Source organism: Vulpes lagopus, chromosome 6 (assembly GCF_018345385.1).
Source record: "Vulpes lagopus strain Blue_001 chromosome 6, ASM1834538v1, whole genome shotgun sequence".
Lineage (NCBI taxonomy): Eukaryota > Metazoa > Chordata > Mammalia > Carnivora > Canidae > Vulpes > Vulpes lagopus.
Window position 1 is genome coordinate 3676661 of NC_054829.1, and position 69039 is coordinate 3745699.

At 59.1% G+C, this 69039-nt stretch overlaps 1 protein-coding gene and 2 long non-coding RNA genes across 6 annotated transcripts in view; 2 read left to right on the forward strand and 1 right to left on the reverse strand.

The window, feature by feature from the left end:
• Positions 1-4429, forward strand: part of LOC121493346 — a 4742-nt gene extending 313 nt beyond the window's left edge. Inside the window, exons 1-5 of the mRNA XM_041759122.1 lie at positions 1-262; positions 606-700; positions 1101-1439; positions 2485-2602; positions 4299-4429. The exon at positions 1-262 is cut by the window's left edge and continues 313 nt beyond it. Of these exons, the coding sequence (XP_041615056.1) occupies positions 88-262; positions 606-700; positions 1101-1439; positions 2485-2602; positions 4299-4429 (858 nt within the window). The 5' untranslated portion in view covers positions 1-87. The remainder of the gene's footprint in view (positions 263-605; positions 701-1100; positions 1440-2484; positions 2603-4298) is intronic.
• A 29045-nt stretch (positions 4430-33474) lies between these two features.
• LOC121492789 lies at positions 33475-39266 on the reverse strand. Its single transcript, XR_005988296.1, has 3 exons — positions 39162-39266; positions 36510-36609; positions 33475-34343 (listed from the first exon to the last, which is right to left on the reverse strand). It is a non-coding gene; the product is annotated as an uncharacterized LOC121492789 (long non-coding RNA).
• A 133-nt stretch (positions 39267-39399) lies between these two features.
• On the forward strand, positions 39400-55610 carry LOC121492406. 4 transcript variants are annotated; one of them, XR_005988224.1, is made up of 7 exons: positions 39400-39464; positions 42237-42287; positions 42993-43119; positions 44142-45485; positions 46244-47338; positions 47740-47810; positions 48967-55610. It is a non-coding gene; the product is annotated as an uncharacterized LOC121492406 (long non-coding RNA). The 4 variants fall into 4 exon arrangements; XR_005988225.1 differs by having other exon boundaries at positions 44142-45223; positions 45325-45485; positions 46244-47810; XR_005988223.1 differs by having other exon boundaries at positions 46244-47810.
• The last annotated feature ends 13429 nt before the right edge of the window (positions 55611-69039 follow it).

The window sequence follows — 69039 nt, forward strand, 5'->3', positions numbered from 1 at the left end:
CCCTGGGGTCCCCGGCGCCGGCGCGGGCTCCGCTGCGCCTTGGCCCCCCTGGCGCGGCGGGGCGAGGCCTGGGCGCGGGGGCAGGCGATGTGCGCACGGTCAGGGGCCTCGAGCCTCCCGACACGGCCTCGCAGTAACGGGGACCTCTCCCGGGCGCCGGCGGCGGGGTCCCGGGGCTGCCGCCGCCCGCGCCCCGTGCGCCCCGGGCCCGGCCGCCGAACTTCTTCCCGGGACGGAGACCGCGCTCGCGCCCTGGGCCGAGGTGGGAGCCCGCGGGGCTGCGTAGGGCGAGGGCGAACCGCTCCCGGCGGCGGCGGCGGCTTAGGGGAGGGAGGTCCCGAGAGGTCAGCTGCACGGCAGGCAGCGCCCCGACCCCCAGGACCCAGCGGGACCCGGTGGGCGCGGGGGTGGGCGCCCCCTCCCGCCTTGGGCCGAGGTCCTCCGCTCCAGTTTTCAAGGCCCTGGCGGGACCCTGTGCCCCAGAAGCTGCCGCTGGACCTGTAGCTCGGGTAGGTCAAGACCCAGAGTGGAAGGGGGGGGCACTTGAATGCAGCCCCCCCCCACCCACTCTCTCAGCCTGGCGATGTCTCTGCTGTCTGGAGCAGGGATGTTGGGGCTGCGCAGCCCAGGAACCCCCTCCCTGGAGGAGAGCCAGCCTGGCCCCAGCTCCTCTCCCCCTGCCGGGGTAGGGGTCCTTCAGGTGGGTTAGAGAATGCCTCCCAAGCCAAACCTGGCTGGGTGTGTGTGTGGGGGTGTGGGGGGCGAGTCCCATTTGCTGCCCCCTCTTCCCCAGGGCACCTCTGAGTTAGCACATTGTTTCTTTCCTTTGCCTACTCCACACTTTGGAGGAGGGGGGCTGTAGGAAGAGAAGCCTCCTGCTTGGCAAGTCTCTAAGAGGAGATTTGGGGGGTGGGTTGCCCCTCCGGGGCAGGGACAAGGGGAATGCCAACTTTTGTCGGAGAAACTTTCAAGCCCTGATTCCTTGGTTTCTGGGGGCTGCTGGTCTAGGCCCTGTGCCCTGCCCCCGTCTGCACAGAGGCTGGGATAGGGCCATCCTATCCATATTATGGGAAGGCAGCCCTCCCCCTTCCCATATTCAGTTTCAGAAAGTGAAAAAGCCACTTTGGGGCTGGGAGAGCCTTTTCTGCTGCTTGGGACCCGGTGGTGGTGCTGGTGGATGTGCGGAAGAAGTGGTCGGGGGTATGTATAAGACTGGTCCTTCTGGCCCCCTCTGCCAGCTGGCGCTCCCAGCCCCCCTGACCCTGCACTCCCTCGAACCCCAGGGAGGCTCAGGAGAAAGGGCACTTATTCCTAGGACTGTCACTGCTCTGGGGACTCTGCTTGATTCCTGGGCAGACAAGCTACACTCCATACCTGAGGGTTCCAGAACACTGGACAGGGTGCTCAGGCCCATCTGGCTCCCACAGCCCCCTGTGCAGGTGAGGACAGACCCAAGGTCCAGGGCTTTGGAAGCCAGGCCCAGGCTTGGCAACTTTTACTCCATCCCCCTCTTCTCCTTCTGCTGAATCCTCTTCGCCTCCCCAAGAGCTCCTGCTCCACCTTCCTTCCTTCTCCACAGGGCACAGGATCAGCTCACCCTGGCCCTGGCCCTGCCTACCAGCTGCTCATCTTGTCCCGACCTGTCCCGGGGGTCAGCAGTGAGAGTCTCCGTCCAAGGCCCCGAGGTCTGGCCCCAGTGGGCCTGGCAGGCTGTGCGCTGGGGTCACCAGAGTTGGGACTGGGGCCGTTCCCCCAAGCCTCGGGGTCTGGCTCGGCCTGCCCCCCTTCCTGCCTGCCCTCTCAGGGCTCCAGCAGGGGGCGGGCGGGGGAAAGAAAAGGAAGGACAAGTTGAACTGGGTCCATCTGGTGTCCAGGAGCCACTTGAAAGGGGGTGGGGGGGAGGGGACAGGCGATGAGAGCTTGGCTCTGCCAAGGAGGGTTGGGTGGCTTTCTTGCTTCCCAGGCCATTCTCACGGGGCTGTCTCCCAGGGGGCAAGGGAGGGCTGGGGAGGGGGGTTGCCCAGGCTCTGACCACCCCCCACCCCAGTGCCTTGTGTGAGGCTCAATGGGCGGGTGGGCACAGCCTCTGCTTTCCTCCTGGTGAGCAACTGCCAGTGACCAGGGAGATGGGTGCTGAGACTTCCACGGGGCAGGCTGGGCCACCTGCAGGAGCGCCTCCTGAGCCCCCGGAGGAGGTGGGCCAGCCTGCACACCTGGCCAGAGGTGTCAGAGAGCCAGGCCCGCGTTCTGACTGAGCAGGGTCTCAGCCTCCTTGGTCACTGACCCTCTGTTTCCCCTTCCACGGGCCTCCGGGCAAGCCCACGCGCTGCCAGCCTCTGAGCCTCCACTCACGCTCCCTTCCTCCTCCTTCTCCACCCCTTCACCTCTGCCGGGGCTCAGCCTGCCTCACCCCCGAGGGAGCTAGGACTTTCCCCGTCCTCCCTGCCCCCTGTGTCCTCCACCCTGGGCCTTCCCCCCTTGCAGGGCTCAGGGGGGCTGTGCTTCACCCCCATCCTGCTGCCCCCACGTTGGCTCGGCTGGGATCCTTTGCAGCCACCTGTTCCCGGCACCCAGGAGAAGCCAATAAACCTTTGTGAAACGAGTGAGTGGTGTGGTGTGGACTTACTGGAAACTTGTTTCTGGAGAATTTCAAGGTATTTCGTTCTGCCCTTTTGCCTACTGGCAGCAGTGAGCAAGGTAGGGCATGTGGGCAGTCAGCGCCCAGTGCGGCCTTACGGGACCTGCGGCAGAGAGCACGGTCCCTGGGAAGTCCCCGTGGGCGTGGGGTCTAAGGCGTCCTCCATCCCCCGGCCACTGGGCCAATCCGTTTCCCTTGCTGGGATGAGCAGGCCTCCCACGGGTACCTGGGCCTCCCATCACTGGGCTCACACATGTCACGTGCTTCAAGAATGACTTCTCAAACTTCTCCCACCTCTCCGGACTCCAGCGTGGCCGGGCCTGCCGGGTGGACTCCCTGCGGGGGAGAAGTGGCCGAGGAGGGCTCACTGGTCTGGTCTTGGGGGAGTCCTTACGACAGCAGGTCTCCGAGCCTCCTCACACGGCAGGCCCCGGCTGGCACCCTCCGGGGAGCTCGAGGTAGGAATGGGGAGTTGGTGGGCTTCCCCGGGGGGTGGGCAGGTTGGGAGCCAGGCCAGGAGAGCTTGTCAGAGCCCCAGGGCCTGGATGGAGCAGGGGTTCGGGTGGCATTCCAGGGCTAGAGGCCCGGAGCTCCCGGCCAAGGGGAAAGCCCAGGAGGTGATGGCCAGGCCACCTACGGTATGACGGGGGCATGTTCCGTCCCTCCCTCGGGCCTCATCGGCACCGCAAGGGGATTGGGTGGCTACTTTCCAATGCTTTCCCTGTGCTGTCCTTCCAGAGGGCCAGAAGGTTCTAGGAGGTTTTATAGGACCTGCCCTGCCCCTGCATGCTGCTTTAGGGCTGGTGAGACCCCCACTGGAGGATGGAAGGCATCTCTGGCCTTGTGGCCCTGTTACTTGGTCCTAGCTTTTCTTTCGTCCGCCCTGCTCCTGCCACGGCCCTGGGCCCTCACATTTTGGTGCTCCCGACCCTCAAACCCTGGGCACCAGTGTGCCCGCCACGAGCGCAGACGCAACCGAGCATCCACAGTGCTCCCTGGTGTGCGGCCAGGCCCCTCCAGAAGGGGAGCCGGCACCAGCCAGAGGTCCTGTATGGGTGCCTGGGGACCTCCTGGGGCCAGCGGGGTGCTGGGCCACTTGCGTGACGGGCCACCCCTCCCCTGAACCCTCACTGTACAGGGCCGCCTTTGAGTCTGTCTGCTGGGTCCGTTTCTTACCCTCCCTGGAAACAGGTGGGGTACAACCAGCCAGCAGAGAGACACCCCAAGTCCGTTAGCTTCTCTGAGCCCCAGTTTTCTCAGCTGAGAGGTGAGCCTGATGTCATGAATGTGTCATGTGTGCAGGGCAATGCCAGGTGTGTGAGCACGTGTGAGTGTGTGTGTCCGCTTATTCTCAGCCTCGATCCACGGTGCATTTCAAGCCTCTTGTGGGAAGCCACGGAGTACCAGGTTCCCACCCGTGAGAGGAGAGGGTGAAAGTAAGAGGTGGGTTCTGCTTCCCGCCTCAACGTCCGCCACCCGGGCCTTGGACCTGTTGCAGATCTCACGCAGGCCTCGAACCTGAGTGGTTGTGATTCCTAATGTCCAGGAGTTAAAAATGGGCATCCGGCTGTGCCGGGCCCGAGGTGGGCTAGCCTTAGTCTCCGAGTCCTGGGGATCATCCCGGAGGACCCCCTCCCGCAGGGGTGTGTGTCAGTCACAGGGGAGGAGGCCGTGGCTCGAGAGCTGGAAGACAAAGGGGGCCCTGGGGGGTGTTGCCAGAGCTCCAGTGATGCCATGGACGGTGTGCCCGCCGGTGACGCCTCGCCGCAGCCCCGGGCTGTTTTAGGCTGAGAGCGGCCTCCTGAACCCTCTGTTCCTTTGGGACCCCCACCCTGAAGCCCTGGCCCGTGCCAGGCTCCCACGGTGGCCCTGGACACACAGGGTGAGTCGTCCAGGAGCCCCCCAGCCTGGCCGAGGCCCTGGGAGGGGAGGGCTCGCTCAGGGAGGGGCGCTCTGGGCCTCCCTCCACACGCGGGCACCCACGGCTCCTCATCACCCATAGGACCTTCTGGTGCCGGTGAAGGACACACAAGGCAGGAAAGGCTATGTCCCCCCGCTCTGTGTGCACAGCCCCTCTGCCACAGCCGAGCTGTGCGATCTCGGGCAAGTCGCCCCAACTCTCTGCGCCTCCGTCTCGGTGATCTGTGACATGGGCAGACCTTTCAGCCCTGGCTCGCCGAGGAGTGATCACGAGAAAGGTTTGGGGGTGCGTACACAGCCCAGTGCATGGGGACGCTGTGCAGCCAGCCCCGAGCCGCACCACGTGCCAGGCCCTGGGCGCTGGTGTTACAGTCGCTCCCCGGGGCACTTCAGGAGCTTGTGTCGAGGTGCCCACCAGCTTGGTCTCCTCCTTCCACACGAAGGGTCCTGCTGGAACGAACGAGGCCTGGACACAGCCAGGTCATTAAGTTGGGGGTTTCCTCCTCACAGAAGCCCCTCTCTGTGAAGCCATTTGGGCCCGGGACACACCTCCCTGTCCCCAGTAATTGTGTTTCCATAGGGCCCTTTAGGTTTGCACGGGGCCGAATCAGTTCCAACTCACTTGAGCTAAGAAGGAATTCACTGGCTCTAGACACTGACAACAGTCCAGGAGAAGCCACGCCTTCAGGCACAGCTGTGTCCAGGTGCTCAACAGCTGCTGCCAGGGCGCCGCTCCCCCACCCCGGCTGTCGGCTTCGGTCTCTGGTGCTTCTCGGTCAGGGGGATTTTGCTGGCTCTCAGGCGGCCCGCAGGGCTGGAGAAGCAGCAGCCGGCTGTGCCCGCCTGCTTTTCCTTCGCTGCGTCTGGTAGATCTGGTGGTTGGTGGCAGCAGCAGTCTGGTTCTAGCAAGGGGGAAGCTCCCCAGCACTGCGGGGGTCAGGCTGCCACTGGGTGGGGGTGGGGGTGGTGACCCTGTGGCCACCTCCAGGAAGGCCCTCTTGTTTCCTCCTCCTCCAGCTGCAGAGACTGGCCTCATCTTGCAGGGCCTGCACGCCTGTCCCCTCCTCCTTACCTTCTAAAAGACCCGGATCGGAGTCCTCTGGTTACCTGTGTCTCCCTCACCGACCACGGGCTCCCTGAGGGAGGGCAGGCTGGGACCCACAGACTCACCCGTGGGGGCGGGTCCCAGGAGAGCTTCTGGATCTGCACCCACTCCAGCGTGGCCTCTCTGAAGCTCGTTGCTCCAGGGGGCATAGCGATGTGTGTCAGAGCAGGTGGCCTCGCCTGGTGACGTAGGGCTCTGTCGGCCATCCGTTGCCAGAGTAAAGCAGGGTAGCGGGTAGCCACGTGACAACGTGATGTGCTTGTTTCTCACCTGCCGTGGGACGCGGCGGACTGGGTGGGCAGCCCACTGGCCTTGCCGGGCTCCCTGGCCGCCCGGTTGTCGGCTGGTGTTGGCTGATCCAGGATGGCCCGGCTGGGCCGGCAGCGGCCTGGCTCCACCCTGCGAGTTTCATCCTCGGGCAGGCTTGCCCAGGCCTGTGGGGGTGGCAGGGGCACAGAAGGGAAGCAGCGCCCTGCACACGAGCTTGTGTGCAGTCCCTGCTCACATCTCCTTGGCTCCGGGAAGTCCTGGGTGAGAGACTGCAAAGCCCGGGGATGGAGCAGGACTGGGACCTGGGGCTGCAGGCGGTTGCACCCCAGCCAACCCCTGGGGTCCACGCCCCCCCATGCAGGACCAGAGTCAGGGCCCTCTGACTCGGAAGCCCGGTCTTGAGGGACCACGTGTTCCTGGAGGGTCTCAGGTTCTCCTTTGTCCCTCCCCGCTCGCAGCCCAGAGCTAGAGGCCCGTGGGCTCCAGGGACAGGGAGGGGGGTACATCACCTGAGGTCCAAAAGTCACTGTGGGCTGACCGGTGCGGTGCACTTGGCAAGTCCCTCGGGGAACACCCTGCCCTCCCGGGCTTCTGTCCTCACCTATGTGATTGATGGGGATGGGCTTGGTGAGTTGTGGAGGAACTTCCAGTCCAGGGCTTGGGGTCAGGGGGTCTTGGGGACAAAGAAAGAGAGACAGGAGAATCTGGGAGACAGGCAAAGTCTCTGCTTCTAACATTTGCCTCTTTCCAGAAGCTTCTACAGGCTTCCTTTAGTGGGGGTGGTGGGTGTGTGATCTCCTTCTGTGACTCTGGTGACCTGACCATTCACCTGGCCTGCTGGGCGAGTCCTTGGGAAGAACTTGGCCAGGTAGGGATGGGAGTCCCTCTGACCCAGGGCCCATCGCCTTGCCTCCCTTCCCTGCCGGGGGGCTGGGGGGGCGTACTTCCTGGACAAGGTGCTTTTTCTGGAACAGGAGCCTGTTTCGGATCCTGGGGAACTGCTCCTGGGGTGCAGTGGGGGCCTGGGGGTGGGCCATGGGTAGCTTGGCCTTGCTGGGCCCTTCCAGGCTTCAGCCCAGGAGTCGACGAGTCCACGATTCTGGGGCATAGGCTCTAGGAACTCTAGGAACTGCTCCCCAGGACCCCAGGCCTGCCATGGGTCCCCACTGGGTGTGGGTGGTCAGCAGGTGGGCCTCTCTGCAGACCCCAGGGGAGGGACTGGAAGCCCGGGTGAGCCCCATCCCGCCAGAGGAAGCCATGGTCCATGACGCCCGTGGAGTGGGCAGTGCCAGGATGGAGCGGGAGATGCCAGACCCGGGACTAGGACAGGTTTTGAAAGGGGCGGGCTGGGCAGGGTTTGGGCAGGCGCAGCGGGACTGTGTCCGGCAAAGCATGTGCACCTGTGGGGAAGCCAAGTCTCCCCAGCTTCCTTCTTCCCTGCCCCCTCCTCCTCTCCCCTCCCCTCTGTCCTCCCTCTCCCTACCTCCTTCCCCCCTCCTCCTCATCCCCTTCACACCTGTCCTGTCCCTCCTCCCTCCCTCCCCCTTCCTTCCCTCCTCCCTCCCTCCCTTCCTCCCCTCCTTCCTCCTCCTCTCTGCCTCCCCTCTGTAGCTCCTTCACACCCGCCCCCTCCCTCCCTCCCTCCACAAGTGACCCCCCTGTGCCCGCATCCTTGCTCCCCCAGGGCTGGCTGTGTGGGTTAGCAGATGCTCCCAGCAATGCCTGTGCCCTTTACAGCATGAGAATTCTGTGACCGTGGTGGGTCCAGCTGTCACCGAGAGAGGGAGAGTCTGGTGGAGACAGCCTGGAATGGCCCCGGACACCTCCGCTGAGCAGGGGTCTCGGTACCCACCTTGCTCCGGGGACACAGGAGTGCCCCTGCCCAGCAGCCGGGCGGGAGGGCAGGTGGGGGTCTTCTGGGGTCGAGGGCTGGAGGTCACAGGCACGTCCCGAGCTCTTGGAGCGGCCCGGCCGCCTGTTGTGCCAGGATGGAGAGGGTCACCTCCTCGAGACCCTGTTGGGGACCCCGCCGCTGGGGCTTTGCCCTCCGGGATGGGCAGCCCCAGGCCCTAGCCTGGCTGGCGGTGGCCTCAGAGGGATTCTCGGGGCACCTCTGTCCTCACCAAGGGCTCTTTAGAGAGGAAAAAAGAACACATTTCAACACCTCCAGATTCTGAAAATGGATTTCTCCCAGGGAAACAGAGACTCAGAGCATGTTCTCTTCCCTGAGAGAGAGCCAGGAAAGCAGCGGGGGAGGGGGAGGGGGAGGGGAGAGAGGTCTCGGGAGGAGGAGGAGCGTGGGAGCGGGGGCGTCAGGGACCTGGGTGCAAATCCTGCTGGTCGCCCACTGGCTGCGTGACCCCGGCACAGGACTTCACCTCTCTGGCCTCAGTTTGCCTTTCTGTTCAATGGGGTGACTTGCTGCTCCGTAAGGGAGGTCTTGAGGACGTGATGTGGATAAAGCGATTCTCGGTCTTCATCCCTTTCTCGGGATGAGAGCCTCCCTGAGTCCGGGGTGATGATGGACTTCCGCAGGACGTCTCAGAGCCCCAGAAGGACCCATGGCGCTGGGTACTCTGGGTCTGACTCTGGGGCCTAAGTCCTGGCTGCGTGGAGCCTTCTCTGGGCTCCAGTTTCCTCTCTGTAACCCGGGAGCAAGGATCTGCACCTTGGAGGCTGCTGCGGGGCGGGGGGTCAGCAGGGATGTGGGTGGGGCACCAGGCACAGTGCCCCTCCGGTTGGGGGGTGCTCTGAGGGGTGGGGGCATCTCCAGGTGGAGGCAGGGCCTGTCTGCCCCGTGCATCACCCCTCCTTCCCCTGCTGGTCCTCTGGGGGCAAGCCCTCCTTGCTGCCCCGTGCGGCGGGCTCGACTTCGGGGCTGCCTCCTCCGGGGGGCCTTCCCAGGTGCCCGGTCGGATCCCACGGCTTCCCGCTCTGCTGCTGCTCACCGTGTTGTCTCTCCGGGGACCCTGTAGCTCCTCCCCCCACCCCGGCCTCTGCATCTCCGACCTCACCCCCTCCTCTCCATCTTCCAGGGTCACGTTGGCCAAGCCGCTCTCCGCTCAGCCTGCTGTCCGGCCGTGCAGCTGGCCTCTGGGCGGGCCCCCCACTTCCCTTCGCAGCTCGTCTCCCGCCCCTGCCCACCGGCGACCCCACGCCCCACCACGAGACATCACAGCAGTGACCCCCCAAGGCCCGGGCACGTCCTCGCACGTGCCTCCGCCTGGGCCCGCGAGGAGGTGTGATGGAGGCATCAGCCTTTCCATGCGGAGGCAGCCGAAGCTCAGGGAGCCCTGGCGCCTCGCTAGGCGGACTCAGTGTCTGAGCTTGAACCCAGGACTCCTGCCTCCAAGTGCACGCTTGTCACACCCAACCACAATTTCTCCGAACGTGCTCCATCCACTAGTTCTACCACCTTCTCCTTCTGGAACTCCCTTCCATCCCAACCCCTCCTTGTTTTTCAAGGCGTGGCCCAAATGTTGCCTCCCCCAGGCAGCCATCTCGGATTTCTCCTCAGATCTCCGGCCCCTCCCCCTGAAGCCTGCTGTTGCCTCTTACCCATGACCTTGCTTCACCATGGTCCTGGGAGGGAGGAGAGATAATGTTCCAGTGGCAGAGATCGCTAGTCCCCCCCCCCCCCCCCATTATCCATTCTCCTCTTTTCCTAAAGTAAAAGAACTCTGAATTCCAGCGGGGCACACGGCCGCCCGTTCAAGTTCTCAGCCCCTTGCAGCTGCGTGTAACTATCCGGCCAGATCCTTGCCAGTGGCATGTAAGAAGTGACCCGTGTAACTGCTGGGTCCTGTCCCCAGAGAAAAGAGCGGTGGCTTCCCTTTTTCCTTCTCCGTGTCCCTGCTGCTGGATGTCAGTGGTGATGGCAGGAGCTGGAGCAGCCACATTGACTATGGGGTGCAGGGTGGGTGTTGAGGATCACAGAGCAGCAAGGTGGAAAGAACCTGGGTCACCAGCACAGCAGCAAGACTGCCGACGCACAGACCACGTCCCAAAGCAGGGGGGGAAACCCTGTTGTCTTGTGTTATCCAGTGTTTCGGGGGCATTTGTTAAAGCCTCCAAAATGTACCCTAATCAGCACAGATCCAGAGAGCGGAGTTGGCCAACTGTTTGCAGGACGACTGATGACTAGCCAGAGGTCAGTAGCCACAGCCGAGGGGGTGGGGACGGTGTGTCGGGGCCCGCGGGGCTCTGGGGTGATGGAAGGGCCATGTCCACGGATTTGAGCGCCGGCCCTGCCGCGTTGTAGTCGTGGCTCCCCGGGCAGGTGACCTAATGGGGCGGTGGCTCCGCTGTCTCTCCCGGGACATGTGGGTGACAGTCCACCCCCAGGAGGCTCAGGTGAGAGGACTCACTTAAAGGGCTTGGTTTTGAAAGTGCTCACGAGAGCTGGTTCCCTCTGGGGCTCAGTCGGCCTCAGTGAGGGCTGAAGGTCACCCCTCTTCCTGCCTGCCCCCCGCCCCACCCCTGCTCTCATGCCCCTCTGCCGCCCTGCCTTTCCCTGGGGCAGAGTGGCTGGTGGGTTCCATGAGTCCCCCTGCCCCCCACCGCCCCAACACTCAGCTTCTAGCAATGCCCGCTTTCCCCCTGGACTTCTCCAGCTCTTGAATTAACCTTTGGAAATACCTGCAGAGGAGGAAGGAGAATTTCCTTCCAGGAAGCTGTTTTTAATCTCGCACAACTGCAGGTGCCCAAAGGTTGCCCACGTGTCCTTCTAGCCCCCCGTGCTACCCCGGGAGCGGTCCTGACTTGACCCTTTGCAGGAGGCCGGCCCCCCAAAGCCCTCTGCCCACCCGGCTGGGGCAGCCTTTGTCCCCCAGGAACCTCCAGGTGAGAATAAAGGGCCCCTGCAACTTGGCCCAGCCCGGTCCCCACCCTGGAGCCTGGGACTCCAGGCCCCACCAGCCTGGGGCAGGGGGGCAGTGCTGAGCTGGGGCTTCAAGCTCTGGGGTCACCCCCAGGGTGGTACTGAGTGAGGGGGTGCTGACAAAGTGGCTCTGGGGGCCCCCTCCCCACCCCAAACTGGGCAGCACTGCTCTCCAAGCTTTAACCAGGTGTCCCTTCTGGCTTCAGCGTGATACAGTTTGGGAGCACAAGGTGCCCTTCGCAGTCACCCCCTTTCCAGCGTTTTTAATTGTGCTGAGACACTTCCAAGAGTCCCCATCTTCGCCGTTTCTACGTGTGCGGTTCATTGGCGTGAGGCACCCTCAGTCATGCAGCCGCCGCCACCGTCCGTCCCCAGGACTTTCGCATCTCCCCAGCCTGAAACCCTGTCCCCCTTAAACGCTGACCCCCAGCCCCCTCCCCAGGCCCTGGCGCCCCCTCACCCTTCTGCTTACTGTGCCCTTAAATTTGAAGACCCTGGGTACCTCAGGGAAGTGGACTCTACAGTATTTGTCCTTCCGTGGCTGGCGGAGGTCACTCAGCATAAGGTCCCCGAGGTTCATGCGTGTTGCAGCAGGTGTCAGAGTCTCCTTCCCCTTATGGCTCAACGGTCCTCCGTTGCGTAGACGGACCTCGGTTTATCCACTACCCCATCGGCGGGCACTTGGGGTGCTCCCACCCTTTGACTACCATGCATAGGGCTGCCATGAACACAAATGTGCAAACGTCTCACCGAGTCCCTGCCTCCAGGGCTTCTAGGTGTCACACCCAGAAGTGGAACTGCTGGTCACATGGTAATTCTGTGCTTAATGTTGGAAGAATCTCCACGCTGCTCTCTACCTCGGAGGTCACGCCAGCAGGGCCCGGGGGTTCCTCTTTCTCCACAGCTTCACCAACACTTTCTTTCTTTTTTTTTGAATTTTATTTTATTTTACAATAGCCGTGTCAGTGGGTGTGAGGTGCTCCAAGCCACCCTTTTTAGAGGTGAACTGAGACCCGGGGAGGGGAGGGACCGGTCTGAAGACTGCTTGCGGGTGTAGGGTGCTGACACTCAGGGAGCACAGGTCTCCAGGCTCCTCCGTCCTCCCTGCAGGGCTGTGTCCTCCCGTGGGGAGGCGGATGCCCTGCCCGAGAGCCCTCAGCCTCTGAGCTCCCCGCGTCCCCACGCGGTGAGTCCCGGTGTCCCTCCTTCTGTGCCCACATCTGGTTTCTTCCCCAGCGGGCCTGCTCGGGAAGGTGCAGGGCAACCGCCCAATACGGGGTCTGACTCAACCTCCTGTCCTTACAGGGCTCATGGTGGGGGACCATGGGGCTGCCAGGGTGAGATGTACCCAGATAGGGGTGACTCAGCCCTGGGGGGCGAGGGGCGGTGGACCAGAAGGGCAGGGGACATCTGTTAATTCTACATTTCTGAAATTCCAGCCTTTTCTGTGGGCCTCAGGTGGGGGGCAGGATCATCAGCTAAGGTGTCCCACCTCATTTTGACCCCGGGTGGGTATGCAGCCCACAATAAGCCAGAACCTGGATCTTGAGGGGTAGAACCCTAGGGCAGGGGAGAATCACTGCCAAGCCGCGGGTGGGCCCCTCCAGAACTGTCCTTTCATTCTTGAGGCTCGGGGCCCCTAGGAACCCGAGTCCTATCCCTTTCAAGGAGGCCACAGGTGACTCTACCTTCCCACCAATTCCTCATTTGTTTGAAGTAGAGAATCCCAAAGATCTAGAAGGCTCCATTGAGGAAGGGACACTGAGATGAGGTCAGGGTTGGGGAAGAGTCGCTGGCCAGGCTTATGTCAGGGAGAAGGGGTAGCATGAGCCAAGGCCAGGGGAGCAGGGGAGCTCAGGGCCGCGGGGGAGGGAGAGGCTCCTCCAAGGCTGGAGGGCAGGCAGGCCACAGGGGCCCAGGGAAGGGCTGGAACTGTGCTGGCTTCCTTGCATCTCTAACAGCAAATCGCCACCCGTGTAGTGGCTTAAAACAACACACATTTATTACCTGGCAGCTCTGGAGGTCAGAAGTCCAAATGGGTGGATGGTGCTGTGTTCCCTCTGGAAGCTTCAGGGGAGAATCTGCTTCTAGCTTTCAGAGGCCTCCTGCCTCCTTCTACATTTAAAGGCCCCTCCTGATGACACTGGGCCCACCCAGGTAGCCTAGGGTCCTCCCCTTCTGCTCCCTTGAGCACCTCTGCAAAATCCCTTCTGGGTCTTCAGGAAAGATGACAGGTGCACAGGTCCCAGGGTGAGGACCGGGCCATCTTGGCGGGGTGGGGGGGGGGCGCTTTATTCTCCCAACCACAGGCTGGGGCCTTTTCCGGAAGGTGATGGGGAGACTGACGGTGTTAAACAGAGGAAGGCCATGGTCACACGTGGGTTTGAGAAACATCCCTTGTGGGAGCCGATGGGGTCAGGTGGCTGTTGCAGATGTCCGCCCGCGGAGTGTGGGGGTGCATCCCCTTGGTGGCTGGAACCCCAGCCCCCTTCCAGTGCCTGGCATGCAACAGGGGCCTGGGTGAAGAAACAGAATGGAGTTGTGGGAGGGGTGTGAGGTGGCGAAGGGCAGGGGTCGGGGAGGGGGTGGTGGTGGTGGTGGATTAGGGCTGCCAGGGGAGGAGTCGGGCTGTGCTCCCCAGGAAGGCTCTGCAACAGCAGAGGAATGGAGAGGTGCCCCGCAGGCTTCCCTGAGCTTAAAACCCACAATTAGTGCAGGCCTAGCTGGCCACGCCCCGACACCCTCACCGCCCCCCCTCAGCCCCTGCTTAGCCCTGGGGCTAAGCCACAAGCCAGGGAGCCCTCTGATTGGGTGAGGGTGGGCGCCTGCCCCGAGGGCCGATGGCCGGGGTCCAGGGCTGGATCTGTGGCGGGGCTGGCCCCCCCAGGCTCTGTCCGACAGGGCCTCAGACGTGAGGGGAGCAGGGACAGGTGTGTGTGCAGGTGGAAGGGACCATGCGGGGGTGGGGGGGGCAAGTTCTGCTGGTGCTTACCCTCTGGCGCCGGGGGGCCTCCACGAGCCAGGGGTTTCCCCCAACCCAGTGCATCTCCTGAGGTTCCTTCATCCCCTTCCCCATTTCCCCCGGGAAGCCCCTAGTGCCTGCACGGGCTGCGGTAGAGGCTGTGGCCCCGGTGCTGGGAGCCCCCGGAGCCCGGCCTGGCCTCATGCCGCCCCCAGCACCCGGCTGGGGACCCAGTCGGGCTGTCAGAGCGGAGACGGGGGCGGGACAGGGGTGGGTGCATCGTCCCCACAGCTAACCCCCCCCCCCCGTCCCCGTCAGGGGTCTGCTTGAATCCATTGGTGGGGGGAGGCCCAGGCGGCATCCCGAAGCCTGGGCGTGGTAATTTTCCTAGGGTCAACAGTAGGAAGTGTGGACAGGCCAGGCCTGGGCGGGGCAGTGGGGTTCCTGCGAGAGCTGGGGCCTGGGTGAGGGGCACAGTGGGGTCCCTGTGGAGAGCTGGGGCCTGGGTGGGGGGCAGTGGGGTCCCTGTGGAGAGCTGGGGCCTGGGTGGGGGGCAGTGGGGTCCCTGTGGAGAGCTGGAGCCTGGGTGGGGGGCAGTGGGGTCCCTGCGGAGAGCTGCGGCCCAGGGTGGCCGGCTGGCAGGACGTCTGTTCGGTTCATCCTGGCTCCCTCCTTCCTCTGCCCCCCTCCCTGCCCTCAGGCTCCCAGTCCGGCCCCACGGCAGCCCCGGCTCTGCCCCCCCCAAGAGTGGGGAGCCCAGCGCCACCCTGGCTTCCTACTCCCGGCCTGTCCCCTGGCGCCTCTGAAGGAGGCTGCTCCTCTGCCCCCCGGGGGCCTGGATGCAGAGGTCACAGGTCACCAGAGCCCCTCCTTTATTTTATTCAGCGGCACCCATGAAGACCTCCTTTCTGCCAGGTGGGGGCTGGGCGCTGGGGCACACAGATAACACAGCCTCTGACCCGGGGACTCCTGCCTCTGCAGACACAGTTTTTCACAATAACTGGGTCAGTGGGCCACCAAAGGGAGGCGACGGGCCTGGCTGGCGGGCTCCAGACCCTGCGCCTCAGTCTTGCTCAGCCGGACTGCTATGCTCGGAGGTGCTCCACTCACAGCACGTGGCAAGTGCAAAGCCCCTGAGGCCTTGAGGTAGGAACCGATTTTGTCTCTGCCCCAGGACCTTTGCACCTGCTCTTCTCTCTGCCTGGAACATCTTTCCTTGGCTGCACGGCTACTCCTACGGGTTGGGGGGCGGGTGGCTGCCATGGAAAGATACAAAATAGCAGTAGCTTCTTAGAGAAGTTTATTCCTTGGTCAGGAAACACCAGTCAGCAGGATCTCACGACATGATTTATGTCCTATCCCAGTACCATCAGTTTTATTATTTACTGAATGTTTTTATTTAAATCGACTTGCTTTTTAAGCTTTAAAGCTTATGACCGGGATCCCTGGGTGGCTTAGTGGTTTAGTTTAGGGCGCCTTCAGCCCAGGGTGTGATCCTGGGGTCCTGGGATCGAGTCCCGCGTCGGGCTCCCTGCGTGGAGCCTGCCTCCCCCTCTGCCTGTGTCTCTGCCTCTCTCTCTCTGTGTCTCTCATGGATAAATGAATAAAATCTTAAAAAAAAAAAAAAAGGTTATGACCTAAACAATAAGAAATGAAACTCAGGGTTTGATCTACTAGTTGTTACACATATTTTTCTCAATACGTATGGACATAGAAAAATAAAAGTTTTGGGATTTATTTATTTATTTATTTATTTATTTATTTATTGATTGATTAATTACATTTTTTTAAATTGGAGTTCAATTTGCCAACATATAGCATAACACCCAGTGCTCATCTCATCAAGTGTCCCCCTCAGTGCCTGTCACCCAGTCACCCCCACCCCCCGCCGAACCCCCTTTCCACCACCCCTTGTTCGTTTCCCAGAGTTAGGAGTCTCTCATGTTCTGCCTTTGGGTACTCTTTAAAATCACTTGTTACCTCTCTTTGAGAAACTCTGAACTACCTATTTGGGGAAACTGAGGCTCTGGGAGGGGATGTGGAGTGCGTAAGCATCTGAGAGTCAGTGCTCCAGCTGACCAGTGCTGGGCCATCTGCCCCCCTCCCCCCCGGGAGCTGCACCACTGCCTCCGGGGGGAGCACTTTAGGGGCAGAGTGAGTCACCAGGGAACACACCCTGCTCTCCTGCCCCCCGCCTGCCCTGGCCAGTTTGTCCTGCACCCTCAGGCTCCCTTGGGTCCTGCTGCGGCCACGCTGGCCTCGGCTGTGCTGCTGGGTCTGGTGTCTGCAGCCGGCCGGTCTGGGGCCCCGACCACTCTGGCCTCACCTCCTTCCCCTTCATCCTCAGGGCTTTGGGGCCTACACCCCGGCAGCGTGGGGTCTGGAGGAGGGGCTCAGGGATGGAGGATTAGAAGCTCAGCAGAAGGAAAAGCACTAGGTATGGAGACGCAGGCCGCTTCCCGCCGGAGGGGGGTGGGTGAATTCCCACTGGGGGGCTGAGGGAGGCTTCCTGGAGGAGTAGGGGTGCAGCACGGTCTCTGACTTCTTTGCTGCGCTGGCTGCTTGACAGTTTACAGGGGACGGCAGTAGCCGGTCACAGAACAGCATGAAGATCACGAAGCTTGCCTTTCGGACCCTACCTTGTCCCGCGCTATGTGTATCGGTTACTTAAGCTGCGTAACAACGTGCCCCCAAATGTAGCGGCTTGAAACAGGCACATTCGTGATGTCACAGTGTTTGTGATGTCACCTCATTGGGTGCCCTGCTCCGGGTCTGCCCGGCTACCATCGAGGTGCTGTCCAGGGTGGCGTCGGTCTACGGATCCGGCCGGGGAAGGACCCGCTTCCAAGCTGTCCTGGGTGGCCATTGGCAGGGTTTGTGGCAGGCAGATGGCGGAGGCCGCCCTGGGTTCCTGGGGCCTGGGTGCCACCTGGGCGCCTCCACGTGGCAGCTTACTTGGTCAAAGCGTGCCAGCCCGCAGGGGCCCTGCGCCTGGAGTCCCAGCCTTCCAGTCTCTTTGTGGGAATGCCATCATGTCACTTTTTAGAAGTGAGTCTCAGGGTCCAGCTACACGCAAGGGGAGGGGATTCCGCAGGCGGTGGACCCCGGGGTGGGGCCCCATCCTTGACGGCTGCCCCCACCCCATGGGGCAAACAGAAGTGATAGTTGTGGCTCCTGCCCTTTGAGGCTGCGCTGCGGCTGCACCGTGACTTGGGGTGTGTGGGGGGCAGCGAGGGGGCGGTGGCAGGCAGAGAGCTGGAGAAGGCTCTGGGTATCGGCGGCTAAGGGGTTCCAGAACCTCACAGCCCCCCACGCCCCCCCTCCCGGAGGAGCCCCAGCTCCAGGGCCCCAGCCCACCCTGACTACTGTGGCCATTCTTGCCCTTCCAGGGCTGCCTGGGGATGGGCTTGGTTGAGGGGGGACCAGGAGGCCCCCCCCATCCCCAACCAAATGCCTCTTTTCAGGACAATGGGGAAGGATTATAAGGAATTGACCATTTGTTCTTCAAATGTTTTGCAATTTTCCTGGAAATGTGAGGGATTCCAGAGGGACCCAGGGCTGCTGGTCTGACCTCTGTCTGGTGTGCTCCTGCGGCCTTTCCAGGAACTGGCAGTCAGTGGCTGGCCGGGTCCCCAGAGTTGCAGGGCAGCCAAGGTTATGGAGTCGTTGGCAGCAGGGGAGGGAGCAGTGGGGCGGGAAGAAGGATGGGCAAGGTCCCACCTGCCCTGTTCTGGGGCTGAGTCCCCGCAGCAGCTGGGCCTCCCTGCGGCTCCTGCAGCCACGGGTCCCCCCTTTCCGTCCCGGCTGCTCTGTTCTCCTGGTCACTGAGTGGCAGCCACACAGCACAAGGACAGGGCCCTTCCGGGAGGAGGGCCCAACCCTGGCACAGAAGTGACCTGTTGCTGGGTGACCTCGGGAGAAGCTGGCCCCTCTGAGCCTCTGCTTTCTGGTCTTTAAAAGAGGAGCGGGAACGTTTGTCCTGCACGGGCCACCCGGCAGAGGCTCCCTCGCAGCCACCTCTCTGGGCCTGTTTCCCCTCCTGGAGGACGGGTTGTTTCAGGGTTAAGGGAGATCACAGAGGTCAAACCTTCTGTACAGGATCCTGCTTGGAGCGCCTGCCCCCCCCCTTCTCAGCAGGAACGAGGGGGCTGGAGAAAGAAAAGGCAGGTCTGGAGCTGGAGCGCCTGCCCTTGCTCAGTGGCCTGGGTCGGGGCTAGGGCTGGGAGGCACAGGGAGGGGTCCCCCGGTGTCCCCAGGCCACTGCCCACTCCTCAGGCAGAGGGCTGGCTGTCCTCAGGGCTGGGTGGCTGGGTCTGCCCCCTCTGGTTTCCCCCTCGTCTGTCCTCTGGAGCATCACTGTCTGCTCAGTCCTCAGGCCCCTCCAATCTGGCTCCCACCCCAAACCCATCTTAGGGGAGACTGTCCCATCCCGGAATCTGTAGGGCTGCATGTTTGTCAGCGACCACTGCCTCCATAGGGTGCTGCCCTCGTCCCCACTGCGTGCTCCCCTTGTGCCCCAGGGTCCTGTCTGAGCCCCCGCCCACCTCGTGTCCCCTCCTGGCCCAGTCACCATGCAGCACTGCCCTCTCCTTGCAGCTGTGTCCTGCCTCAGGGTCACCCCGACATCCCCAGCCGGACACCCCCCAGGCGGGTCCCCCTCCTGCAGACCTTCTGTCCCGCTGCCACCTCGTCGGCCAGGAGGGAAGCACGAGCTGCAGAGCCCGCTGGCTGCCCTCAGACGGCCGGGGCTCCCCACACGTCTGCATGTCCCAGTTCCCCTCCCAGCCGGCTGTGGCCAGGAGACTGTCTATGCACAGTCACACCTTTGGGTTGTACCTGTCACGGGAGGGGCCACGCCCTGGGGAAGTCACAGCCCAGAGAGGAGGCCAGACCCCCAGGACCTTGCAGAGGGCGGACTCCTGTTTTAGCCCATGCTTCTTCTATTTTTTTTTCTTTTACTTTTAATTTTTATGGAATGTAACTTCATTAACTAGGCGTGGCATTTTAGAATATTTAAAATGACCACATTCCTCGTAGAAATCCCTATTTGACCACAATATTTCACTCTTTAAAATACCTGCTCCAGGGGCGCCTGGCTGGCTCGGTGGGTAGAGCGCGTGACTCTCGATCTTGGGGTGGTGGGTTCGCGGCCACGTTGGGTGTGGGGCCTGCTCGACCTCTCTCCTCCCCGAGATCCTGTTCCCGGTCTGTCTCTGTCCTACATCTTTGCCACCAGGTTCTCGTTCTCTCTGGACGTGGAATCTGGGTCTCTGGTTCTGAAACCAAACCTTCGGGACAGTACTGCTGCCTTCCTCCAACCTCCTTCGGCTACTTCCTTGGCACTGGTTGCTTTTTGGGCTCTTGACCCTGCAATGCCAGCGGCTTTAGCAGGCTGCCCTCTGGTATCAATGCCCGGGTGAAGGGTGTTCGTAAATGCCTCGATGGGGGTGTGTAGTTGTGAGGAAGTGTAGCCGGCACAACACCGTCGGTCTTCTCCGCTTTGAGTCTCCTCTGCGGGATGATCTTGGTCTTGGCTTGGCTCTCAGTCCTCATCAGGTTCTGATTTTTTTTTTTTTTTTTTGCTCTTTGATTCTGAAACCAAGTCTGGGTTCTAGACTCTTCAGTGTTGGCTTCTAAAGCAAGTCTTTGTTTGGTAGCACAACCTGGGTAAGGGTTTCGGTCAAGGGCCTTAGTGGGGATTTTCAGTTGGTCTTCGGTGGATCAGGTGTGGCTGCGTCTATGATCCGTGGCTGTGAGAGTCGTCTTGGGCCCTGCTGGAAGTGGGTTCTGAAGTCTCTCTAGCCCACACTTCTAAGTGAGAGCTGAGCTTTTATTTGTTGAAGCCACGGTCATCTGGCGACTATCACACACAGTCCCGCCCACCATGTCCCCGTATGTAGTGTCCCCTGTCCCAGTCCTGGTACGTCTCCCATATTACTTGTCCATATTGCCAGGGTCTCGCTGCACCCTGCATGGGTTCCAGTCACCCCGCATAGCCTGCCTATGCCTTTAGGGTTGGGGCCTCCCCTTGCTTGCCCTGTGGGCTTCAACAAACCTTTGCCGAGCACCTTCTGCGTGCCAGGCCCTGTGCTGGGCATTCACAGGGGTGAACAAGATGGCTCTGGCACTCTGGAGAGAGGTCCTTTATGTCTGGATGTGTCTGCCCATGGGCTGGAGGACCCTGGAGGGTAGGGATGTCCTGAGGCCGCCTCTGCACCCCCTGCACACAAGAGTGGGTAGAGCATCCTTGTTGAAGGAGTGAGACACGAGCACCGAGTTATTACGGGAGCCCAGGGGTGTCCAGATCCAGCTCCTAGGTAGGGTTTGAGCGGCCACCGTGTCCCTGATGCACGGGGTGCGTTGCACACCTCTCGAGACAGCGCGGCGTTCCTTCTCTCTCTTGGGCTTCAGGGGACCCCAGACCCTCTCCTTGCCGGCCCCGCTCACCTCCAGGCCCTAAGACCTGCACTCGGGGTCAGGGGTGAGTCCCCGCTGCCCCGGGGAGGAGGCTGGGCCAGAGCTGCTTCCTGATGGGTGCTGCCTCAGGCCAGCCGGACAAGGTGACCAGGAGCTCCTGGCCCCTGGCGGCAAGGGGTGCTGTGGGCCCAGGCGAGGAATTCTCCACTGAACTCGTTTCCTGCCAAATCTTTTTGGTGAAATTGTTTCTGCTAAGCTTTATGAATTGGGCCGGTTGCTCCAGCCCCCTGAGGGGGAGCAAAATCGGCCACCCCCAAACCTGCCACTTTGGCATATTGATGATTTTGAGTTAAAGTTACTTAAGAAACAGCTGGCACAGGAAGGACATTCTGACCTCCTTTGTTCCCCTGGAAGCAGGAAATCAGTCTCCCATGGGAAAGGTGCCCTCCCTGCACGAGGAGGAAGAGAGGCGTCCTGTAACCAGAGGCGGGGACTGGGGGCCGAGGAGGCCATGCAGACAGTCCTTGCTGCTTCTTCACCATCTGGCCTGAGCCCAAACCCCTTTGTTTTGTCAATTCTTCACAAATGTAGTGCCTCTTTTCCTAAAAGGTATAAAAGCTCTTCCCTTTGCCTATTTCTTTGAGCATCACTTCTTTGAGGTTCCTATATATACGAAATTGAATTTGTTTGTTTCTCCTCTTTTTTAATGTGTCTTATGTCAATTCAATTATTAGACCAGCCAGAGAACCTAGAAGGGAGAGCTTTCCCTCCCTTTCACCCTACCGTGGAAGGGAAGAGGCCAGGGCTGGACCCTACCCACTGGCCTGGTGGGTACAGATCTGGTCCCTTCTCTAGGGAGGTCCAGGGCCGTGGCTGGAGTCAGAGCCTGAGTCCTGAGCCTGGGGACAGCCCTGCTGACGGATGGCCCGGTGACTCTGCTGGTTGAGGGGTTGCTATGGGCCAGGCTGGTGAGGGAGAGGTAACAAGACACAGTCCCACCTCTGGGAGGTTCTCTGTTTAGTGGGGTGACAAATACATCAATACTTCTGCAGTGCCTTTCAGGGTGTGCTGGGAGCATAACCTAAAGGAGGGCCTGGGATCCAAGGGGAAAGGTTGCACTGGGAGCCAGGAAAGACTTGAGAGAGGAGGGGCGTTGAGGGATGGGTAGGAGTTTGCTGTGTGGGAAAGTGGAAGGAAGGTTTTCCAGGCAGAGGGAAAAGTATGGAGTAGTTAGGGAGTCGCCGTCTCTATGGTGGTGTTGGAGTGGAGCGCCTGGGGCATGAAGACGGGCTCCACGGGCTGGCCTCAGCCTGGTCCTGTGTGCCCAGCCCCCCTGGCCCCGCCCCCCTGAGGCAGGGGAAGACTCCAGAACACTGTTTCAGGACAGGGTCTCTGCAGGGGAGCGGTGAGCCCCGATACAGAGAGTAGGAAGTACACAGCAGGGGGACAGGGCTGAGGAAGAGAGGTCACTGAGGGCGACTCTGGGGTTCCTGGTGTGGGCAGTGGTGGGGCCGCTCTCAGAGGAGGGACTGGAGGAAGCATCCCGCGGGTCACAGGCATGCAGCATCCTTGCCTGGGGGGGTCACCTGTGCGGTGGCCTATGGCCAAGCAGTGCCCACCAGGGCTCCGGGACCCCCACGGGGGCGCCTGGGCTGTCCAGCTGGAGAGCTCACGGGGTGCGGGGCCCTGGCCAAGCCCGGGTGGGTTTAGCAGCCATGGGGACTCTGTGGCTTCTGCATCGCCAACCAAACTCGGACCTTCTGGTGTTTACGGTTGGCAAAGTGTAACTTCCTGTTTTTAAGAGAAAAGGATTAGAAACGCTTATTAAAAAGCCCTTTGAAGGCATCAAAAGACTTCCTGAGCATCAAGTGACTCTTACAAAAGAGCCATTTAATGATTTAAGCAACGAGAATGGGAAACATACCGGCCCGACCTCCTTGGGGCCTCACCAATTCTCACCAGGCCCGGAGAGGCTCGGCGGCCACGTGCGGTGTGGGCCGAGGGACCCGGGCAGCGCAGGGGCTGTACGGGGTGCCCATGGCAGGTGCGTCTGACCACCCTCCGCTGGTTGTCTCTTGTCTCCAGCACCCCAAATCCCCTCAGGCCTCTTGGAGGCCCCAGGGCGCCCCCACACTGCCCCGGGGCTGACCTCCCATCCCTGCTCCAGTGGCTCACCGCCAGCCTCAAATCTGCCCATCACTGTGTTGACCGCCTGCCTCCAGGTGGCCCTCGGCCTGGCCTCCACCTGTGTGTCCGTTCTGTATGTTCCTTGTCCCCAGATGCCAGTCCTGATGTTGCTCGGCCGAGGCCTCCTCACTGACCTCTGGCTGTGCTCTCTGGTGTCCGTTCATTCCCTGCCCCCTCCTGCCTCCTTGGGGTCCCCGTGCTGGACACAGAGGAGATGCAGACCCTGCCCAACTCTCACTGCCCGTCCATGCAGGGAGACCTCGGGCTTGGCCCCGAGAAGGTACAGTAGGGGCCGGGTGCCCTTCATCCTTGCTGGGTCCCGGGGCCACCCTGGGAAGCCAGAGGACAATGAATTTCTTCCTTCCTTCCTTTCTCTCTTTTAAAGATTTTATTTATTCATGAGAGACACAGAGAGAGGCGGAGACACAGGCAGAGGGAGAAGGAGAAGCAGGGCTCCCTCCTGGGACTCGATCCAGGACCCCAGGATCACGACCTGAGCCAAAGACAGATGCTCAACCATCGAGCCACCCAGGTGCCCCCATGAATTTCTGTTTAGTTTTTTAAAGATTTTATTCATTTATTCATGATAGACACACACACACACAGAGAGAGAGAGAGAGAGAGAGAGAGAGAGAGAGGCAGAGACACAGGCAGAGGGAGAAGCAGGCTCCATGCCGGGAGCCCGACGTGGGACTCGATCCCTGGACCCCAGGATCACGCCCTGGGCCGAAGGCAGGTGCTAAACCACTGAGCCAGCCGGGCTGCCCCTGAATTTCTGTTTAATATAGGAAGATAGAGCTGTGGCCACAGATCCCTCAAGAGCCCTGCGGTCAAGCCAAGCGCCCTGGTTTGAGGACCCCTCCCGCTCAGCGTCCCAGCGGTGATGCTGCCCCCGTCCACCCGCAGGCCCCTGACCGCTTCCTCTGCCCGGGCTCCCCGGTGTTTTAGGAGTCCCCCTGCCCGCGAGCTGGAGGCCCCGGACTCAGCCGCGTTCCTCCCCCTGAGCCTGCCAGGTGCCCCTCGCTCGGCGCCTGGGCCTGGTGACCTCACGTGCCCTCCCAGGATAACCCCCGGTGCCACTTCGCGCTCCCGGGTTCTGCTCCAAACAGGATACGTTGTTACTTAGGCAGCCATTAAACACTTCAGGGCTCCCAGAAAATGCCAAGGAATTCTTGGAATAAAAATGACAATGAATAAAGTTGCCTGGAAATGAGGCTACGGGGCTGGATTTGATTATGCCCCACTTAGCAGAGAAAGTTAGCTTAGTACAGCTGAGGCGAGGTGAGGCTTCCATTTGCTTCGGTAAAAAAGATGCTTTTCATCCCCCCCCCCCATGGGGCCTGTGATTGTGGGGGGGCACAGAGTCAGGAGTGTGGCTGAGCTGAGGTCATTTCTGCAGGGCTGCGCCCCCGGTGTGGGCCGGGGGCCTCGTCTCCAGCACCGTGGCTGTGGGTGTCGGTGTGGACGAGGCACAGATAGCAAACACGGCGGCACTTCCGTCACCCCATGCTAAGTGGAGCCCCGGGTTCCCCCCCCCGGCTCCCTGATGGTTGGCCTCCCTCCGTGTCCCCGCTCCTGCTGGACCATGCACACTTCCCTCTCTGCGCCCCCACAGCCCTGCCCGGGCCCCCCCGGGGCTCCCCTGCCATCAGGGCGCAGGGTCTTCAGCACAGGCAGTCGGACCCTGATGCTTCCGTGCTCAGTACTCTTCTGTAGCTCCCTGTGGCTGCAGACGAAGACGGGGCTCCGGCCCCTGGCCCGTGATGCTTCATTTTACCGCGTGGACTGGACTGAGCCTCGGGGGTGGGGGGCAGGGATTTGGTCAAACGTTGTTTTGGGTGTTTCTGAATGAGATTAACACTTACAAGGTCAAGCGAGTACTGAGTACCGAGTACCGAGTACTGCAGACGGTCCTCCCGACTTCAGGTGGGGGGTGGGTGGCTCATGCAGCGGGTCACAGGCCTGAAGACGACAAAGGCTGACCTCCCCGGCCTGCCTGCCTTTGAACTGGGACCCCGCCTGGTTCCTGCCTTTGGACTCCCACTGACACGTCAGTCTTCCCGGGGCCTTGAGCCTCCTGGTTTCCGCCGTTAGCTCGCCTGGGCCTCAGGCCTTTGGAGGACAGTGCTGTCCTCTGCACGTGTGTCCCCGAAATTCATATGGTAAAACCTAACCTCCAAGGTGACGCTGTGAGGAGGCCAGCCTCGCGGGGAGATGGCTTGGTGCCCTTGTGGAGACGCCGCAGGGAGCTCCTGGTCCCTTCCACCACGTGTGGATGCGGCCAGAAGCCCTCGCAGGCCGGCGCCGCGCTCTGACCTCAGACTTCCAGCCTCCGGAGCTGTGAGGAGTGGATTCCTGTGTTCACGAGCCCCGGTCCGTGGTCTCCTGTCGCAGCAGCCCCAGCAGATGGAGAGGGCGGGCACCGAGGCTGCGGGCCGCTCCCCTGCAGACCTGGGGCTGGCCTCCCTTGGCAGCGCCCGGGTCCATCTCGCTCCCTCTGTCCACTCCCCGCCGGGAGGCCTTGCAACACAGCTCCCGTCCCCAGGTACCAGGAACGCAGCTCCTTAGGACAACTGGATGTGCCCTCTTCCCCTGCTGGAGGCCAGAGGTCCGAAGTCGGTCGCCTGCGTGGGATCACCCTGTGGCCAGTACCGAGCTCCCTCCGGAGGCTCTAGGGGAGGATCTGCCCCCGCCTCTCGCAATTTCTGGTGGCCCCAGGGACCTGGGCTTGCGGCCACCTCTCTCCAGCATCTGCTTCTGCCTTCCCGTCTGTTTGTCCCTCTCGTGCCCCACGGAGAGGGACCCTTGGTGGCATGAGGTCCCACCTGACTGCTCCAGGGTCATCTCCTTATCTCAAGACCGTTGACTGAATTCCGTCTGCAAATGCCTGGCCTGAGAAGGGGGAGCACTCCCAGTTTCCAGGGGTCGGGGTCTAGCTTCTAGGGGGCCGAGGCTCACCCCCTGTCTTGGCCACAGTGGACTTCCCTGGTGTCCCCATGCCCTGGAGTTGCACGCAGAGTCATGCTTCATGAGCGTTCGCTAGGGAGCAGGTGAATGAGCGAGAACCAGAGGCATCTCCTGTCTTCCAAGTGGCCTCCGCGCGCCCCTCTGGAGTCTGTGCCAGGCGATAAGGCCCATGTGCCCGCTCACGCACACACCAACACCGACAGCAGTCTCCACAGCCTGCGGCTTTCCTGGAGCGATTCACCCAGGACTCGCGTGTCCTCTCCTTTCCTTCATTTCCCCCAACTCTGCGCCGTGATACGATGCGCCTGGGATGTAGTGATCGGAGAAAGCGCCCCGTTCAAGCCTTCCGATGCCTGTGGCCCTGGGGGGCCAGGCCCTGGCTGTGACCAGCTTCCCCTGAGCACCTCCCGAATGCTCTCAGAAGCCTCCCGGCCGGTTTAGCTCCCAAGGTTGGTGTGTGCGACTTTACACGTTGTGCTCAGGCTGGGAGCACGTTTCATAAATATCCATGCTCATCCCTCTCCTCTCTGTCCAAATCTCAGAATCAGTTCTGAGACTCACCCTGCGGGGTGGGGGTGGGCTCCCCTCCCAGGCAGGCCTGGGACTCTGACTCGGCCTGGGCTCGGTCCCTGGGCTCCCCCTGGCCCTCCTGCCCTGGATCTCGGGGCTTGCTCCTCTCCCCCGCTTCTCTGCCTCAACCCTGCTGAGTCCTCAGCCCTTCCTCCTCGCTCCCCAGTCCTGGGTCTGATGGACCCACTCTGTCCCCTGCAGGTCCAATGGACGGGGTGGTTGGAGCTCCCGTGTGGCCGGGCTCTCGGCCACCCCCTGCCCACGCCACTTCTAGGGCACAGCTCAGCCACAGCACCACCACCAGCAGGATCCTGGGGGGCCGACAGCACGGGCTCTAGAGTCAGAAAGCTGCGTTCACATCCCAGTGCTTCTACTTTCTAGCTCTGCGACCCTGGATGAATTATCGGGCCTCAGTTAGCCCAGCTGTTTAAGGGGGATGACGGCAGGGATTCCCACGGCGTGAGGCTTCAATGCACCACGCACGTAAAGCACACAGCACCGCGTAGACAGGACCGTCACTGCTGGCCTCCGAGGTTCTGAGGTTGGCAGCGAGTGAGAAGGGCTGGGGAAGGAGGCGGGGCTTGGCCTTCCTCAGACTTCGGAAGGGCCGAAGTACTTGATGTTAACAACGAACAAGTGGGTGGGCGGATGGGTAAGTAGACAGGTGGACGGGGGCTGGACCCATCAGTCGTCGGGTGGGTGAATGCTCTGATGGGGGGCTCGGTGACGGCTGGCGGCTGGGTGAGCGAACCGCGTGTGAGTGGTGGATGGTTCATCAGTGGGAATCCATACACAAGTGGTTGCATTGTTGGGTGGCTGGATGGACCAATGGTTGGCTGGCCGGCTGGCTGGATCGATGAATGGACTGAATGATACCTGAACAGGTAGATGGGAGGACAGATGGGTGGACAGGTAGAGTCAGTTGGATACTTCCACGGACGTTTTTTGGCTGGCTTTCTTGTCAATGAACTGATGGGCTGATGCCAATGGGGATGGATGAATGGAGGGGGCGGCATCTTAGCTTCTTGCGTTGGCTGTGGAATTCCTAGTGGTCAGGTAGGATGGAGTGCAGGGCTAGAGGGGATGTAGGTTGCAGGTGGCCCTGCCCAGGGCCCCGTGTGGCCTCTGGGTCTATCTAGGCCGTGGAGCTTCCTCCAGGACAGCTGGCAGCCAGGGCCAGGGCCAGGACAAGCCCCGATCTCACTCCTGGTGGCCGGTAGAGCTGGGGCGCAGGAGGCACTCAGCCTGGCACCTAGTTCTCTGGATTAGTGCTTCCTGCCTTTCTTAAAACTCCTTGTTTGGCCTGTTCTGCAGGCCTGGTAGGCCTGGGGGTCTGGACGTGGGGCTGGCTTTGGGGGTTGACAGGAGGGGCTGCGGAGTGTAGCTCACTGGGGGCAGAGGGCAGGACCACCGGGAGGCCGATAGCACAGCTGCTGCCCCGGGCTAGCCCAGGAGCTTGGAAACCCCAGGGGAGCCTGTGTCAGAGTCTGGGATGGGTTGGGATGGGGGTGCGGGCTGGAGAACTGGCTCTGCTCCCGTTTGCTCCATGACTTGGGATATTGCTTCTCCACCCCTGGACCCGGGCTGCTTGCCCTGACCTTCACAGGCTGGGTTAGGAAGTCCTCCTGTACCCCAGAGGAGGCAGGGTGGGGTGGGGACCTCAGATGTAAGACAGAAGCTGCTCTTTCCCTCCCCGAGGGAGGGCCTTCGTGCTCACGCCCTGCCCTGACCTAGTTGACAGCGCTGGAGGACTCTGGGGGACACTGCCTGGCCGCGTCTGGTGGGCAACTGTGGGGTTCTGGGGCAGATGGGGAACCACAGTGAGCCCGAGGCGGGCCAGTGTGGGCTGAGATGAGGCTGCCAGACACGGGCTCACGTCCAGGCTCTGCATGGAGACCAGGCTCCAGCTAATTAGCTCCCACCCACCCACATCCTCCCCTCCTCCCACACCCAGGCTCACGTGCATGCTGCCGATGCACCCCCATACCCCCAGCACCCCCAGATCCGCCCTCTGCAGACAGCCCCCACAGCAGCCCACCCCACGCGCCCCCACAACTCCCACTGCGCATCCGCCCACACTGCCTGGAGACACAGTTGCATTGTCTCCTCCCCGTAGGCACCTGTCACCCCTGTGGTCATAATTACCCACATGGTGAGCACATCCACTCGCCTCCACACAAATGTGCCCCCACCCAGACACGCCCCCCATTTCCCAGCCCCCACATGTGGTCTGGGTCCCTGTGGGCTGGGTGGAGCCGGGGTGGGCTTTCCAGGGGCCTTGATGGACCACCTGCCCCTACACCCACCTCCACCACCTCCAAAATGAGCCCCACTGACCTGGATTGGGAGCCATGCAGTAGAGCTCAGGGAGGCCTTTCTGAGTCCTGCAGGTCCAGGCCTTGGGGTCAGGCACCCCATTTCTGCCCCTCTGGGTCTCAGTCTCCTCATTTACAATGGGCTGCTGATGCCCAAGGGGCCCGGATGTGCCCGCCACATAGCTCCACATCCTCCTCTGGCTGACGGTGACCTGCTTCTCCCTCACCCGCCCCAGGCGACCTGCTTGTGCCTCCCCCACTCTTCACCCCTACTCCACTGCCACCCCCTACCTTCCTCTCCCGCTGGGTTCCATGACAAACCGCACCCCCCCCCCGGCGTCCCCCACCCCGCCCCAGTCTTCCTTCTCATCCCACATCAGTTTCCACATCCCTGGGGGGGCCCCAGTCACCACTGTGGTCTCTCATCCTTGTGCCCCATGGATCGAAAACCCTCCCTGCCGTCCCTCCCTACCCTGCCACGGCGCACCCCGACTCCATCCACACCCAGCTGGCTCTGCCTCGAAAAGCTGGGTCCTGAGCAACTACTCCCCAGCCATAGTCCCCCCCCACCGAGTCCTTAGCCTCCCCACTTGGCCCCTCTGGACGAACCCAAGCCTCGGGGCCCCAAGGGCCTCCGCACATGAGCAAGACGTGCTTCTGATACACAGACCGTGCCTGGGTCACCAGCCTCTGTGCAAGGGGTGGGAGGAAGCCGCCCCTCCTGCCACCCCCTTCCCACCCACCTCGGCTCTCCCAGCCCTGGGGTCAGACCCACCTGCTCTTGCCTGTGACTGCCACCCTGTCGGTTATGTCGCCTTCTGCATCCTCTCCCCCGCATCTCTTCTCCTCTGCATCCCTTCTCTCCTGCATCCCCCACTCCCTGCATCCTCTATCCTGCATCCCCTCTGTCCCCTGCATCCCCTCTCCCCTGCATCCTCTATCCTGCATCCCCCATCCCCTGCATCCTCTATCCTGCATCCCCTCTGTCCCCTGCATCCCCTCTCTCCTGCATCTCCTCTCCCCTGCATCCTCTATCCTGCATCCTCTCTTCTCTCTGCATCCCCTCTCCCCTGCATCCTCTATTCTGCATCCCCTCTCCCCCCTACATCCCCTCTCCCCTGCATCCCCTCTCTCCTGCATCCACTTCCTGCATCCCCTCTGTCCTGCATCCGTACTCTCCTGCGTCCTTACTCTCTTCCGTCTTGTTACTTGTGCATCTTCCCCTTCCTGCAGCCTCACTCTGTCCTGCACTACTGGATCCAGGACTCAACTTGAGGCTCCTAGTAAACAAAACCAAACCTGCCCTTAATGCTTAGCTTCCTCTAGCCTCCTTCCAGCCCCTCTCTGTAGAGCAATCTGTGGAAGTGTCCACACTGCCGTCGGACCCCCACTCAGGGCTCCTGGGCACAAGAGGCTTCAAACCCCTCTGCGGCTACCTCCTTAGGTGCGGTGGGCGCTCGTGCACACTCTGCTTGCTATGTGTCTCAGGATGTGAGTCCGAATGGGCCACATGAGAGGGGGTGCTCTGTAGCCCACTGGCTTCCACCTGGGCTCGCCCATGGCATGTACCACCAGGCCGTGGAGTGTGGGAGGAGAGCAAGGTGGTGTGTTGGTTTTTTGGTTTTCTCCCTGCAAGATTGCTGTGGGCTGCCTGGACCCCTGAACAAAGGACCTTACTCCTCCCAGGGCCCTCTGCACCCAGCTCTACCCTCTGGCTCTGGGTTCTAGACACTGAGTCACTCCCCTCTTCTAGGGGCCACCCCTCGGCTTGCCTGGGCCATCTTACCCACAGCTAAATTCAACGGACGCTGACCACTGCTGAGCACCAGCACCTCTGTTCTGAGCCCTCTGTGCCCAAGCTCCCCAGACCCGGCTGCTGGGACACCTCGGGGAAACATGCCCCAAACACCTGCTGACATGCTTGTCCCCATCTCAGGACTGAAACTGTCAACTGCCTGCCAACCAGGTTTCTCTCCAGCCACAACCTCCTCTGCAGCCCAGTCCCTGGCCTGCACCCGCATCTCGGCTCCCACTGCCCCCGCACCTCCATCTGTGCTCCCACTGCCCCCGCACCCCCATCATCTCTGCTCCTGCTGCCCCTGCACCCCCATCATCTGCTCCCACTGCCCCTGCACCCCCATCATCTGCTCCACTGCCCCTGCACCCCCATCATCTCTGCTCCCACTGCCCCTGCACCCCCAACATCTCTGCTCCCACTGCCCCTGCACCCCCATCATCTCTGCTCCCACTGCCCCCGTACCCCCATCATCTCTGCTCCCACTGCCCCTGCACCCCCATCATCTGCTCCCACTGCCCCTGCACCCCCATCATCTCTGCTCCCACTGCCCCTGCACCCCCAACATCTCTGCTCCCACTGCCCCTGCACCCCCATCATCTCTGCTCCCACTGCCCCCATCCTTCCCTCACACGCAGGTGTTCCTCCCCCTTCAGCAGCGGCTCACTCCCCTCCCCGCCCCTGCAGCTCCAGGCTACAGCCACTCCCAGCTGCTTTCTCTTGTGTCCAAGTCCAGGGGAGTCTACGATCCTGAGATGAGACCTTCAACATGCAGTTCCCTCTGCCTGCGTCACCCTTCTTCTCCTGCTTTGCTGGTCTGCGGCCTAACACCCCCACATAGCTGACACGTCCACGGTGGGGATGTAGTGCTGTCACTCAGGCGGCTGTGGTTAGCCATGCAGATGGAGGGGGGCACTCGGGGGACATAACCTAAACACAGCCCTTGCCCTATCGGTCATGTGAGGGCCACATGTTGGGACAGGGACTCTGGCACGCCGTCTCAAAGCCCTGCCCGTGATAGAGACCTAGGAGAAGGTGAGGCCCTTTCCGGTCTCTGTCCTGTGATGCTGGAATTGGGATCAGGGCTCCTGTTGGGGGAGTGTGGGTGCCCTCCTCCCTCTCAGGCCCCGGCAAGGCCGCACCCCCATCCAGCAAGGAGATGCCCAGGCCTCCTACAGTCCAGCCTTGCTCACCCTGGGGGCTCTCGGCCTTACCCTGCCTGACCCCCGCCAGGCCCCGGGCTGTGGGGCCTCCTCTCCAGCCCTCGCAGACTCCCCCGGTGGCCGCTAGTGCTGGCAGGGCCGGCGTGACCGGAGTCTTGATTGTAGACGCGGCTCCAGGAATTAGGTGGCTGTGTCTGCAGCCCCTCCCCCAGGGTGGTGGGTTGTTGTTTTCATGCTTCCCTACAAGGAGCAGGTGACACACAGGGACACGGGTCAGGGCGAGGGCTCGGGTCCGGATCCCTGGTGACCATGGGGTCTGGGCCCTGCCCGGCAGTGCCCACCCCGCGGAGGCCCCGGGGTCCAGCAGGAGCCTGTCGTGGGGGCTGCCGGTGGCCCGAGATAACCCCCCTCAGCCTCCTGTTAGGAACGCGGCGGTGGGGGGAGCGGAGCTCGTTGGCTCGGCGACGTGGAGTGTTTGTCATGTTCTGCGATGTGGCTGTGGACGCCTGCCATCATTTATCATCATAATTAAGTGCAATTTGGCAGGGGGATGGGTGGGGGAGCTGACAGTCCCCTCACCGCGCCTGTCAGCGACGTGAGCGTGTGCCCCGGCAGCCCAGGTGGAAAGGGTGGGGGACGTCCCGCCTAGCCCCTGGGCTGGTGACGTGTGGCCCCGATGGACCCTGTATCCTGCCCCCTCTCCTGCCCCCCTCTTCCCGGCCCAGCCGAAGTCACCGGCTCACCAGGAGCCCGGCCCCGGGTCCAGGCTGCCTGGGGCCGGCTGCAGCCCCCGGGGTGGCCAGCTTCCCGCGGGTGGCCTCCATGGGGCTGGCTTGAGGCCAGCTGCTCCCGTCCTTGGGGTACGTGGGAAGCAGCCATGAGAACAGCTGGGGGCAGGGCCTGGCCTCAGTGCCCCCGGGCCTCTAGCTGACCCCCGGAGAGGGGGGCTGGGCAGCGGGGCCCCGCTGCCTTCGTGCCCACCCACCCTCTGCCTGCCTCTCGGGGCTCCCTTTGCTGTCGGGCCTTCAGGGAGACCCTCCTGAGCACAGCAAGGCCGTGTCCCTGAACGGTCCTCCGCTTGTTGCCGCTTAATTACACGCCTAACTCTTCTGTAAGTGTCCGTCTTTCTCACTAGACCGCGAGCCACGGAGGGCACGGACCGCGCCTGCGCTGCGCCCCGTGGGGGGTGCCCGATGCACCTGCAAGCCAATGAGCGCTGCGAGCTTGTCAGGCTCGCTCCGGGGCGCCGGGCCGGAGTCAGGGCTGCAGGCTTACACGCTCACGCAAGGGCGACACGAGCGCTTGCTGGGTGACTAAGGGAGAGTACGTAACCGGCAGGGGTACCGCAGGGACGCTGGCCTGCAATGGGAGGAAGAGTTGGAAGGGGGACTTCTTGGAGGAGGTGAGCTCTGAGCTCTGGGACGTAAGGAGTCGGCATGAGATAAACCCAGAAATAGGGACCATTGAGGAGACCACCACTGGGCAAACACGCTTAGGGCCTGGCCTGGGTCAGGCTGGGTCAGGGGGCTGTTGGTCTGGACACAAGGCCTCCTGATGCTTCCCCACCAGTGGGTCAGAGGCCTCCATTCACGTGGCTTCCTCTGGGAAGGCAGGAGCCAGTAGCCAGTAGCGTGAGGCTTGCTCCGCAGGGCCTGCTCCCAGCCCAGCTTCTTAGACCAGGGAGAGTAAAGAGGTTCGATCTCGCTTGTCAGCTTTGATCCAGATGGCTGCCTTGCGTCCTGTGTTGAGAAGGTTTCTGATGTTCAGGATGAGCCCCGTGGGAAAGCCTGATTGGTAATGGATTAGTGATGTCTGCCACGGGCACCGGACTCACAGGTCGGGGCTCGGGTGCAGCAGATTCCTGGCCTAGACTGCAGATCACAGACTTATCAGGCTGGACAGGGTCTTGGGCATCACGGAAACGGGGACTCAGGGGAACAGCAGGGATTTGCAAGCCGACGGCAAAATGAGGCTTGAGCCCCGGCCCGTCAGGCTCTTTCCCGGCCTGTGCCGCTTACCTTTCCTACTGGCGGGGAGGCTGCCCCAGTCAGGGGAGGGATCTCCGGCTGGGTCACTGCACGTGGCGTGTGGGGAATGGGCCACGTGGCCTGGAGCAGGTGGGGCCGTGGGAGGAGGGAGGAGTGAAAGCTCTGGGGAGCCCCATACCCACCCACCAGGCCCACTTCTGACCCTGTGACCCTACGCAGGCCACATCACCTCGCCAACCTCATCTGTACAATGCACTCAATCAGGTTGTTTTAGGGTTGAAAGAGAACATTCTATGAATACTTGCTAAAGCATTTATTAAAGAAGCAGGTCTGGTGCTGGTGGCTGAAACAGACACAGCCCCGCCCCCACGTTGCTTACTGTTCTGCTGGGGAGACCAGCTTTGCTCAAATAGTCACCCCTGGAAAAGTGCGATCAGACCCATAGGTAGGTTCTGTAGGGACGATGTCGGGGTCTTGGCCCACAGCGAGCACTAAGACGGCAGCCACAGTGACTGGCATCTTTCCTGGGGGTTGTGCCAAGGGGAAGTCTGGGGTGAGGACAAGGGTGCTGGGATATGCAGCCTGCACAATCCCCCCCCCGCCCGCGAGGGGCACCTTTATGGCCCACCGAGGCACCGACTGGGCACACCGGCCCACCACTGGTCTGGCTCACCATGCCGGGCCCTCCACCTGAAAGGGAAGCCTGGCCCCTTGGCCTTGCTGTCCTTGCGGCCCTGCACAAATGCATGAGCCTCAGGAAGCCGGGCTTCCCCTCCCGAGACGGTGGTGGCGGGGGGCCACGGTGGGGAACTTGCGGTCTGGAGGCCCTGCCGCTGTGGCTGCTGCCCACTCGTGGACGGTTCTTGAGGCCTCACTGGGGCGTCAGGCTGAATCCAGGACACAGGCTCCCCTCCCGGAGGCTCAGAGTGGAGCTCCGATGTCCAGGCCAGGTCGCAGGGGCCGCGGATGGCAGGGCGTTGGCGTGGTGGGCGCTTGAGGCTGCATTCTTGGTCCCCAATCCCCAATCGTGAGGTCACCTGCTCCCAACTTGGGCCACGCCGCACCCACCGGTGCATCCTGTTGGGGCTGGTGGAGACTCCCAAACCAGCACCCAGCCTCTTCCTTCGCCTCCTCTCCCGAATCTTCTCCGTGGAGGGCTGTGGGCACCTGACATGACACACAGGGTTGAGGAGGGAGCCCTGGGTCCTCCCTGGGCCCTTGCCTTGTTCCCTCCAAGTACCCCCAGCCCAGCACACACTAGGTGAGCAGCAAGCAGCTGTGGGGGCCACTCTAAATCCCACAACCACTGTTGAGACCCCGGGTAGCTGGTGGGGCAGCAGGGTGGGAACTGCTAGGGCTCCTGGGCCCGGATCGCCTGGGGATGAGCTGTAGTTGGGGAAATGGAACATGATCCCCCGGATTAGTGGATCCAGGAAGCGAGGCTGGCCTGGCAGCGTGGCTTGCACGGTCCTGGGGATGGCAGGGATGTCCTGTGGTGGGTGGGCTGCTGGAGCGGGGCAGGATGCAGGGGTGTAGGGGGCAGGGAGCCGTGGGCCCTGTTCTCAGGCACGCAGTGACCCGCTCCCCCCCTTCTCCTTGTGGCTGTGAACTGGACTCTACAGTTTTCTCACGCACAGCCCCGGACCCTGGGACCTAGTGCTGAGGCGAGAGCTGCTCCCAAACTATCCCCACAACGCGTCCCACCCCCTCCCCACCTCCTGATTCTGGGACCCTCCCTGCAAAGGCCCATTTTGCAAACTGTGAAGCCCTGTGACCGCTCGGGTTGTGTGTCTTCCCGGCCCAGAGCAGGGCACGGGCCAGGGTGAGGGGTCCGGGTTCCCGGCCTCCAGGCCAGGCGGGCACCCGGGAAGGTGCCCCGAGCCGCGGCCCTGCAGGGCTTGGCACAAGCACACGGTTCCCTGGGGCCGCTGTTTTGCAATCCTTCTTGGCCACCGACCCCCGTTTCTCTGGCAATTGCAGGTTTTCTCGGCTGTGATTTGGATGATGTTTTTTCCCTTCTAAACAACCACTCTGGAAAAAGGGACTCTAACTTTGAACGAGCTGGCTTCAATTGTTCTGCTCCTTTCCACAAACAGCACCCTCTCCCCACTGCGCCCCCCCGACCCCCGCTGCCCCAGCCAAATTCTCCCCCACATGGCTGCGGTGGGGGGTCACCGTGAAGCGGGGTTGTTGGCAGGGGCGGGGGCGCTCACCCTTGGGGTGGGGTCTCCGCCTTTGGGGCCACATTGTCCAGTCCGTTCAGACTCATCCCTGCTCGCATTCAGGCCCACGAGGGATGTTTCCTGAGCACCTACTATGTGCCGGGCACCCCTCTGTCTCTTCCTCTCCTGTCATCAGCCCCACCCGGGGGGGTCTTCAAGGAGGAGACAGTTGGCAAATGGCAGGACTGGCTTCGAAGCGAAGTCTGTGCGTCCCCTGCCCTGCCCTCCTGTCGCTGAGCACTTGAACGGGAGCCCTGCTGCTGTCATGATGCCTCCCAAGGGCACAGTTCCTCACGGTTTCGGTGTCACCTGGATGCCGCCTCGGACTTCTCAAGTCCATCAGGACTGACGCTCAGGGACTCAGGCCCAGAGAGGCCGGGAAGCTTGCCTGAAGCCACACAGCTGTTAGCGGTGGGGCAGGGACCTGACCCCAGGGCCGCGTGAACAAAAGGGCCTCAGTTTTCGTGCATGCCTGTGGACTGGCGTTCAGGAGTGGCCTTTCTGGACGTGAAGGGCCCGGTTCCAGAGACGAGCTCCTCCATCACCTGCCTGCACCGTGGCGGGGGACGGAGCCCTCGCAGGGTCCTTGGGGTCAGCTCTGGTTTCAGTGGAGGAGCAACTGAGCCCCGGTTGAACGGGACCTCAGGGGCAGGGCCGGGGCCGGAGCTGTGATCTCTTGGGCCTGCCTGGCTCTGCACCCCAGGATCTTACTGCTACACCTGGCAACGGGGAGACCTTAAGCTTGGCATCTTGGTCTCTGCTCCAGGCCAACTGAAGACTCCACATGGCATAGGGAAGTTGGTCCCTGTTAGCCCGCGGGGACCCTGAACTCCTAGGAGCCACGAGTCCCATGTCTACCTTCCCTGATTCTGCTGTCCCCTTGGTAGGGGGCACAGTGACCCTGGGTGCACACGGGTCCTCCAGGTAGCACGCCTGGGCTCTGCGCCCCTGGGACCTCAAGGCCTCCCAGGCTGTGTCTGGGGAGCCTCTCGTGCTGAGCCCTCATTTGTCTCTATGGGACTCGGCCCGTTGCCTCTGCAGCCCCCTCCCTCCATGGTCCTCCCTCCAGGGGCTCTCCCCAGCCCGGCCCCCGCTGCTGCCCCTCCCTCACCTGCACCTTTCCTCCGACACTTGTCTGTGGTCCCAGCACCCGCCTGGTGCTGGTGGATGCTTCTTGAAGAAAGGAACAGACCCTCTAGGATAGGACGTCCCTGCACAGAAAATATAGCAGCATTTTAACTTTTGGCCAGCAATGACGTGGACGGGTGTCAATTTAAACAAAGGCGTGGGATTACACGTAGCTGTGAAAAGCAGCCCCCTTCCCTCTGCCGTGCGCAGCCGCGACCTCAGAGGATGCTATGGGAGGCCACATTTGGAGTGCTTTTACAAGCCGGCTCCTCTGTGCCAAGATTTCCGGAACGAGGAGCTGGGCTTATGACCTCTTGGAGCCCCTCCCAGCCAGCCACAGGCTCCTGGCTCTGCCTACCAGGCAGTCCCTGAAGTGTACTCAGACTCTGAGTGGGGACAGGGGCCCAGCCAAAGTCCAAGCCCTGGATCGTGTCAGGGAGGCCCCGGGATGTGGACGCATCGGTGTTGAGCTGGGAAGGTGAGCCCTGGCCCCTGGGCCCCACAGCCAGGCAGCCTCTCGGGCCAGCTCCGGGGGTCACCCAGCCGCGCTTCCTATGGACAGGTCTCACCCTACAACCCCCGGCAGGACCTGCGCCGTGCAGGGCCCAGCCCTGAGCCCATCCGAGGTCCCCGACGCACCCAGAGGCCTTGCACTGTCCCCCCAGATCCTTTGCTCCCTCCGACTGCTTCTTTGCTGGGAGTTTAGGGGTGACGCCAGGGGAGGCCAAGGAGGCCAGCTTAGCCGTCCCGCCTTCTGTTCTAACCCTTGGAGTAAACAGGAACATTAAATCACTACTTGGGGGTCAGGAAACTGGAAATAATCAAAACACAGTGTCCTGTCCTCGGCCTGGGCGCTGGGCCGCCTGTCACCGACCCAGCCCTGCCGCCTGGGGCTTTCCCGGCCTCGCCTCCGCCCAAGTCACTGCCCCCACCATCTGCTTCGTGGGCTCCGGTGCCCACAGTGGACCACACCCCAGGGTACAATTAGTGAGACACCCGGAGGGCTGGCAGCCGCCCCACACCCACACACGGGCTCCACCCGGCAGGGGACGTCGCCATAGGACTGGACCCCCATCGGCCCTTGGACCCCAGGGAACGGGGGTGGGCACGGGGGGAGGGCCTCAGGGGGTGGTGAGGGGCCTAACAGCTCATGCCTGCCTCCCCTTCTCTGCCCCACCTGCCTGCCCATCACCTGGAGTTCAGAGGCTGCTTAGCTGGCCTGGAGGCGGGGTGGGGGCAGCGGGGGTCTTCTCTGCCATCATGGGGCACTCAGGCCACAAATGCCCTTTCCCACTGACCCTCCTCCCCCATGTGCACTGCAGGAGCTTGTAGGTCTCCCAGGAGCCCCCAGTGGCCACTTTCTGAAGGGAAAACTGAGTCTTGGTGAAGGGAAGTGGCTTCGAGGCTCAGCCCCCAGCTCCGGCCACTTCCCACAGCCCCGGTTCTGCTCCCCGAGGCCCCCAGGTGAAGTGGGGGTGAGGAGGCCTCCTGATCCGCAAGGCGCAAGGCCTGGGCTCCCTGCTTGGCCCCGGCATGAGCTTGCTGTGCCGCCTCAGACACATCTGCGCCTTCTCTGGGCCTCACCTTCCCGCCTCCAGATGGCCCCTAAGGGACATCCCATCTTGGATTCCACTCTGCGGCGAGATGAGAGGGAGTCTGAGGGACGCCCCCAAAGGACGTTTGCAACGCTCCAGCCTGCATGACCCCCCACCACACCCCCGGGCCCTGTCCTGTGCCCTGTGAGCTGGGGCTGCCTGCAGAGTGGGGCCCGAGGGAGGAGCCCCCAGGGCCTGGAGGGAGGGCAGGGGCAGCCCGAGAGATGCCGGGAGGAGGGAGCCCGGGGAGCTCCCGGGACTGGTGTGGGGGAGGCCCGGGACTGCCAGGTGGAGCTGCGGGTCTGGCGGGGTGACTGGCGAGCACCCGGGCCTTCGCAGCGCTGAGCCTCGCTGCACACAGGAGAGGGGCCTGGGCAGAAAGCGGCCCGCCCTGCCTGGCGCCTGGTGAGATGGCCTTCAGGCTGGGCCTCCCAGGCTGAGAAGGGAGGAGAGCTGCCAGGGGCGGCCCAGGGGGGGGACCCGAGGGGGACACCGGGCGGCCCGTCCCCTGTGAACCCACCCCAAGCTGCGCTCTGCCTCCTGAGTGTGTGCACCCCATGCCCCCTCCTCGGAGCCAGGCCGTGACGTAGGGGTGGTGGTGCCCATTCTCCTGCTGGGGAGACCGAGGCCCCAGAGGTGACGTGGCTCGTCCAGACGGGGCAGTGTTCTATGGCCGATGGCCGATCGGGCCTCAGCCCCGGTGGCTCTGAAGACCTGGCTCCCTCTTGCCTGGGCTAGCAGCTCCATCCCGGGCTGTGGGCGTGTGCCCCCCGCTCCCTGCCCAGCGCGGGCTCGCCCCCAGCCCGTCCCCCCAGCCCCAGCAGCAGCGGGAGGGCCACCCTGGGGTCCCCCTCTGCTACCTGCTGGAGCTGCACGCGGGGAGGGGCCGTGTTTTCTCGCTTTGTTCTCCGACTCCTGCCTCCCTGGGTGCCACAGGCCCGGCCTCGGCTCCCAGGGCCTGAATCACTTTGCCTGAGGGGGCGGCTCGGCCCAGAAGTTCCGGAGACTTGAGGCCCACCCTGTCCACCCCAGAAGCAGACCTGAGCATTGGCTCCTGGCCCTTGGGACGGGACACCAGCGTTCCAGTGTATTCCCCGGCGGCGGCCACCCTCCAAGGGCTCCTTCCCCGCCCTGCTGACCTCCCCACCCCTCCTGGTGTCCCGGGATCCCCGCCCACCCGAACCACGTGCGCTCCTTCCCCGGCCAGGGTCCATCTGGGGATTCCTCAGTAAGCAGAGGGTGGGGGGTAAATTTAGAAAGGTAGCCAGGGCCGGGTCAGGAGGCCTTGGGGGACACATGAAGCAGCTCGAGCGTTTCCTAGACAAGTCAGGAGTCATGGAAAGGTTTGGATTTTAAAAGACCCCTCTGCCTGTCTAGGGGGGCTGGGGCAGGAGGTCGAGGGAGCCCAGTGCTGAGCCGGGAGGGATGGGCGGGAGGAGGGCGGAGAGGCCGGGTGCAGGGCTGGCGGGAGGCGGGGGCGGCGGAGACAGGAGTCCAGGTTCCTGCCCGGTGCTTGGGTGCTTGCTGGGGGGAGCCAGCAGGGGCGGCCACTGCGAGGAGCCGCGTCCGGCCAGTGAGATGCGAGGGGGACGTTTACTGGAAGCTTCTGGGAAAGGGTTTGTCCTCCCTGGTAAGAGAAGGTGAGTGAAGAGGACCGCCCTCCCTGGGCCTTCTCTTGCTTCTTGCCTTTGAACACTGTTCGAGGGGTTGGAGCTGGGGCAGTCATTTTCCAACAGTGGGGTCAGGGTGACATGAGATCATCAGGGGCTGGCCTGGGGCCTGCAGACCCCTCGCTGTGCCAGAACAACGAACCCCTCTGTGGTTAAGTCACCGTTCACTGCGCCTTCTGTTATTTGCAGCCAAAGGCATTCCTAAGTCGTAGAGGATCTCATGCCAAGACTGGGGCTGGTTTGATTTTCCAGCACCTAACCAGCACCTAACCAGCAGAGCCCGCTGGGACAGGAGGAGGCAGGGGGCGTGGCGGTGTTGGAAATGCTGGCTCCGAGGCCCCGAGGGTCCTCCGGGTGGATGTGGCAGCTGGACACGCGAGCACAGAGCCCAGGAGAGCGGCCCCTGGGGCCAGCTGCGGGTGGTGGCTCAGGCCGTGGGGCTGGGTGGCATTGCTCGGGGGGGGGGGCCGGCAGGTGCAGATGGAGCCCTTGTGGGGCAGGTGGAAAAGGAAGAGGGTGGCCCACAGTCACGGGGAAGCACAGTGACAATGACAGTAACAAATCCACCGTTTATTGAGCAGCTACTGAGCATGATGGGCCAGGATTTCCGGGGTCTCGTTTACTCAGGCCTCACCACCACCTGCCGAGCTAGGTACTATTACTGTGCCTGTTTACAGGTGAAAGCACGGGGGCTCTGAGAAAGGGCCACAGGGACTCAGACCATGAAGAGAAACCCCAGGGGGCACCAGGAGGGCATCAGGGAGGAGGTGGTGCCGCTGCGGTGGGCACCCGGACCCGGCCGGAGTTCGCACATCTACAGGCTGGGTGGGAAGCGAGGCACGCGGGCTCCAAGAACAGCGTGAACAAGGGGAAGGGTGGGATCCGACCGACTTCAGGACGCGCGGCATCGGGGGGAGCGTGGGAAATCAGGTGAAGGGACGTGCCAGGGCCTCGGATGCCAACCTGCGGAGTTTGGTGTTAATTGAAAGAGCCTGGAGGGAGGGCAGCGTGACCCGGGCCAGCTCGTCCTGGGGACAGTGAGCACTGAGGACGCGGCTGCCCAGGAGGGGCTGGTGCAGCCACACCCCCTTCCCAGATGTCTCTCCAGGCAGGCGAGGCAAGACCACAGTCGGAGCCCTTGGCCTGTGGCCACTGAAAACAACGTGTCCTCATTGTCATTGAGAAACTGCAGTTGGGTCTTTGGTCTGAGCCATTTCAGGACAGCGGGCTGCCCGGGCGGGGTGGCCAGGGACCCCCCGCCGCACGGGCCCAGGCCAAGCCCCCATGGCCGGGGGAGGGGGGGGCTCACGGGCTGGCTGGGCGGGGGTGGGGGAGTCTGGACAGTGGGCCTGTTCCAGGGAGCCCTGGTTGTTTAGTTGGCTGGGAGAGGGTGGGAGTGGGGCTTCCGGGGGTGGCCTCAGGCTAAGGGGGGCTGGGGGGGAGGAGCCCTGGGTAGGGACGGGCCAATGCCAGGACTGGAGAAGGACCCCTTGTTCCACTGCCGGTGGAGCAGAGAGGCCTCCATCCAGGGAGGAGGAGGGCCTGGGTCAGGAAGTGAGGGGCGGGCGGTCAGCAGGTTCACGTCCCCCCCCCGCCCCCGGCCTACAGGCTGAGATCTCGGGCAAGTCCTCTCCCAGCCATGCTTCATCTGTAAAATGGGCGCGATGAACCCCATCCCGTGGGCATGTTGTAAGAATTAGACCAGAGATTCCTACAAAGTCCTAGGCCTGTGGATTTCGCAAACAATTAAAATTTCAAAAATCAACTTTAGTTCCTGTCATAGGGTGCCAACTTTAGATCTGCCAAGTACGAACATTGAAAACAAAAACAAAACACCAGCTACTGTCTACTGTTACCATCACTCCACAAAAGGAGCGATATTTGGATACAGAAAGGGTAGGAGGCGAAGGGAGGGTGGCCCCGTCAGTAAAAGGGGGCGGCTGAGTCCAAAGCCTCCTCCGTGCTTTGTCCCTTCACCTCTCGGACGGGGTGTGCACAGCCCCAGCGTGGGCCCGGGGCTCCGTGGGTGCTCTCCCAGGGGGCCTGGTGCCCGTCCCCATCTCCTCGCTGGGTGCTTCCGGCTCAGAGCTGGAGAACTTACCACCTTTAGAGGGTGAGCTCTGATCGAAAGGGCTCCTCCCCCCGTGTGGTGAGTCCCAGCTGCCGTCCCAGACTTGCCCCAACCAATCCACTCAGCAAACCGGGTGCTGCTTGGAGGAAGATTCGGTCCACGCAGATTTGATGCCTATTGATGCTTTTGTGCGCTGGGGCCATGGTGAGCCTCCATGGGTGGGGGGCTGAGGCTCAGAGAGGCACAGGCCCTTGCTCGGGACCACTGAAGCTGTGTGAGGCATAGCCGGGGTCCCCACATATCTGCCAGGCGGGGGTCCCAAGCGGATGATGGAAACTCAAGGCTTAGAGGTTTTTTTTTTTTTTTCCCAGCAGAATCAAAGCTGCAGATGGAGATGGGACATTGATCCTCTGCTTCATTCCAAGGTCGTGGGCTCCAGGGTGTCCTGGTGGAAGGGACTCCAATATCCTGGCGTGGAGCTGCAGGGAGGGAGGGGGACACCAGCCAGGCCGAGTCCGAGCCCCGCTGCCTCCGTCCCCCAGCTCTGTGACTGCCTGCCCCACCTGCACCCACCCGGGGCTTGGCAGACAGCAGGCGCTCGGTGTGGGCCCGCTTTGGGAGGGGTGGGTAGCAGCCCTCCGCCTTGCCTGACGCACCGCCCGGCCTGCCCACCACGACTCCGACCTCTCCCCGACAAGAAGGTCTCTGGGGCGCCCCTGTTCCCACACCAGAGCAGTGGGAGCAGGAGGCCAGGAGCCCCTGGGAGCAGCGTCGCTGGAAGGCCTCATTAGTGGCGGGAATGTTTATGCAGCACGCTCCTCCGAAAGTGGCCAGGAGCTGCCCAACTCACCCCCGGCCCCTGGGCAGTGACTTTACACCTCAATGACTCAGGGAGGGGCGGAGATCCAGCTACTGGGGACACTGGGGCTGGACCAGGGCCCGGGGGTACCAGGAGACCCACCTTGGGGGCTGGTGCCGCCTTGTACAATAGGCTAGGGTGCCGTTTCTGGGTCAGGGGAATGACCAGGCTTCAGGCTGGAGGGTGGGCAGGGGGCCTGGGGCCTTGTTCCCAGGGGGCCTGGCTGGGGACCCCCCAACCATTCATCTGCACGCCTGCCCCAAATCTGCAGGCATTTCTCCGGGCCCTAGAGGACACCCTGGCCCTGACCAGACCCTGGGTGTGTTTGCTGAGAGGTCTGCTGCTTGAGGGCATTGGGCACAGATGTGGAAACTGAGGCTTTCTGGATTCCTCCACAGGTATTCGAGTGCCTCACCCCGTCCTGGGTGCTGAGGTCCCACAGGTGCATCTGCCACAGCCCCTGCCCTCAGGGCTCCTGCTCTCAGTGGGAGAGACAGACCCAGACACACAGCGCCCCTGAACTGTTGTTGGGTGGATGGGCGGCCTGCTCCTTGCGGGGGTGGGAGGGCTGGGGTGCTGGATGCCCAGGGGAGAGGCTCCTACACAGCACCGTGGGGAAGGAAGGGGGGGCAGCTCAGGGAAAGGCATAGACGGGGGGTCCACTCAGGCCTCCCTCCCCGCGAGGGCTCTGGGGGTCCAGTCACATGGCTGGGATGGGGAGTGCCAGCCCTGAGCGCTCCCAGGCATCCCTTCCCTTGCTTGCGGGGTGAGTCCCACATTCCCCCAGAAAGGAGTCAGGGCAGGCTCGCTGCTTACCAACCTCCTGGCTCAGCCTCTCAGCACGACATGGGTCTCTCCTTGCTCGCGTCAGCGGCCACGCGCGGTGCTGTGCTCCATGGGGTCACTGGGACACTGGGACAGGAGGGGAGCACAGTCACCTGTGGAAGGAGAGAGAGGACGCTGAACTGTGATCGAGGCCCACGGGGGGCTGAGGAGCTGGCCCTGAGTCTGCAGGGCGGCTTCCTCCTCTGACACCAGGACCAGTCGTGGGGTGCGGGCGGGCTGCCCCTCCCAAAGGGGGTGTGACCCGGGCAGGCTCTCTCAGCGCCCATGTTCCCTCGGCTAAGGGCTGAAGGCGTCCACGGGAGACATCCTGTCCCGCAGGGGCACCCGGGCAGTGCGTGGCGGCCTCGCCCGCAGGCGGCTCCTGTGCTGCTCAAATCTGCCTCTTTGCAGGGACGCCTGGGCGGCCTAGCGGCCGAGCATCTGCCTTCAGCTCAGGTCATGGTCCCGGGGTCCCGGGATCGAGTCCCGCATCGGGCTCCGCATGGGCAGCCTGCCTCTCCCTCTGCCCGTGTCTCTGCCTGTCTCTCTGTGTCTCTCATGAATAATAATAATAAAAAAATCTGCCTCTTCACAGAAGTGAAGGAGCCACTTGTTCGGGATCCGGGAGCCTGTGTCTCTAACAGAGACTCGGAAGAGGCAGGCCAGCGGGGAGACTGCAGCCCCGGCGCCGACGCTGGTCTTCAGGCTGCACCGCGCGTGCATCCTCGTCCTCCCTGCTCTGTTCTAGATCCCCTGAGCCCGGGCTGGCGCCCTGCCCTATTGGGGGTTTGCCTGTGGGCTCCCCCGATTGTCAGCTCTGGAGCTTCTGGCCCAGGTCGTCGCGTCCCTTCCAGGCTGCCCTTGCCATGTCGCCGTCCAAACCGGGCAAAGGTGCTCCAAGAGGCGCCGGCTCATCTTCCCGGCTGGTCCTTTGGCACAAGAAGCCCAAGTGTGGCATCGGCGTGGCTTAGAGTTCAGTGGAGCTCGTACCGTGTCCCCGGGGGCAGCTCTAACAGAGCCCTGAGCCACACGGACAGGAAACACAGATGCCCCAAATGTGTCCGGGGCGTGACAGTCAACGTGGCCACTCCTGCTCCCTCCTCTTTGTTCTCGGACCCACATGTTCTATCCAGTGGGGACACAGAATGACACAAAGGTGGCTGAGTGAGAGCGTGTGCTGCGTCCCGGGAGACTCTGCGGCGGCCGGGCCATGCCATCCCTCTAGCAGGTGGCAGCCTCCGAGCGCCCTCATCTGCAGCATGAGCACATGCCACCGTCCTCGCCCCCCTCCAGCTCCGCCTTTCCCGTCACGCAGGTCCTTGGTCTGACGTGACGTTACACGGGGTCCCATGTCAGCGGACTGAGTCCTGTCTCCGATGCTCACGGAGGCCCTGTGGCAAGAAAAGGCAACCCCCACCCATAATATTTCTCAGTTCCTGTCAAAATTCATCATCGCCTCCTCCGGGAGGGAAGAGGTCCAGGGTAGTTGGCTTGCTTCTCGGGGACTGATGGGTTTCTCCGAGGGAAGCCTCCGTCCCGGGGACGCACCATTGATCCTTCCTGCTGGCAGGTTGGACATCCAGCGATGGCGTCGGCTGGGCCAGAGGTGGAAGTGGACCGACGTCATCTTCTAGGGCATGTGCAGCCAGTAATATGACGGAGACTTGTGGCCAGAAGGTGACAGAGAAGAGAGAGGGGATGGAGCCCTGGTGCAGGACCAGCTGTATGTTTCTCACTGCAAGTCACTATGAACTATTTGGGATCGTCTTTTCTTACAGGGGTGAGAAGAGGGACGGGTCTCTACCAAGTACCCGAGGCCGCGTTCATCTAGCAAGGACCATATTGGGCGCGGGGCTCGCAGCTGGGCCAACGACTTTGCTGAGCTGGTACCCATCCATGCCACCGTCCGAGACCCATCACCAGACAGTCCTGGGGTCAGGTGGGCAAACTGGTTGGAGATACATCGGGGACCACCACTCCCACATCCTTTTGGCCCTTCATGGTACATCTGTGCCATCGCCTCGTGTGCGATACTGTTTTTGGTTTATTTTTTTGGCCCAGTGGGGGTTGTACCAACTACCAAATAGGTCTATTTGAGTTCTTCATTGAAGAACCCGGGAAATAGCCACTGGGGAGGCTGGAGAGGCCCACAGACCCAGGGAGCCACACTTAGGTCGGGACCCCAATTACTACCTGCCCCCCACCAGCCACATTCCCCCACTGGAGTCATCCAGTCTTCAGAGCGTCAACTCACATCCAGTGTCCAGCAGCCTTCCACGTGACTGGGTGTTCTTTCCCCGTGTAAGGATACTCTGTTGTTGCCCTTTCACTCCTCTGGGGAAGGACGGGTGTCATGACGTGTACAGTCACGGTGGCCCAAGGTCCTTCTTCCTGGAGACTGGCTCACCTTCTGTCGATGGATTCCGGCCTGGAAACTGGCTTCAGAATGGCAACTGAGCAAGGAATCATGGCTTTTTGTTGGGGCTCTGCCTTCAGCATCCTGATCACTCATTCTTGATTTAATTGTACAGATTGAACTGTACCCTGACAGGCTGCCCAGCTGGGACCCCGTGATCCATTAGCCAGACTGACCATTTCCAGAGCCCACCGGCTGCCCCTCAGACTCCAGTGCTCATTACAGTAATTGTCTCCAGCTTCCGATGGTTGCCCCCTGCCACCTCATCTCTGTTGTTCTAGGGCCCTAAGACCCTCATTGCCATCAGTGGGCCTGCTTCTGAAGCATCACCTCCCACCATCAGCCCTGGCTTGTGGAGGACAGGCACCACCACGGAGCTTCTCAACTATGCTTCCATGGAACACAGTCATCTGGTGGATGCTCTAGCCTTCCCTGTTCTATCCATCGTAGCACGCCTACCCCTCTGAACCTTCACTCAGTCCTTCCGCCATCCACCACAGCAGCTCCACCTCCCTTCGCAGAGGCCAGCCCTCCCCCATGCTGCTGGGTGCCATTGGTTCCATGTGTTGGCACCATCCCCCACGCTCCTTGCCAGGATGTGACATGCTGCATCCTGCAAACATGCTCCCAAAGAGATAAGTTCTCCCTTATCCAACTTGGCATTTCCCCCGTTGGTCTAGCACCTTCAGACCGTCCCGTTCTCTTTCTCTCATGACCCTGGATGAGTTATGTTGTGACATAGCCTGAGTCATTAGCCTGGTGGCCAGAAGGGGAGGTGGGGTGAATTTTGGGGGAGTGCCAGCTGTCCTGTAATGACATATTTAAGGAAGTGGGAGCATTTGTCCTTTGTAGGAACAAACAGACCACTTTTGCCAGCTTGGAGAGCTTAGGGGACTCTTGAGCTAGGGGCTCAAGGCTTCGGGTGCATCAAATTAGAAGCAATTACACCATTTGTCGAGATCTTAGTATTTTCCAATCACAGCCTTGAGTTTGTCAGAGCAGACCCGCCTGTGTTGGGAGCTTAACCTTTGGAGCCTGACTGCTCATATCACTAAGTCTTGGGAGTTACAGCCTGCCAGGGGCGGGGGTGGGGGCAGGGGGGGCTTGTGGTTTCCCCGTATATGATGTCAGGTTTCCCCAAAGCATCAGCTGAACTTTGCAAACAGCCACCTGCTTCCACTCCCCCTGCAGCAGCTCCCCATTCCCCTCCAGAGCCTGAGAACCACCCCCAACTCCCCCACCCCCACACATGTCTGCTCACTGGCAGACCAGCCCAGTCCACCTGGTGATCGTCTGGACAATTGCAGTTCTCCGGCCTTTACCTCCTGGCACCAGTTCCTGGCAGCAGTGGCTCCTCAAAGACAGTCAGCCAGTGGGTGAGCCCTCTCCCAGCTCCCATTTTCTTGTGAGAACTGAGCTTGTTCCCCAGGACCCAGACTTCAAAGTGGAGGAAGGTGTGTAGGGTGCTCTGGGTCAGTCACAGGGGACGGGCAGAGAGAGCTGCTGTCCCAGGGCGACCCTTGGAGGAGACCCGAGGAGGTAGGTCTAAGGCCGTGATGGCCTTTCAGAGTTGTCTCGTGTTGGGGTGAATGGCTTGGTCCTGTATAGCCGCATGGTGACCACTTGCTGAATATGGGCCGCCCTGGGGTGAGGAAGCCCTATTTGACTGAACGGCAACAGCTGGCACTTGGGGCACGTCCAGAGGCTGGAGAGGATGTTTTTTGTCCCTCAGGGAAGCTGGGGGGCACCTGATGGTATCTTCTCTTATTCTTCCCAGGGCCTGGGGCCTCCCACTGGACTGTCTCCATCCAGCCAGCTGGCGAGGGACAGGAAGAGGAGACAGATCGGGTGAGCGCTGGGGGCCAGGCTAGAAGGGGTGGGTTCTCACATTGTGTTGGGCACCACTCGGCACAGTGCTGAGATCTGGCTTGCCGAGGGGGAAGGGAGATGGTTTGACAAGCACCCAGCTGGCCCCTGCCACCCCGCTCCGAGAAATGCAGGGCATACCAACTGGGCTTGCCCGCATGAGGCTGAACTGCTCCGGGGTGAGCTAGAGCTGAGCTTACGGGACTCAGGTCTCCCAGGATGCCCTGCCAGCCTTCCAGGTGCTTCCCAAGAGTCCACCCCATGTGTGCCTGCCCTGCTTGAGGACTTAGGATCCAAAGGGACACGAGGCACATCCCTAGTCTAGTCTGGTGGGAGGTCGCCTCCTGACCAGAGGATTATCACAGCCGGGGCCCGGCCAGGCCTCCGCTGGAACCGTCTAAAGGAGCAACAGACTTCCCAGAAGAGGGGTGGGCAGGGAGGCACACCGGGATGGACATTCTCGCTGCTCCTGAGCACATGTTCTGCGGGTAGAAGGCAAGGAAGGGCGCTCCAGGCAGAGGGAACAGCGTATGCAAAGGCTCAGAGGTGGGGAAACAATGGCAAGTTTGGAGGACTGTGAGGCTGGAGAAGGGGCTTGGGGGAAGGGCTGGGAACATACTGCTGTGGATCCAGAAGGGACAGTCCCGGTCCTCCACCGCCCACCCATCCCCATCGCTTGCCTCCCTTCATGCTGCCCGACGCCTGGCAGCCTTAAGAGCGGACTTTCCAAGACATAAACCCAGGCTGGGTCAACGCTGGCTGAAAGCCCTCCATGGCTCGCTGCTGCTCTCCAAATACAGCCCATACTCCTTCCTGTGACACAGAGGCGCCCTCTGGACTGGCCCCTGAGTCCACCCAACGTACCTCTCCGCCGGGCGCCCACCTGCCTTTGTCCTCACCATTGCACAGGCTGTGTCCTAGCTTTGCTCACAGGCTGTTTCTGCTTCCAGCTGGGATCTTTGCGCCTCTGCTCCCACCCCCTGGGATGTCCCTTCCGAGTTGTTTTCTAGTTAACTCCCACTTGATCCTCGGAAGCTGCCTCCTCCAGGAAGCCTCCCCTGACCCCTTCCCTCCTTCAAGGCTGCACCCTGTGCACAGCCCCGAGTTATCCTGCGTGACCGCTGCTGTCTCCCGTCAGGACTGTCTCCTGTTCTGGGTGGAGGCTCCTCCAGCAGGACGAGGGGCTGGGCTGATTCCTCGCCCGGGCCCCAGCCTCCGGCCTGCAGCACAGGGCTATGCAGTCTGCAGCCTGAATGAGAGGGAAGCAAGGAGATGACGCCCTGAAGCTCTGAAAAGACATTTTCCCAAGCAGCTGGTAAGGCCCCACCCGCTCCGGGGGATTTTCCAATCTGCTCCTGAAAGGCCCAGCTCGGAGCGTATTGGGATCATTCCGGGACACGGCGAGGCCCACTTCCCCGGCCCTGGCCGTGAGAGAGCACATCTGAAGGGCCTTCCTCCCACTTTTCCCTTTAGTGATCCGCAACAGGGTGGAGGGAGATGAGGAGAGACGGCCTCCCGGAGCCCTCCCCGCCTTGGCAGCCTCAGGGCACCAGGGTACAAGGCCTCGCCCCAGAATGCTCAGCACCCTCGTGTGGTGTAGAAATGAGTCCTGGCTTGTGTTGCTCAGAACCCAAGGAGCCACAGTGTTGGTGATGGGAGGGGGGGCGATTGCACCTTAGAGGGTGGGCCTTGGGGGAGCCCGAGCTGGCTACAGCATCCTTGTCTATGTGGAACTTCTGGACTCATGTGTCGGGGGTCCCGGGTACTCAGGCTTGGCTGCTGGCAGCTCAGGGCCTCCTTCTGGTCCAGGAGCCGAGGGGAAGGCAAGAGACGGCTGGGGCAGGGAGCGGGCGGGGGCACGGGGTAGAGGGGACTGGGTCAGCTCTGGACGTGGCCAGGGCCAACCCGATGTGCATCTCCGGGGATTTCTAGAGGCCGAGCGGAAACTCTCTGCAAAAGGGGCTTGTTCCTTGCTCTGCTTGGCACCAGCTGAGATCTTCTGGGAGTTGTTTTGCTCTTGGTAATTGGTGAGAGGTTTGCTTCTAAAAGTCTGCCCAGAACCCCAAAGTGGAAGCAGGCAGAGGGCCAGCGTGAGTAGAGAATGTTCTTTTCAAACACATTTTTATAGAAGTATGTTTGGGTCTGCTCTTTGGACCCTGTGAATTTAGAATCTGAAGGAATGGAAACAGGGCTGGGCGGAGGCTCACCTTTGCCCCAGAGGCCTCGAGAGGCCCTAGAGGGCAGGGGGTGTCCCCGGCGCCCAAGAGCCAGGCGTCCTGGGGCAAATGACCACATGCTAATCGCAGACACTCCTTATCTGCGTGGAGGGCCGGCCCCTCGGGAGCCCTTGGCCTGGGGCGCCGGTGCCACAGGTACCGGAGGTGGACGGGACGGGGCTCCCTGTGCCAAGGGCTCGGCTGGGGCAGGAAGGTCCCTGTTAGACCAGCTCAGCCCCGGCACCTCCCGTGGGTGCCCAGCTTCCCTGGAACCAGTTGTCAACTTGGCAGAGAAGAGAGAGAGGCGAGGCCGACAGGATCCCCTTTTATGTGGTGCCGGGGTACTCCCTGGGGAGAAAAAACCCCAGGATGATGGTTCCCTGAGACCCGGTCCACCGACGTCGTCACTGCTGGGGGATGGCCCGGAGGCCCTGGCTCTGGGGGCTTCGTTTTCCACGGGCAGGGGCAGGGCAGGCTGGTTGTTCTGTAGAGTCCTGCTCTGAAATTTGGTCGTGCTCTCTGCCTCGGTTGCCCGTCCCCACCCCTTACAAGTCGAGAATTTAGGAGGCAGCTCCAGAAAGGAAGACTGAGGTTTTATTTGCAGCTCCTGGTAGCTCAGAGACAACCAAACAGACACGGTGAAAAATGGGCGGGATGGGGTCTCCGGCCTGCGTGCCCAGCCATCTACCCACTGGCCCGCCTGGCAGGCCGGTCCGTGGGGCGAGCATCCTGCCCTGTAGGGTCTCCGAGAGGCCGATGGCAACGGGCGTGGGGGTGGCAGAGACTGGCACACCAGGTCTTCCTCTGCTCGTGGTTGGCTCCTGGGGGTGATTGTGCTCAGAGCCTGGCTCGAACCTAGTACGGCCCTTGCAGGCCCGGGCGGAGCAAGGCGGGCTGGGCGCCGGGAGGGCGCAGGGGATCCTGGCTCAGCGGCATCTTCCTAAAGCCTCCCGGGGACCATCCTGCCGAGCCTGGGCCTGGCCTGAGTGCCCACTCTGCTGAGGGCTCTGGGTGGATTATTTCTCTCCCTCATCACGCCCACTCTTGAGATAGCCGAGTGTTGTCTCTGGTGTATGGAGGTGGAGCCTGGAGGGCTTACATAACTTGCCTGAGGTCACCCTGCTGGGGAGAGGTGAGGCGGGTTCGCCCTGGGTCACCTGACACCAGGGACAGCCCCGTGGTCCTCCTCCCATCTCCGACCCCGGTGGGTCCCCAGACCATCCCTGAGATGCGCCGAGGGACCTTTCACGTAGCCGTGGATTTGGTGTCATGCGAATGACACCAAAAAAGTTAACCCATCAAACCTGCGATTTCACTGAGAATATTGCCTAGGAAAAAAAAAAAAAGCGAGTTTTAAAAAGCGAGACTATGAAAGATTGCATTTAAGAAAAACGTCTGGTAAAAATCAGTCTGGATCGGAGGATGGCAGGAAAACCAGGGACTTGGAATAACACCGAGCGCCGAGCGCCGTAGCAGCCTTCTCGTCCTGCACCCCAGGCTCTGCAGGGCTCCCCAGGACCTTCCCCCGGGAACCTGCTCCCGCCAGCTGTCCACACCCGCTCTGCAGGGCACGACCCCGCTGCAGCCCCGCTGCCCAGTCTCTGCAGCCTGACTGCTGCTCCTTCCTTCCCCAGTGGCCCCTGTCTCAAGGGGTCCGGTGGCCGCTCTGTAAGGAGGTGCCCGGCAGGCCTCCTCCGGCATGGCCCGCGCTGGCTGTCCTGACACAGGGGGCCGCTCCCTCTCGACTTCTGGAGCCCACCCTCGGGTGGCTTCCCCTGCCCTGCTGGCGGCTTTCCCCCAGACTCCTCCGAGGACCCCTCTGCCACCCCCAATGCTGGCGCTCCTCAGACCCTCCTGTTGGGATCTTCTGACCCCATTCCTTCCTGGCATTCACTACTAACCAACCTCAAGCTGCTAAGTCCCCCGCTTATGCCTCCACCCTACCTTCTGGAATTCTGACCTGCCTGCTGGACGCCTCCCCTTGGACACCTCACAGGCACCCCAGACTTCGCCCCCTGAGCCGAGACCTGGAGCAGCCCTGCTGAGCTGGTGTCTGTCGCCCCAGCTGCTCGGGGCAAGTGTGGGCCCCCCTGTCTCCTCTCCATGTGTGCCCTCCCTGCTCTGGGATGTGTCCTGGATCTATCTCCCTCCGCCTCTGCCACCATACTGGTCTAAGCACTGTCACCGCCCCGACTTCAGAGGCCAAACTGCCTGCTGCAATCTGCGTGGATACAACAGCCAGCAGGACGTTTGAAAGACACCAGTGGGATCAAATCAGTGCCCTGCTTAGAACCCTCCTCTCTGCTGGCCCCCCACGCCCGGGATAAGATCCAGGCTCCTCAGCATCTGTAAGACTCCCCCTGGTTGGCCTCCTGATAGAGAACCACAGGACTAGCTGGCCCAACGGACCTGCTGCCAGGTGCCTAGCTTAGGTGGGTTTCCTCCTCTTTTGCCCGAGGAGCCAGCGGACGTGGTCCAGGCTCCCCCGGCGGCTCCACGGGGTTGGCAGCCCAGGCTCCTTCTGCCTCGTGGCTCTGCTGTCCTCACGGGTCTAAGGTGGCTGCCTGAGTTCCTGCCATCCCAGATGGAGCGGGGAGCACAACCAGGAAGTTGGCTACAGTCCCCCTGCTCGTGCTCATGGACCAGGCTTCCTTATGTGGCCACACCTGGCTGCCAAGGACTGGAAACAGAGTTTTGGTCTGGGCCGTGCGTGCCTGGCTCCCTCTTTCCTTACTATGGACGAGGAGGAGAGAAGGCTGGGAGGACGGCAGGAGCTCCTTCCCAGGAGGGGCTGGCGGCCCCTGGCCTGAGTGACATCTCTGTGCGTCACTTGCCCGTGTCTGAAACGGGGAGACCTTTCTGCAAGGTGGCTGAGAGGAGCCAGGGAGATAGTCAACGGTGCGTGCGCCGCGCATCATCAGGTCCTTTCCCCGTGTGGCCTCTCTCCTCCCTGCCCCGCCTCTGTCACCTCGGATTCGGCCTCCGAGGCTTGTGAATTCTGGGGACGGTGTTTGAATGGGCACCAGACAAAGGTGGCTCTGCGCGTCTCCCCCGCTGCGTCTTCTGTGCCGAGGTTTTGGCACACGGGGGCCTCGGGGGCTTCGGGGGGCCTCGGGAGATGAGGCTGGCAGGGTAGGCACAGTTGGTGCGTGGCAAACCGAACCTGTCAATTCCAGAAGCTTTTGGCACATTGTTGAAGCGACTAGATGACTTTGAGAAGTGTCTGCATGTTTTTTCCCCAAGTGCAGTTATTTTTGCCGCTGTGAAATGTTCTGAAATCTGACAGTTTTGTTTTGAGTCTTAGCCCGATGTGAAGACAGAAAGGAACACTGCCTCCCAGTTCTGTGGCACCCGCTTCCCGGGGTCCCCTGAGGACACCCCGATCCCGGCAGAGGTGGGCAAGGAGAAGCCAGGTGACCAAGGTCTCCCGGGGGGGAGCGCACAGTGGGTCAGGCCTGGGAGCCCCCAGACCCTCTCCGGGCAGGAGACCAAGGGCCGATTTGGCCAAAGTGAAAGCGCCTACTGTGTGCCAGGCCCTCCCAGCAAGCATATGCTGAGCGCCCACTGTGTTCGTCCCTTGCACGTAGACTGTGCACCTACTGTGTGCCAGGCCCTCATCCACCAAATGTTCATGAGGCACCTACCACGTGGTGCAGAGACATCGGGGGACTCTCGGCACAGGCCTGACAAGGTCCTCTTGCCGTGTGTGGTGGCAGGGACATAGGTCAGGAGGTCGCCAAAGGGACAAAGACCTCGGAGAAGGGACAGATGCCTCCGATGTGTCCCTGCTCCCCCAAAGCTTGTGGCCCTGCCAGGACCCCGCTGGGGCACAGCCAGACTGGGGGGGGGGGGAAGGTCTGGTTGCATCAGGAGGGGGACCGGATGTCAACCAGCCTCCTGCCGCCCCCATCCCCCGTGTGGATCGTCCTCCCCTTCCCAAGGTCACAGCTCTCCAGGGCTGCACCAGAGGCCTCGCCTCCTGCCAGCCAAGTAAGTGGGGCCCCTCTAGCTGACCTCAGGCCACCTGTGTTGTCCCTGCCACGGGCGCCACGTGCTCCAGCCCCTCTCCTGTGCCCCCCGCGGGACCCCTCCAGGCACCCTACGTTGTGTCTCTCCCTCGTGCGCCTCCTGAGCTCCGTGGGCTGCACCCTGTCTCCTGGCTGGGCCGCGTCACGCCTGCCTTCTGCTCGGAGTCCCGGGACTCTGAGCGTGGGGGCAAGGAGGCCGTCGGCGACATCACTGCCACCTGCGTCACTCTGCCGAACCCCAACACCCAAGCGGGGAAGCACGGATTGCCACGTCCACGTTTACGGACGACAGCACGGAGCCACAGATGACTAGTTTCCCACACAGCGAGCCCGGGGTCTGGGGGGCCAGGCCTTCACCCCGCCGATGGCCGGGGCCGGGCTGCAGCGGCAGCAGCCTCGCGCTGTGACCGTGACGGCTCAGCTCAGCACCGTGTGCCCAGTGGAGACCGACGGGGCGGTCCCTCCCCGAGGGGCACCGAGAACCCCAGGGCTGGGCTCCTGGGTAGGAAGACGAAACCGAACACGGGGCAAGGCACCCCCGCGGCCTGCGCTCTGGGCCCCCCGCCCCCCGCAGACCCTGCTGCCAGAGATGCCAGCCTCCCGTGAGCAGAACCTGGGAGTTCCGAGCCCTGCGGGGCGCAGGTGGCCGCTGCCGGCGTCGGGGTGCAGGCTGCCTCCACCGCTGCTCTGCGGCCTTCCTGTCCCTTCTCCCGGGGAGCTCAGGAAGCTCAGGCCTGCCGCCGCCGACCGCAGTGCCGCCAGGGAGACGTGAGAAAAGAGAGCAGGGCTCATGGCCCGTTCCCCAGGAAGCCACGCGTGTGACTTTTGCTCACTCCCTGTTAGTGGAAAGTTGGTCACATGTCACGGTTGCCGTGAGGGAGGCCAAGAGTGTCATCGTAGGTGGCGGCTCCGTGCCGAGCTCAAGGGACTCTGCTCTAAGCAAGAGAAAGGGCCGGTGGCCTGAGGGACCCCTGACTGTCTAGGCCACGGTCCAGCCCCCTGGGCCACATGATTCCCGTGCCACTGAGCACACTCGGCCCCTTCGCGTGGCCACAGCCCCGAAGTCCCTCCCAGGATCCGTGGGTGATGCACGCCGAGGCCCATGTGACCCCTCCCGAGCAGGGAGCTCTCAGCTACAGATGGGAAGTACCAGCATGGCCACAGCCTTTTGGGCGCCCCTGCGTCTGCTCGCTGGGAACACCTTGTCTGCTGTCCCCCACCGTCCCGGCTCCGTCCCCTGGGAGCGCGTACCTGCCCCGCTGTCCTCCCTCAGCCCACACCTGAAGCGGGCATGCACTCAACTTCCATGTCCACATTCCTGGGGTGCCCAGGGGGTAGCCTTGGAGGGGGTAGTTTTCAAACGACAGCATGCTTTTGAAAGCCAGGGAATTTGGGGACACAGTTCCTTCGAAAACTAGTAAATCTCTGGTCTAGTTACAGCTGGTTAGTCATGTTGCCTGTAACCCCCACTTAAAGATCTTGTCCAGACCTGGCTTTTTTTTTCTTAAAAAGTCGGCCCCTTTTTATTTCCAGGCCTCTGTTCTCAGCCCATCTTGCTCATTCAGGAGCAACTGCCTTGCTGTCTGTTGCCTGAACCAACAGCTTGGGCAGGGAGACAGCATCTCATTCAGATCACGGCCCCGGGGCTGGGCCTCCCGTCCTGCTGAGAACTCCTGGGACCAGCCTCTTCTCTTCCACCAAGACTGTGTCTTCAAAGCCGTCTGGGTGACTTTCCCACATCATTTCCCAAAGGCAGGGAACAGCAGCGCCCCCACACCTACATTCTGAGTTTTTTAAACCAGTCCTAAAGTTCCAGGGGCCATCAGGATGTGGGCTGCCTTCTAAGCATCAGTGGGAGCACTTTTATGGAAGATTTTATGAAGATTTCTACAGCTTTCGAATGCACACAATCCGTGTCCTGGATCATGGAGGCCAGCCTGTGGGGCTCCAGCCACGGGGGCAGCACCTGTCCCTCCTGTGCACCGAATCGGTCCTAGTCAGGCTGCTGTCAGGGCTTGCTGCAACAACAAAGATCCCCCCCACCGCCACCCCCCGAGAATGGCTTAAACACGATGCAAGTTTATTTCTTTCTCACAGTACAGTCCAAACACAAGTGGTTCAGGATCCTATGGAGACAACTGAGTGTCAGAAGCCCGGATGCTGGGGCACCTGTTGCCCTGCTGTCCTCAATGAGAAACTCTGAGCTCAGGGCCTCAGCTGCTGCAGCTCCCTCCATCCCATCTGCATTCCAGCCAGGGCTGAGCAGAGAAGAGGGAGCAGAGGACATGCTCTGCCCCTTCCTCTGAGGCCCAGGGCTTGGAACATGCACGTATGGATCTGTGCATAGCCCATGGTGAGGCGGGATCTGAGGCTCAGGATGCCCAGTTGCTCACATGCGTGTGTTTGCGTGTGTGCATGTGTGCATGAGAGCTGCTACCTTGCTGGGGTCTGTCTGCCCCTGCGTCCGGTGCTCTTCCCTCAGGTAGCTCCATGGGAAAGAGGTGGGTCCGGGGGGAAAGAGAGGTCCTCCCTTCCACCCATGAGCTGTCTGCACTCTGAACTGCTGAACTGCTTGAATGTACTAGTTTCAGAAGGAATTGCTGGCCCGCCCTTGCACACCTGTGGCCGTCTGCCTCGAGGCTGGAGGCCTGCCGTCCGAGCAGCTCTGGGTCGACGGCTCACTGCCACCGACCACAGTCCTGGCAGGTCCTGAGCACCCCCTTCCTGCCTGGCTGGCTCCCATGCGTCCTGCTTGCACCGTGCTTCAGCCTGCCCCCGTGTGACAGGGGGATGATGCTTTTGCCAGCCACTTCACGCGTTGCTTTGGGAAATCGAGCAAGTTCTGGAAGGGAGTCAGCTATGAGCTGGAATGGGGCAGGTGCTGTGCATCACGCTCGGCTGAGTAAAGGCCCAAGGAACTTTGCTCATGTGATTGGGCTAAGGATGGTGACATGGGGAGGCGGATTATCCTGGCGGACCCAGTGTGATCTCGAGGGTCCTATAAGGGGGGTCAGAGTCAGAGAAGGGGGGATGTGATGAGGAAACAGGGGTCGTAATGATGCACTTTGCAGATGCAGAAGGGCTCCATGAGCGTGGAAATGCGGGCACCTCTGGAAGCTGGACATGGCTGGGGGGTGGCTGCTCCCCAGAGCCTCCAGAAGGACCGGCCCTGCTGACGCTGTGATTTTAGCCCAGTGAGGCCCCTTAGGAGGCCTGACATCCAGCACCCTATGGTCATGAATGTGCGTTATTTTGAGCCACGAAGTTTGTGGTGCTGTGGGAGCACGGTGCCAGGAGACTCCAGCCCGAGGGCCGAGATGGGGCTGGAGCCACAGCCGGCTGACTGGAAGGAAACTCGAGTGGAAAGGCCGAGAATCAGGGTGTGGGCAGTTTGCGGGATGGGAAGGAGCCTCTGAGAGCAGCCTGCGGGGCCAGGGAGGGGCCGTGTAGGGCGAGGCTGGCCGGGAAGGCTGGGGTCCTGAGCACCCCGTCCCGGGGTCTGCCCTTGGTTTGGAGGAAGAGCCACCCGATGGGGGCAGTGTGCAGGACACAACCGGGAGCCGGAAGACAACGGGGAGACGTGGCCTCACATATCCCGAGTGCTTGTGGTCACAGTGTTGTGCAAAGTTCTGGAAGCTGGTGCTTGTCAAGATGTACCGTGGGTGCAAGTCCGCGGAACAAATCTTGGGTCTGCGAGCCTAGGGCTCCAGGCAGCAAAGAGAAACCAGAGGCAAAACCATGAAACTTACTGAAAAATGCTTTCAGAGGCGTGCTCCAAGTCCCTGGCCAGTGTCCTCTGGTTTTCTTCTTTTTTGGGGGGTGTGGGGTGGGGTGGGGTGGGGTGGGTGGGGGTCCAAGGTGCAAAACACTTTGAAAACCAACCTGGGAGCAGTTGCTGGGAATTTTAAATCCTGCATCAGCCAAGATGCACAAGGAAAAAAAAATGTGTGACCATGAAAGAGACACATTCAAAAATCGCGTGTTTTCCGTCTTCAGCGTTCACAGAAACATGCCCATTAGCGGGGGTGGGAGGCGGCGGGAGGGGGGGGGCCCGGAGGAACACAGCAAAGGGCTCTTGGAAGAGGATTTATGTGCTCTTCAAAGACACCACTCTGGAAAGCCATGTGTAGACACGTGCATCCAACTGCCCCATGGATAGTTTCAGAGCCTGCAGGGAAGAGAAAAAACAACCTTCTGAATATTGCCAGAATGGTATCTGAATAAACAGTGTGGACAGCTGCTCCTCCCTGCCGGAGCCAAAGAAATTCTGCTGTTGTCCAGAAAGAAAATGCATTTGACGAGGGACCGCTTTAGCAGGAGCTGAGAAGCCCCGAAGGACAAGCTCCCCTGCCGGGGGCCCCCGGGGGCCTCTGAGCCCCACCTTGAGGACCTCCTTTCAGCTGGCTGTGCTCTTTCTGAATTTGGGGTTCTTTATTCCCCCTTCTAAGAGAAAGTGCTAATTGTACATGGAAGTGGGAAGCGGTCCCCCTCGGAGCTGCAGTCTGGCTTGTGTCCGAGGTGAGGATGTGAGAGCCCGGAGGGCCTGAGGTCCCCTGTGTGGCAGGTGGGGGGTGGTGGGGGGGCCTGGAACATGACCCCCCCACCCCTGCCGGAGGCCCGCTGAGGGCTGTGCCAAAGCCCCGGGGTCTCGGGCTTGCTGACCAGCCCAGGAGTCAGAGCCCCACGAAGGATGCAGAGTCCGCTTGCTCCCTCTGGAGCGACTGCGAGTGTAAGAGCCTGCTCTCTCCATCGGCAAAATGCCTGGGGATTAATTAATTTAATTGGTTCCTGCTTTGGGCCAAATAGTCAGTGTCAAAAGAGAAAAGTAAAAGATACTTTCCCATTTGGGAAGACAAAAACTGCCCTGGCTAATGCGGAGGGTGGTAATAACAACAAAAAGCCTTTGCTGGAGTTGACTTGAATGGCCTGGGAAGGCAGCTGGACCCTGGCGGGGACCCCCGTCGCATACCAAGCAGAGATGTGGGGCCTTGTGGGAACGGCCCGCTGACCACGCAGAGGACGGGAGCCTGGGGGCCCATCGAGCCTCGTTATCGGGGGTTCTGGCCCTGCCCTGAAGGCCCCAACCTCATTTACAGGAAGAAATGCCCCTAGATGAGCGCTGGCCCTGGTGGCACCAGGCAGAGGCCCTGGCCTCCTGTTTGGGGGCATTGATTGTCGTAGGGCTGGGGAGGCTTGCAGGGAGGTGGGCTTACTGGGCACCCAAGGCTGTTGTTAAAATGCATGAGCTGCACTAGGACAAGGAGGGTGGAAGGTCTGGGGGGTGGGGAGAGGCAGTGGGGGAGGGAGGAAGGGCCAGAGCCCAAAGCCAGAGCTTTGGCCAGCTGTGTGACCTTGGGCACGTCACTCGGACACTTAGGGCTCAGCTGGGTAAATCGGGCACATTCGCTGCACCCTCAGGACGATGGGCATGGAAGGTCCCTGTCGGGGCAGCTGGGGGCCTGAGTGTGAGGACAGCTCGCAGGCCCCCAGGAGCTGTGACTGGTGCGTGAGTCCCGGCGGATGCTTGAGGGGTGTCCTCCGCCTGCTTTCTGAATGAAGGAGGATTGACAACACAAAGGTCAGAAACAGTGTTGGGAGGAAGAAAACATAGTTACTCTAGAAATCAAACTGGATCTTTTCTGTTTATATTTTACCAAGTCAAGGTAGAAAATATTTGCCTTTGTTGTTTTACAAGCAGTGGCCTGTGGCCTGTGGCCAGGTGAGACGGGGATGTTGGTCCAGGTTGCTCAGAGGGCAAAGGGTGGAGGAAGCCCCGCCTGGATGCTCGTCGGGCACAACCTCCATGGAGAGCCAGGAGCCCACGGGGGAGGCTGTTTGTGTGTTTGCTTGTTACTTTTTTTTTTTTTTATTGTGGTAGAACATATTAGTATTTACTTTTTAAATAATTTTTAAGTAGGAGCACTGGGGTGGCCCAGCAGTTGAGTGTCTGCCTTTGGCTCAGGGCGTGATCCCGGAGTCCCAGGATCAAGTCCCACATCGGGCTCCCCCGGGGAGCCTGCTTCTCCCTCTGCCCGTGTCTCTGCCTCTCTCTTTGCCTCTTATGAATAAATAAATAAAATCTTAAAAAAATAATTTTTAAGTGTACAGCTCTAAGGCACTAAGCACATTGACATTACTATGTGAGCCCTCACCCACCATCCGTCTCCAGGACATTTTCATCTCCTCAAACTGAAACTGGGCTCCTATTAAACGCAGACCCACCTCCCCAGATCACCCGCCCCCCCCGCCCAGCCCCTGGAGCCCGCCTTCTACTCTGTATGAATTCGACTCCTCGAGCTATCTTGTGCAGGTGCAATCATACAGTGCCTGTGTTTTTATGACCGACTTACCTAACTTAGCGAACCTTGTCCTCAAGGTTCATCCACTGGTAGAAGGTGTCAGAATTTTCTTCCTTTTTTAAGACTAAAGAATAGTCCGAGAGGGCTTTGGTTGTATTCCGAGGCCTAATGGCAGTGGGGAATCCAAAAAGACAAAAAAGGATGGGTCCCGACCCGGCTGCCAAGAAGGGAGTGGCCCATGCCCTCTGCTTGGGGCAAGACGGGGTTCCTGGGGTCGGCCCCGGGGGAGGACCAGGGAGGGAGTTACAGTTTCAGGAGCTGAGGTGGGATTCCTCAGGCTAGAACTGGGTGGGGTGGGGAGGAGTGGGGCACTCACACTGGAAGGAGAATGTAAGGTGCATCCTTGATCTCAGTGCCCCAAAGGAATCACGTTTGACTACGGTAATAAAGCTCAAAGGAATGCAAAAAAACCTATGATGAGCAAAATGCCAAAGTTTTAAATAAAGACAGGCTCCGTCTTGAGTGGTTTTTGTCTTGGGCTCTAATGTGGCTTGTCGTAGCATGGGTCTTGTATTTATTGAAAATTTTATTTTATTTATTTTATTTTATATTTTTAAGATTTTATTTATTCATGAGAGACACAGAGAGAGGCAGAAACATAGGCAGAGGGAGAAGCAGGCTCCATGCAGGGAGCCCAGTGTGGGACTCGATCCCAGGACCCCGGGATCACGCCCTGAGCCAAAAGCCGATGCTCAACCACTGAGCCACCCAGGAGTCCCTAAAATTTTATTATTTTTTTAACAATGGAGTTTTTGCATTACTGTTGTCTTAAGTCATGGGAAAATATACATAACACAAACTTTACCATTTTAACCACTCTTAGGTGTATAATTCAATGGCATTAAGTCCATTTGCGTTGCTGTACAACCACCACCCCCATCCATCCCCAGAAATTTTACATTTTGTCGAACAGAAACTCTGTCCCAATTAAACACGAGCTAACTCATTACCCCCTCCCCAGCCCCTGTTCTACTTTCTGCCTCCATGAATTTGTGTACTCTGGGGACCTCAGGCAGGTGGAATCATACAATCTCTGTTCTTTTGGGACTGCCTATTTCACTTAGCACAGTGTTGTCCAGGTTCATCCATGTCATAGCAGGTGTCAGGATGTCCTTCCTTTCTATGAATGGATAATACTCCATACAATGGAGGTACCTCATCTTGTTTATCCATTCATCTGTTGATTGAAGTTTGGATTTATTTCCACTTTTGGCTACTGTGAATAGTGCTGCTGTGAGGTTGGTTTCCTCCCCCACCCCCCGCAATTATTTTGGGTGTCTACATAGAAGTGGAACTCCTGGATGATATGGTAGTTCTATGTTTAGCATTTTGAGGAACCACCAGACTGTTTTCCACAGCGGCTGCACCATTTTGCATTTCCACCAGCAGTGCACGAGGGTTCCAGTTCCTCTATATCTTTGCCAACATTTGCTATTTTCCATTTTTAAGTGTTTTTTTTTAAATTCTCCCAATCCCAGTGGGTGTGGAGTTGGTATTTTACTGTGATTTTGCTTTGCCCATCTCTCTGCGAACTAATGATGCTGAGCATCTTTTCACACGATGGTTGGCCATTTCTGTAACTTCTTTGGAGCACTGTCTATTCAAGTCCTTTGCCCGTTCTTGAATTGGGCTGCTCATTGTTCTGCATTACTTTTGACTTTAAAAATATCACACTAGATGTGGCTTGTCTTTATCACAGAGTTTTCGAGCCCTACTTCAATTTTGCACCTGAGCTGAGTACCTCTGTTGCTCACTCTGGTTCCAGCCCTGTGTCTTCTGGGGAAGAAAGTCCTCGGATAGGCCCCTTGGAAGAGAGGGGAACAGCAGGCAAGGAAGAGGGTCTGGGGGGCTGGCAGGAAAGGGTGGAGAGGGCTGAGGAAGGTCTGACCCCTGGTGTCCTCATAGCTGTGATGTAGCAGCTCCTCTCCTCTAATCTTTAGTAGAGCCTATACTCAGACATGGGCCTTCCACACGTGGTTTCTTATGGAAAAGAAAGACAAAGGGCTGAGTTCTACATTTGGGCCAATGCCTAGGAGAGGTAAAATAACAGCTGCAAATGTGCTACACAGAAGAGTGGGGACATAAAAGTGACCAGCAGAAGTCAAGTGCTCAGCAATGCTAGCTTCTCAGGAAGGTACTTGGGTGTGTGCCAATAGATCTAGATCTTATAGGGAGGGAAACCCCAGAGGCAATGCAGTCTTATCCTCCTACTTGCTTGGGCTTTTCCATGCCTGTGTGGCCATGGTGTGTCCACAGCATCCAGGGAAGATGGGTCTGCTTGAGACATCTGTCCCCCAAGCTCAAACTGTGCCTCTTTTCCAAAGAACTCAAGTTTCTTCCTGCATCCAGGGGAGTATATGGTGTTTCCATCACCAGAGCTGTACCCAGAGGCAGTGGCAATGCTGTTCTAACTCTCCAAGTAACTGAGAGAACCTCAGAGATTCTCACCAGGCTCCACCCCATACCGCAGCACCATTAACACTGGGCTTTAATCATCTGTTCAGGCTCCTGGACAGCATTCTAAGAAGTGTGGTCACGAATAATGCATTGATTGGCCCATATACTCAAAGATGGAAGAGCTCTTCCTGGGAAGCCCAGCTGAAACATCACATCCAAATTTGATAACCGTAATTCTACAAATGCAACAAGTGTAACAAGTCCCAACTAGGATAAATACAAAGGAAACCACACCAAGACACATGACAGTGAATTTTCTGAAACTAGAATTAGAGAGAAAATCCCAAAAGCAGCCCGAGAAGAATGAGACATATAGAGAGAATGATAGAAAAAAATGATAGCAGTATTCTTTGTGGAAACAATGTAAGCCAGTAGTCACTATTTAAAATAGTGAAAGAAACTGTTAATCTAGAATTCTATACTCTGCAAAAATATCTTTCAAAAATGAAGGCAAAATAAAGAATTTTTTTTTTTTTTTAAATATCTAGCCACAGGTACTTGTAAGACTTGAAATTTTTTTTTTAATTTTTATCTATTTATGATAGTCACAGAGAGAGAGAGAGAGAGGCAGAGACACAGGCAGAGGGAGAAGCAGGCTCCATGCACCGGGAGCCCGACGTGGGATTCGATCCCGGGTCTCCAGGATCGCGCCCTGGGCCAAAGGCAGGCGCCAAACCGCTGCGCCACCCAGGGATCCCAAAATAAAGAATTTTTAAGACACCAGCATACTGTACTACAAGAAATGTTAAAGAAAGTTCTTTAAAAAAAAAGATTTTATTTATTTATGTGTGAGAGAGAGAGAGTAAGCAACAAGATGTGCATGAGTGGGGAGAGGGGCAGAGAGAGATGGAAAAGCAGACTCCCTGCTGAGCAGGGAGCCTGCCATGGGGCCCCATCCCAGGATCTTGAGATCATGACCTGAGCCTAAAGCAGGTGTTTGACCTACTGAGCCACCCAAGTGCCCCAGAAAGTTCTTCAAGTAGAAAGAAAATGATACTGGATTAAAAATTGGATTTACAAAAAGTAGTGAAGAATATTGGAACTGGTGAATATGTAAAAAAAAGTAAATGTAAAAATGTTCTTTTTAAACAAAAGCCCACTTTAAGTGTGATTTTTTTGTAATGATATTTGTGGCATTCCGGTGGGTTCATAAATGTTATTTAAAGATTAAAACTTGATTAAATATACTTAAATTATAGATGTCACATATACTGATTTCATCCAAATACAAATAGAAACAATAATAATAATAATAAACCATTCCAACTTGTTTGATACATATCCTTCTACACATTTTGTAGATTAAACATAAGTATATAAAATTTATATGAACTATAAATTGCTACTGTATGTGAAATGTTCACATTACTCTGCCATATGCATTGAAAAAACTTATTAAAATATTTTTTCTCAATTTCTAATTTCCTTAAGAGACAGGTGACTAGGGATCCCTGGGTGGTGAAGCGGTTTAGCACCTGCCCTTGGCCCAGGGCACGATCCTGGAGACCCGGGATCGAATCCCACGTTGGGCTCCTGGTGCATGGAGCCTGCTTCTCCCTCTGCCTGTGTCTCTGCCTCTCTCTCTCTCTCTCTCTCTCTCTCTCTCTCTGTGTGACTATCATAAAAAGAAAAAAAGAGACACGTGACTACTTAAAACAAAATATCAACAAGGCATTGTGGCTCTTATTGCATATTAAAAAGTATAATCTATGACAACTATAGCACAATAGACAGGAGAAGTGAAACGAAGAATGCTGTTGTAGGATACTTGCGTCACACCTGACATGGTATAACATTTGAAACCAGACTCTGAGATGTTAAATATGCATATTTTAAATCCCAGAGCAACTCCTAAAAATTAGAACAAAGAGATATAGCTTATTAGGTATTAGTGGGGGAAATGGAATTAAAAAACCACAATACTTAAAAAAACCCCAAAAAACAAAACAAGAAAAACCCCACAATAATTCCAAATAAGGAAGAAGAAATGGAAAAAGGAACAAAGAACACGTGGGACAAATAGCAAACAGAAATATGCTAGAATTAAACAGCATCAGTGATGCTGATAATTGTATTAAATGTAAAGGTCTAAATACTCCAATAAGAGGCAGAGATTGTAACGCAGGATAAAAAAGAAAGGCCCAACTATATGTTGCCTACAAGAAACCCATTTTAAATACACAAAAGTCAATTGTGTATATATATATAGTATACATACAAATATAAATATGTACATATAGTATACAGATGAATATATATATATATATATATATATATATATATATATACTAGAAAAGAACAGTTGGTAATCAAAATAAAAACATACTTTACTACAAGAGACTCATATAATCAAAAGACAAAAGGAAGGGGGCATATTGAAAAGCCATTGGGGCCAAGCTAAAAGAGCTTCCAATGGCCAAAGCTGGAACAATTTGAGCAAGAGAATAAACAATGGTAATGTCAAAGTATAATCCAAAGAACAAGAAAATATGTTAGTCCACAATGATATATATTAATAAAGTAATAAATAAATGGGAGAAAGGAAACACCACCACCTTACAGAATTCTACTTAATAAATATCAAAGGATTTAGGGAAACAGAAAAATCGCCACAGAGTTCCACAGAAGTAATGAAGGCAAGCTACACCAGTGGATGTTAAAATTAGTGAGCAAAAGTTTAAGAAGAAACAGAGCATTTGCTTAGTTGCAAAGTGTCTCCCACTCCAAAATTACTAATGAAAAGAAAAATTGAGGGAAAGTCTACCAAACACCTGACCATTACTCTTCCAAAGTGTCAAGTCATGAAAGACAGGAATCCTGAGCAACTGCCACAGATTGTAGGAGAATAAGGAGATGTTCCAAGTAAATATGATGTGGGATCTTGGAGTGAAAAAGAACACTAGTGGAAGACCAGGTAACATCCAAATAAGGTCTGTAGTTTCGTTAGTAGTATCATACCAATGTTAATTTACTAGTTTTCATAATTGTACCATGATTTACATATTGACATTAAGGGAAGCTGAGTGAAGGTTATATGATAACTCTGTACTCTTCTAGCAACTCTTCTGATGTTTTAAAATGATCTCAAAATAAAAAAGCTTAACAAATAATACCATTTACAATAGCATAAGATCTATGAAATGCCTAGGGATTTATTTAACAAAATAATGTAAGACCTGCATGCTAAAATCTATAAAGCAATGCTGAGAGAAATTAAAGATAAAGAAACACAGAGATATATCATGTTCACGAATCCAAAGACTTTAATATTACTAGATGTCAATCTTGTCCTCAATGATCTATAGATTCAACATAATCCCAATTATAATTACAACTTGTCTTTTTGAGGAAATTAACAAGGTGATTCTAAAATTTAAATGAAAATGCAAAGGACCTAGAATAGCTAAAGGAATTTTCAAATAGAACAAAGTGGGAGGATTTATATTATTGAATTTTAAGACCTATTATAAAGCAATACTATGGTATTGACATAAGGATAGATACCCAGATCAATGGAACAGAATAGAGAATCCAGAAGGGGATCCATGCATATGTGACCAATTGATTTTTTAGAAAGGGCCAAGGTAAGTCACTGGGAAAAGCAAAATCTTTAAAACAAATGTTGGTGCAACAGCTGGATATCTGTATATAAAAATATAAACCTCAACCCCTACCTTACATCATACACAAAAATTAACTTGAAAGAGATCACAGACCTAAACATAAGAGCCAAAACTATAAAACTTCTAGAAAATAAAGGAAAAAATATTTGTGACCTTGGGGTAGGTGAAGGTTTCTTTTTTTCCTTTCTTTTTTATTTTAAAGATTTTATTGATTCATGAGAGACACACAGAGAGAGGCAGAGACATAGGCAGAGGGAGGAGCCCAAGGTGGGACTCGATCTCAGGACCCTGGGACCTGGTCTCAGGACCCTGGGATCTCTCCCTGAGCCAAAGGCTTACGCTTAACCACTGAGCCACCCAGGCATCCCAAGTGAAGGTTTCTTAATAAGACCCCAAAACCAAAAAACATGAAAGTAGAACTTGGGAAAATGGAGGTCATGGAAATGAACAACATCTGCATATCAAAGGACCCGTTAAAAACGAGGAGACAAATCACAGACTGGGAGACCAGGTTTGCAATACATTCATATGAGAAAGGACTTTATCAGAAAATACAAGAACATTTTTTTGCAACTCTACGATAAGACAAACAGTGCAACATCGGACAAAAGCTTTGAACAGCTACTCCACGGAAGAAGATGTGCAGAGGACCAATCCCCCAGCTGTGCCCTCTCCCGGAGTGCTCCCCCCACGCTCTGTTTCACTAAGTCTCTCCCTTCCTTGAAGTCTTTGTTCAGATTTCACCTTCTCAGGGACGCCCCCCACCCCCCCAGCAGTGACTACTATACTCTGTCCCGATCTCTCCAACCACACACATACCCTGGATCCACCTCCAGTGTGTCAATCTTTTCCTCTTCCCACAGTACCCATCACTTGCTACCACGTTGCGAAGTTTACATAGGCTCATTTTTCATTTTCTCTCTCCTGTGAGAATGAGCAAAAATTGTTTTTTTTTTTTTCACTGATGTGTCCCAAGTGTCCTCAATAGTACCTGGCACCTAGAAGATGTTCACAAATATCCCTTTTATAAATCAGGGAATGGAAATATGGCCACCTAAATGCTTTTGTTTTGGTTTTAATACCCTGCAATCTTACTATGATGTGTCAGGGCATGAACTTATTTTTGTGCATCCTGCTGCACACTCAACATGGTTCTTGAATCTAAAGATTCCCATCTAGGGATCCCTGGGTGGCGCAGTGGTTTTAGCTCCTGCCTTTGGCCCAGGGCGCGATCCTGGAGACCCGGGATCGAATCCCACGTCGGGCTCCCAGTGCATGGAGCCTGCTTCTCCCTCTGCTTATGTCTCTGCCTCTCTCTCTCTGTGTGACTATCATAAATAAATAAAAATTAAAAAAAAATAAAGATTCCCATCTATTACCAGTTCTGGAAAATTCTTAGCCATTATACCTTCAAGTACCTCCCCTCTACAGCCTTGTTCTTTTGTTATTTTCTTCTGGAACATCAGTTGGATGCAGAATACACTGTTAATCCTTCATATCCTTCATATCTGTTATCTCTTTTTTTCTGATATCTTTTTCTTTCTGTGTGTCTCTGGGTAATTTCTTTGATTATATCTTTCATTTCATGAATTCTGTTTCCAGCTACATCTAATTTGCTGTTTTACCAAAAATTGAGGTTTTAGTGCTATGGAATGTTTTCATAGCCAGTTGTTTTGGTTCTTTCAAGTTTATTAATCTTTTTTGATAGTATTGTGCCAACTGCCTATAGTTTGGCTTCTTGGTTTCCCTTCTTAAAACACTAAAAAAAAGTTGAAGTTTCCTACTCAGAACTGTGTTTATTTTATGAACATAGGGCTTCAAACTTGGGATTGTGATTGCCTGTTTGTTGGTTCTATATTTGTGGAAATCCTATGACGCCAGGTTGAGGGGGATTTGAGTTTGCTTCCAGTAGCTGAAGCTTACCAGAAATATCTCTAAGTTGATTTGACAGTTTGGGGTTTTCTGGATCACAAAGGTGATGCAAATCCAACCCCCAAACTCTTGTGAAGTGAGGACTGTGGATATGAATTGTCAGAGGACATTGGTTTTCTAGACAGAGATGAACAAGTTACCCTGTTCCTACTTGTTCCCTTGCTTGCTGTCTCTTTTTGCCAGCTGTATTAGCCAGGGTGGCCGAAGTTGTGCTTCAGTAACAAACAGGCCCTCTCACTAATGAAACCAAACAAAGGCTTATTTCTTGTTCTTGAAGCTCTTGGAAAGTTTACAGGGAATCTGAGCAACTCTCCAGGCAACTGTCATGGGACCAGTCAATGATCCAGGTCTCATCAATCTCCATACAGCTCTGCTGTCTGAGCGTGTGGCATCCCCAGGCACCTGGGGACAGGGATTAGAGATAGCGCAGGAGGGTCTGGCATTGACTGTTGATTGCATTAGTCTAGAAGTGGCTCACATCTCTTTTTCTCAGCACGCTTTCGCCAGACCCCGTCTCAAGAACAGGCTAACTGGAAGGGGCAGGAAGCCCATTCATCTGCACCTGTAGTAAGAGGAATGTTGAACCTGGGTGGCAC